General features: G+C 39.5%; 2 protein-coding genes and 2 long non-coding RNA genes across 4 annotated transcripts; 2 read left to right on the top strand and 2 right to left on the bottom strand.

The window, feature by feature from the left end:
- Window positions 1-23019: 23019 nt before the first annotated feature.
- On the top strand, window positions 23020-25388 carry LOC309500921 (uncharacterized protein; the record flags this gene model as incomplete). The annotated part of the gene is made up of 3 exons (XM_082172740.1): window positions 23020-23182; window positions 23263-23432; window positions 24426-25388. The coding sequence occupies 3 exons, from the start codon at window positions 23020-23022 to the stop codon at window positions 25044-25046; spliced, it is 954 nt and encodes a 317-aa protein (XP_082028866.1). The 3' UTR covers window positions 25047-25388.
- A 1388-nt stretch (window positions 25389-26776) lies between these two features.
- LOC309500922 lies at window positions 26777-27682 on the bottom strand. The gene is made up of 2 exons (XR_014206733.1): window positions 26971-27682; window positions 26777-26892 (listed from the first exon to the last, which is right to left on the bottom strand). It is a non-coding gene; the product is annotated as an uncharacterized lncRNA (long non-coding RNA).
- Window positions 27683-31297: 3615 nt separating this feature from the next.
- On the top strand, window positions 31298-62924 carry LOC309502094. The gene is made up of 3 exons (XR_014207148.1): window positions 31298-31795; window positions 60144-62491; window positions 62522-62924. It is a non-coding gene; the product is annotated as an uncharacterized lncRNA (long non-coding RNA).
- On the bottom strand, window positions 55669-56768 carry LOC309502029 (prostate stem cell antigen-like). Its single transcript, XM_082174353.1, has 4 exons — window positions 56666-56768; window positions 56462-56581; window positions 56223-56333; window positions 55669-55884 (listed from the first exon to the last, which is right to left on the bottom strand). The coding sequence occupies exons 1-4, from the start codon at window positions 56712-56714 to the stop codon at window positions 55817-55819; spliced, it is 348 nt and encodes a 115-aa protein (XP_082030479.1). The 5' UTR covers window positions 56715-56768; the 3' UTR covers window positions 55669-55816.
- Window positions 62925-72089: the final 9165 nt, after the last annotated feature.

Raw genomic sequence — 72089 nt, 5'->3', positions numbered from 1 at the left:
GCACAACAATACAGAAAGATGTGTGAAACAGCGCTATAAAAAAATCGGTATAGAAAAATTACATTTTGATAAATGGAAACTAAAATTTAAAGCAACAAACTAAATTCCCTGATATTCCATGACTTGGACAAAAATATATATAAAATTCCCTGACTTTCAATGTCTGGAATAGACCTTTTAAAATTCCATGACATTCCAGAAATTCCATGACCCGTGGGAACCCTGAACAACTCAAGATCAATCTGTCAGTTAAATGTCAACAGTCATGTCAGCATATGAAGTATATGATACTGTATATGGGTGATTCTCTGAATTGGGTGCCCTTCATGTCCCCCAAACATACTTCAAAGATTTTCAATTGAAGGAAATCACAAAATGCATTTTAACGCTGTCAATTAATAGAACCAGGTGCCTTAGCATTATAATGCAACACAATTGCTTTTTTTAATTTTTTATTTGAAGATAATGAGTTGCCTAAGTAGTAGACAACAAGCATGTTTGCATGTCCTATATACTATATGTATAAATAAATGTCAACAGTCATGTCAGCATATGAAGTATATGATACTGTATATCCTACTCAAGGGGTCTCATGTGCATCAAATTAATGATTATTTTAGCTGATTTAAAAATGTTTTTAAAAAATTGTTAACCATTTGTAGATAATCTGTTGATTGTCAACTAAAGATTAGATCTGTTGCTTGTCAACAAATAAATTGTTTATGATCAGTAGACTATTAATAGACATTATCCACTAAGTGTTAGTAGATATATTTTAGGACTATCTAATTAAAGTGAAAAAGAGTTTATATCAGTAGAAAGTCTATAACCTATCAACAGATTGAAAACATACTTTTTTGTACGTTTGGATAGATGCTGAAACGTATGATGCAGACATGTCTGCAACGTAGAATTATTACGAATTCACAGCTACAAAACGTTTACGAATCATAAAGATATCTGTATCATTTCCCTTATACTGTTTTATAAATAAATGTAAGTTCCCTTAACCCTACTCCCAAACCTAAATATAAATTACTAATTTTATACAGAATAAAACACTTTATGGACAGAGATGTGTAGGGAAATGCCAGTTTTATTAATAACATTAAAATATATTTTGAGTCACTGACATTAATCCTACTCCTGCCCCTAAACCTACCCATAACCATTTCTTAAAACTATGCAGGCTAAAATTATGAAGAAAACAACAGATGTGTAATCATAATAATTTATTGCGAAAATGTAAATCGGTACCAAAAGTCGCTCAAATGACGATGTGTTGCAGTCCTCTCTGGCATTATATAATAGTTTTGTATAAGGGACAGAGCAAAATTTAAGTTATTAATCCATGAAAATGTTAACCCAGCTTCCCTCTGCGTGAAGACGGCGCGCGCGCGCTTCTGCATTTCAATGTTGTTTCAACTGAAACACGGCATGCTGCAATCTGTGACGAAGCAGGCGAGAGCCAATGAGCGTTTGATATCACTGCTGTAAAACATGTCGTAACGCTTCTTGAGGGCGCAATTTTTGAATTTAAATTTATCACGAGCGCGGGATTTGACATTTACGGTCGCTGCTGAGAATGGAGATGGAGATCGCTGGATGTGGATGAAGGGCTGAATTTGGATCTGTTTCTTGCTTGCGTATGGATTATAAAGATTTGGATTACATCTAACGTTACGTTAGCTAATAAAAAATATGTATTTTGTTAATTTATATTGTGTTTTGGTGTATTATGGTTCTATAGGAGAAAACGCCTTTTGTGTCTCACCGTAACGTTAAATAAACTAAATGTTACAAAATGGTTAAACGATTAAAGAAGGTATTGTTAAGGTTTAAACTACAGGGTGGGCCATTTATATGGATACACCGCAACAACATGGGAATGGCTGGTGACACCAAAGTCCCGTTTGTGGCACACCAGTACATGTGAGGGGGCAAACTCCTCAAGATGGGTGGTGACCATGACATATACTAATGTGCCACAAACAGGACCTTCAATATCACCAACCACTCCCATGCCACCACGGTGTATCCATATAAATGGCCCACCCTGTATAGTCTTGTCTGTTAATCCTCCGAAGCGAGTTTGCAGCAGGAACAGAGATTATTTCTTAAATGAGTAACTGTTATAACGTTAAACTGCATTTAATAAATGCGATTTTCTGTAAACTTACTGTCACGAAAGGCTAAATGTATTAATTAATAACAATGTTATTTGTTGTTTATAACTTTTGATTTCGGCCTCAGGCATTTGAAATGATGTAGACTATTGAGAGTTTTCTCATTTGGAATGCTCAATTTTTTTTTTTTTCTCATAATCAGATGGTTCAGATGTGATCGTGATATCCTAGTAAATAATGGGTTGTATTATTTTTTATTTAATAAAAGTGATTTTTTTTCTCTCTGATGTGCTGGCCATAGTGTTTGTTCTACTTCAGTCAGGTCAGGTATGCAATCTGTTGATAGGTTATAGACTTTCTACTGATATCAACTGTCTTTCACTTTAATTAGATAGTCCTAAAAGATATCTACTAACACTTAGTGGATAATGTCTATTAATAGTCAACTGATCATAAACAATATATTAATTTGTTGATAGGTTATAGACTTTCAACTGATATAAAGTCTTTTTCACTTTAATTAGATAGTCCTAAAATGTATCTACTAACGCTTAGTTGAGAATGTCTATTAATAGTCTACTGATCATAAACAATTTCTTTGTTGACAAGCAACTACATGTAATCTTTAGTTGACTATCAACAGATTATCTACAAATGGTTAAAACATTTTTAAATCAGCTAAAATAATTATTAATTTGATGCATATGAGACCCCTTGAGTAGGATATACAGTATCATATACTTCATATGCTGACATGACTGTTGACATTTAAACAAGCGGCAACCTCCCCGTATCTCTCTTGAAACCAACACGGAAGTGAGTTAAACTGTAATTCATTGACTGGCCGCTTGGGCTGGCTGCAGTAGTGAGTCAAATCTGTATCTCCCCCATGTTAAAATTACCAACTTTACAGCAGAAAAAAAACATGTTTACAGCCTGGATCTCTATGTGGCTTTGGTCTATACAGCTAATTTTGCCCTTCATAACAACTGTGAGGGGGGTGATTTTTTTTATAACTCATCCGTTTAGTTGATTAATATTTAAAGTTCTGCATAATTAAGGGTGTGGCCACTTGAGTGACAGGTGGATTCCCGCTGATGTCATTGCTAGCTGTTTGTCTGCTGTTGTTACTAGCCGTCACTTCACCTCAGCATATGTTAGCTGCTGAACTTGCCATCTCTGCAGTGTTTTGTGCTTTTTTCCGGGATTATTTCATACAATTTAATACACCCATTACTTCGCCCACGGCTTAGGATTCCGTCGTTGTCGTCGAGTATCGTTCGAGAGAACAACCAGCGCTGTATTTCAGTTGTTTTCCTCTGTGAACATGCACTAATGGATGTCTGACAATTTCGTTGCTTTTTGGAGTTTTCAGATTTAAAAACGTCAATAAAGGCTCGTTCGTTCTGCTCTCACGGAACAGATAGATTATAATATGCTTATGTACCGTCAGATGAAATCCTGCAGGTGTCGGCGCTTTCTCCGTCCATGCAATAAATGCACATCCATGAATGAGCGCGGATTTTCTAGCGCATTTACTTGAACTTCATAGGTAATATATCAATGGTTTAACCCATTTGAGAGGCGGCCAAAATCAGAATTTAAAATGGACTGAATAAGCTCTCTACGAACTTGAGCGATGCCGCGCTGACGGACCATAGACTATAAAAAGAGAGTGACTGACATGTAACGTTAAGCACATAAATCACTGTCACACACACACTCTCAGAGTAATATTAAGTTACTGCATAATACATTTTCAACAAGCAGAATAGTACAGAATCATAGCAAGGCTCCTCAGCTCCACTCACGCCCCGCCTCTTTGCCTATTTTCTGTTATCCGGGAGTGACGCAAGGCCAAGATGGCGACGGCCGGCTCCGCCTACTTTAGGCTTCAAAAATGCTCTTCAGAAACCTACGGGTGACGTCACGGACACTACGTCCATATTTTTTTACAGTCTATGCATTTAACTGACAGATTGATCTTGAGTTGTTGGTACTCAATCTACAGAAAGTTAGTTGACAATTGAAAGTTAGTCGCCAGTTGGTTAATAACCTGTTGCAAAATAACATTGACAGTCAACAGGCACTTTTTTGTAAAATCTGTACATTAACACTTGAATTGTACCTTATAATCTATAGGCAGTCAGTTGAATGTATGTTACTTGTCAGTTGAAACAGTGTTGTTGAATGTCAACTGATGCACTGTTGACAAGCTACTGAATGGCTACTAATAACTAGTATAGTCTCAACAAACGGACTATCAAAATAAAGTGTTACCGTTTTTTTTTTTGTGTGTGTAATCAGTGGTTTTCTTTGCTATCCTGGGTTGTTTGATTTTTGTCAGTTTTAGAAAACTTTTTTCGTAAAATAAATCATTTAAGTTAAAGGCAGCCACCACCACTGTTATTCACTGAATGCCACCACCTACAAATAACTATCACTGCACAGCGCTACATTATTCCAACACTACTAGACACTGCGTCTTTAGACATAATGTTCAACAAAGGACTAATTTTAAAGAGAGTCCAGGAATGTAAGGACTTGCATTTAAAGGCCATTGAAGAGGAGGTAGATTGTGTCTTCCCCATTTTTGGGGGTGAATATGGCCGGTCACAGACAAACATATACTTCTCTGTGTTTACAAACCTTAAAGCCAACTGGTGTCAGCTTGGGTGAACTATTGTAACATTTGACACAATGTCTGGAAAATAGCACTGCCAATGTAGGAGCAGAAAACACAGACTGAGTTGTGTCCACAGACACGTATGCATGTGGTGGGTATACCAGGAGTGGCCATCATAAAAAAAAAATAAAAAAAAAAAGGCAAGTCCTGTAGAAATAGAAGATCTTGAGGAGAAAGAACAAGACAGGGATGATGACATAAAACCATCAAATGAGACAGCATCAGAAAAAAAAAAAAAAAAAAAAAAAAAAAAAAAAAAGTACTTTTTGAGGTGCAAGAGAATTCCTGAAAATCTTCCACAAGGCCTAATTTTAACAGAGATGGCATTACCTGAAAGCTTTGTGCCTAAAGAGACACAATGCCCTTACTGCCCTGGACCATGCTAGCCTAACCTCAGTGAAGCAATACTGAAGACAAAGCTTGCTACCAGTAGTAAGTGCTGCAGTGTAGATAAAGGAATGCCCTGTTTGTGGAACCCCAGTCAGATTCCAAGAATATAAGTCTGATAAAAGCAGCAGTTTAATAAAAGAAAAAGAAAAACAGAATGTGTGCCACAGAAACTCGCAACTGTAAATGAAACCGAGAAACCAAGGCTAAAATACACAACGATAAGCTAACTAGGAACACTTCTGAAAACATTCAAGGAGTGAGGAGATCAAGCAATGATCACAGAAGCTACAAAGGACTACAAACCAGCACAGGAAACGGCACACTAAAAGTCCCACAGAAGACAAAAGCACGAATATTACATCCATCATTATGGACTGCCAGTTACTGTAAAATAATACATTTATATTTTACACGTGACTTTGCCAAACTACATAATTCACATAAAATGTGTATTGTATGAAATTAGCAATGTCTCTGCATTTGTCCACTTTTTTCCCATAGGAGGGGTTCTGCGTCTTGGGTGCACCCATGGCGTGGTGTACTATCATTCACCCCTGTGGTAGCAGGAATCTGCTCGAGACCATGGAGATGCTCTCCTTTGTTTCAAGTCTCCACCCTCAGTCTTCATCTCTGATATAGCAGACACGTCAATAATAGGACTCATCAAAAATGTTCCCAGCCACATGATGGCAGGTTATGTGCTCCAACAGCAGAAAATATTTTTGCTGCATTGGAAAAAAAACCTGAAAGTGCAGAAGGAATGGGTGAATACCCTTTAAAGCTCTGTGGGGCCAAATGAACATGAATACAAAACAACTGACAGATTCGCCCTCACCCTCTGACTGGAACTTGTGAATGGTACTCCCTTTATGACCGTTTTCATAAGAAAAAAAAAAAGGCCTGAGGAGAGACTGCGGAGCATAGACCTGTTGTCAGATCTTGCCTCTATTGTTAATTCAGCTTCAGCAGAGCAAATTAGCAAAGAGATGTCAACCAGCAGGTACTTCCTCTGCCAACTGAAGGACATTCACTACATGTTCGCTTTGCTGCTCTATTTCCATCTGCACAACGAGCGGATCAACAATACCTTCTTGGAGGACATTAAAAAAAAAAGTCCAACGCAGATGTGCACCTAGGGCGACATGGACACCTATTAAATACAATTGAATAGCCAGTTACTTACATTCTGAGTTTCTGCAGCAATTTGAGCAAGACGACAGATCACAGCCTTTAAATGATCACACAGACTTAAATATACAGAAAATGAGATATGTAGTGCGAAGGTAAATGTAGTGCTTATATTATGTGAACTGTGTGCAGTGTCATGAACTGAGATCCTAATAAAGATTTGTAAAGCAAACATAAGAACATTGCAAGCACAAAGTTACATTATCATTTAACCAAGGCATGTTCTTGTTTGGGCTTTCGTCTAAAAGAGAGGAGGGGCAAACACTTCTCAAGTCCACAATATATAGTGTTGCATATGCTGAAAATCTGTGAATTATTCCTCTCTCTCTCTCCTCCAGGAAATGTAAAGTAAACCCATTCATTACATGTTAATGAAGCAGAAAATATTACAGGTGTAGTTTTGGTTACTGTTAACTATTCCTTGGAAGTTTAACACATTCAAAAGTCAGTCGGTACCTTATTTTGTTCACTTATAGGAAACAATGACACAGTAAAACTCTCCAGACCTTCCTCAATTTTGTCTGGTTCAGCTTGTGGGTCAGACTTTACAGATTTTCTTCTTTACATATCTGCAATGATATGACATAGTATTGAGATAAAATGAAAAGTCTATTTTAAAAACATCTGTAGTTCTACATGAACTTTTATTTCATGAACTACATTACCTTTGTCTGGTTCCTCATTAGGCTTGCTACGATAGTCCGTGTTACACGGTGTTCAGTCGCAACACCGGTTTCATCACTTGCCCACCGCGGCACCAAAAAAAAAAAAAAGAAAGTTTAAAGCGTTAAATATTTTTAACAATTACACAGTATTTTTTTTTTTTTTTTTTCAGTTTTGACTAACTTCGTTGTATGATCACGCTCTTATTAATGTGAATGCTTTTAAACCATTCAAGCACGACAAGACTAAAGAGACCGCGCTGTATAGTCCTGCCTATTACACACACACACAGACACAGACCCACAGAAAAGACGCGCGTCAGTATCGAGTTCTCTTTCGGGCTTGAACAAAACATAAAACGAGTGTACAGCATATGTAGGCCTACGCTCAACGGCTGTCCGAATTCGCTCACTCGTTTTCATTCACTCCTTGGTTTAGTCCAAGTCCTACATTTGACAGACACGGCTGTCCCATCTGTGTACACAGTTGGGACGTCAATGAATCGTCTTAGTCCCTCTCTCGGTTCGCAGGAAGCAGAATAAATATAGGCTGATTCCGTCTGTAAGCTGCAGCTGATTGTCCTCGTTCTCGTCATTGTCATCGGTCTCCTCAATAAAAGATCCTACATGGGAGGATGCCTGCGGTGAGTCCGGTGGAGAGTAATCCTCCACAACTGAGTGCAAACTGGCATTCAAATCTGCCTCAATTTTGTAAGCAACGCCCAGAGCCAGCTCTGGCAACGCCTAACTTCCAACCAGGCGCGGAGTTTGCGGGGGGGCAGGGGGAGCATTGCCCCCCCTGGTGAAACGGGTAATTGCATAAAAAAATAAAAAAACATTTGCATAAAAAAAAGATATATTATAAATATTTTAAATAACACAAAACAACTAAATGATGGTAGGTAATACATCTGATTTCATATAGGCCTACTGCTTTAGTAAAAAAAATAAAAAAATTCGGGGCTCTGGGTCATGTGACTTCACATCGAAAGCGACATTACGGCTAAGCTCTCACCCCTATGCTCTCACCTGAGACCATTATCGACGCATATGCAGGACGCAAAAAAACGAAAATTACTGTTGCACTAGTCTGGACAATGTCTAGGTCTGTAAGTTTTATTTCTCTGCCAAATAACTGCTTATGCTGGAGAAACTCAACACACTGTTTTCAATATGCTGTTCAATATGTTTGTGTTCATTTTTCCCTCTCAAAATGTTTTAAATGTTTCATGAAGTACAACAAAATGCGAAATATAACTTGTTTTTTAATCACTCTCATTGCTACAATGTGTTTTGAAAAAAGGAAAGAAAAACCTTAAAAATCTTTTCGTTTTGGTTGAAGATAATATTTTAACAGTGCAAAAGTGGTCCACATTTCATTGATCTATTGTGTCCGAACGAAGATGCGATGCGAAGTCAAGTGGCGAAGTTCTACCTGTTTACAAATATGATTGTATTGTTGTACAGTTTTTTCTTGGGTTAAAAATAAATATGTGTTTATTTAGCATGTTTGTTTTGTCCATACAGTATGTGCTAGTGCTGAGTTCCCCAATTGATAGGCCATGCAGGTCCCTATGGAAGCTTGTTTCCACCACAAAATAAAACATTTTAAAAGATAATTGCGACTTTTTATCTCACAATTGCGACGACATCTCGCAATTCGGACTTTATTTCTCAGAGATATAAAGTCAGAATTGCGTGAAATAAAGTCGCAATTGCGTGTTATAAAGTCAGAATTCTGACTTTTTTTCTCGCAATTGCGACTTTATATCGCGCAATTCTGACTTTATAACACGCAATTGTGACTTTATTTCACACAATTCTGACTTTATATCTCTGAGAAATAAAGTCCGAATTGCGAGATGTCGTCGCAATTGTGAGATAAAAAGTCGATAATTTTTATTTATTTTTTTTACCTCAGAATAGTTTATATCTCACAAATCTGACTTTATAACACGCAATTGCGACTTTATATCACGCAATTCTGACTTTATATCTCCCAATTGCGACTTTATATCACGCAATTCTGACTTTATATCTCCCATTTTGCAACTTTATTGGGGTCGCAATTATTATTATTTATTTATTATTCAGTGGCGGAAACAAGCTTCTTATAGGTCCCAGCTGCTACAAGGAAATTTTCTTTTTTTTTTTTTTTTTTGCCCCCCCTGGTTCGAATGTCAAACTCCGCCTATGCTTCCAACGATCCAATCAATTCCCGATGGATGAAATCAATCCCAGCCCTACATTTTTTTTTATCAATTCAGAAGCCGTTTCAGTCGGATATACGTCACGATAGGGGAAAAAAGGACGGCAAGCATAGATCAAATGATCTGAATCACACAAAAAAAATATGTCTCTCAAAAAAAAATCTTGATCATGGATGATCGCCAGCCTCTTAAAAAAACAACAACAAAAAAACACAAACGAATCACTCCTTCAAAACCGATCTTTCAGCTCACAGACACATTCCAGTGCACTAACAAGTGCACTTAAATGATTCGCAGAAAAAAAATCATTGTCTCTCACTCCGACACAATTTGTGGATGACTCATAAAAACAGTAGGACGCTCAAAAATTCTTAAGAGTCAGAATAACGCCAAAAAACAACAACAGTGTTCTGAATGAAACTCACTGTTTGCGTGGCCCTTCTCCTCGTGTCGGCCAGCCAGCCAGCCAGCCAGTCTCCAACACCGTTCTCTATGGAGCTTATAATATGACAAAACGATTTGAATATGAATTGTGTAAATTTGAATTATTTGCAAGTCTAATCTAACAAAATTGAATTTTAGGTGGTAGTTTAAATATTTCTGAATTAATTTTTTTAAACGAATATTGAACATTTGAAATTTAACAAATTGAAATGTTTTTATGGCTGAATTTTATAGACATGTATTTTCCAACAGCTATTTTTTTTGTTCTGAATTCTTATACTGCAAATATTCAGTTTAAAAAAAATACAGATTCAAGTTTTCAAGATGAAGAAATTCGGAACTTCAAATTCAGTTTTCTAAAATTCAACCTCAAAAATTCAGATCTTACAGAAAGTAGGTCACAGGTCATCCACAGGGAAGAGTAAAGGATCTCAGATAAGTCGAACAGAGCATTTTGGCTGCACTGCAGTAGTTTTCTGCTGCAAACGCGGTGGTGGTTCAAGAGAATCCGTGTATCTTTCGTTTAGTCGTTTTTTTTATTTAATGTTAAGAGTAGAAAAATGAGAAAACAGCTTGAGTATTAGATTTCTTCTAATATTCTAGTAATAATAGTACGCTGCAGCAGTTGCACGGAGCTTACAAAACGCGTGTATTGCAACTATAGGCCACATTTAATTTTCTCATCAAACAACTAGACTAACGAATGGCTCGGTACAACAGAAGAGCCTAGAAAGGGCTTTCTCTCTGTGTAGACCAGCAGTTGGTCTGAATTTGCTATAACCTATAGCCTATTTTCCGGACTGTATAGGCTGTCACGTTTTATCATGAAACACGCTGTGATTTATTCCAAAGTGACTCCGGCATACATAATGCATTTAACGTTAAATAATCTAAATGTTGACTTTCAAAAGTAGGCGCGCCAAGAAGGCTATTCTCTGTATTTTGGTTCATTTTTGGTGAGCGCCAGAAAGATCTTGAAGGAGACCGAGACGCTAAAAGCAGCGCATCATGTTGTTTTATTTATTTTTCAATTACATGACATTTTGTAGTCATTTTGAATGTACACAAATAAAAATATACATTTTACTGTTTCGAATGATGTCATATTATCTGTATGACTATAAATAACAGAGTATTAAGTTATTTCCCAGCAGTGGAACAAATCCAAGTGATGGCGCAGGCGCCTCGCGCTCTCACACAACATAGTATCAGTTCTGGCGTTGCTTCATATCGCAGACTGTTCATTATCAAAATGAAACACAGTCAACCAAACATATAAAAAGGTATTCTGCCTAATTTAATTGGTCTGTTGTACAAAATAAAGGGCAAGCTGTGCCGCACACAGTCCTACTCCAAACATTTCCCTTGCTGTGAAGACGCTGATTAGCCTATACGTGTATTTTGGGACTCGAACTGAAGTATGACGCCTTCTTTATATTATGTTACATTGCAAATATGAAAACTTTTGACTGAATGAGAGATGCGCGACCGTTTCGATTTAAATAAATTTGTTTAGGCCTGGCGTTTAAAATAGGCTAAATGTTGTTTGTAATAAAGGGCACAATATAGGCTATTTTTATAGGCTATATTATTTTATTATACATACTTATTTTTCATTCTTGTTGTTTTCTGCATTCATTTAAGGATTTGTCATACAGTAAGGGAAAGTAAAATAGGCTACACATAGCCTACATGTTAATAGTGTTTATCATGTAAATGTTGTATTTTATTTACAGGTCTTTTACACTATTGCTGAATAGGCTAATAAATGTTTTTTTTATGACGATTTGACGCGCGCGTGTTTCTCTCTCAACATGATCCGGTGTGACTTGCACTCAGGTGCATGCGACTTATTTTCTGGCAAATATAGTCAGTTAAAAAATGTTGCTGTATTATTACAAAATGCATAGAGTGGAGACCATTTGGGCAAAAAAACAAACAAACATATTGTGTTCATAACCCCCACCCACATTTGGGCTTAATCACTGTTATTATTAGGAAATGTATTTAGGTGTAGACAAAATCAGCTATGTTTATTTATAAATATGAACGTACCTCGCATCTCCCGGACACTAGCCGTTAGTCTACTTCCTTGGCATATTTTTTTTAGCTGGCCAATTCTCAAAATCTGTGTGGAAAAGCTGCGGAGCGCGGAGAGAACGCACAATGGCTTTGCTTTGGAAGTTTTTTTATTTTTATTTTTTTATTATTATTTATTTTGGAAGTTTAGTTGCCAGAGAAAATAACACACAGTTTTGTTTAACATCAATTGATACTCAATATTAATTAAATAAATAAATATAATGTCAGAGAATGCACAAAGCGCATCCTTTTGAGATGTAAATTATAATACATTTTAATAAAACACACAAGGCCTATTTCATAAACCTCAGAAGATTATGTATTTTAATATATCATATTATATTACAAATAAAAAGGCGTCATACTTCAGTCGAGTCCCAAAATACACGTATAGGCTAATCAGCGTCTTCACAGCAAGGGAAATGTTTGGAATAACAAGTAGGACTGCATGTGTGCGGCACAGCTTGCCCTTTATATTGTACAACAGACCAATTAAATTAGGTAGAATCATTTTTGATATGTTTGGTTGACTGTGTTTCATTTTGATAATGAACAGTCTGCGATATGAAGCAACGCCAGAACTGATACTATGTTGTGTGAGAGCGCGATGCGCGAGCGCCATCACTTGGATTTGTTCCACTGCTGGGAAATAACTTAATACTCTGTTATTTATAGTCATTCAGATAATATGACATCATTCGAAACAGTAAAATGTATATTTTTATATGTGTACATTCAAAATGACTACAAAATGTCATGTCATTGAAAAATAAATAAAACAACATGATGCGCTGCTTTAGCGCGTCTCGGTCTCTTTAGATCTTTCTGGCGCTCACCAAAAATGAACCAAAATACAGAGAATAGCCTTCTTGGCGCGCCTACTTTTGAAAGTCAACATTTAGATTATTCAACGTTAAATGCATTATATATGCCGGAGTCACTTTGGAATAAATCACAGCGTGTTTCATGATAAAACGTGACTTAGCCTACACAGTTCGGAAAATAGGCTATAGGTTATAGCAAATTCAGACCAACTGCTGGTCTACTCAGAGAGAAAGCCCTGTCTAAGCTCTTCTGTTGTACCGAGCCATTCGTTAGTCTAGTTGATTGATGAGAAAATTAAATGTAGCCTATAGTTGTAATACACGCGTTTTGTAAGCTCCGTGCAACTGCTGCAGCGGACTATTATTACTAGAATATTAGAAGAAATCTAATACTCAAGCTGTTTTCTCATTTTTCTACTCTTAATATTAAATAAAAAAAACGACTGAACGAAAGATACACGGATTCTCTTGAACCACCACCGCATTTGCGGCAGAAAACTACTGCAGTGCAGCCAAAATGCTCTGTTCGACTTATCTGAGATCCTTTACTCTTCCCTGTGGATGACCTGTGACCCACTTTCTGTAAGATCTGAATTTTTTTATTTGAATTTTTGAGATTGAATTTTAGAAAACTGAATTTGAAGTTCCGAATTTCTTCATCTTGAAAACTTGAATCTGTATTTTTTTAAACTGAATATTTGCAGTATAAGAATTCAGAACAAAAAAACTAGCTGTTTGAAAATACATGTCTATAAAATTCAGCCATAGAAACATTTCATATGTTCAATATTCATTTAAAAAAAATCTAATTCAGAACTATTTAAACTACCGCCTAAAATTCAATTTTGTTAGATTACACTTGCAAATAGGCCTAATTCAAATTTACACAATTCAAATTCAAATCATTTAGTCATATTAAGCTCCATAGTTCTCTGTCCAATGACGCAATCAACCGAATTTCTGCTTTAACCGCGTCTCTCACACAACAATGTTAATGCACACTAAACTCACGAAACTTAATCTGACCGTGCACCACAGTCTTAAATTACAGCTTCAGGGAAAAAACGTCGACTTCTCATACCACGGTCATGGCGTGTCTGTCTCGTAGAGATGGGGAGTCGACTCCAAAAGAGTCGATTCCTCGACTCTCACTAGCCCTAGTGTCGGAATCGACTCCAGGTCAGGAATCGACTCCCAGTGTCGAGTGTTTTTTTCAAGTTCAACACAGCAACAGTTCATTATAACGAAAAGATTATAATGAATGTAAAGATACGGAAATTAAAACAAAAAGATAAAGAAATGAGAGGAAAAAATAAGTAATGCCAGGAAAACAAAGAACAATAATGTATAGATAGTTTTTTTCTGTTGGGTCTGTTTTGCGGCTCAATCAATCATGATGTGGTTAAATACAGTCAATTGGTTGTGATTGGCACAAAACACTGCAGTAGGTTTTACGAACCAATCATGTACCAGTCCTCAGGGTGAGAGTGGGACATGCCCATAATTGGTAAGTGGTGGTTGATTGAGTGATACTGTTGAGTGATGACTGTTTTTGAATCCAGTAACGTTAACTTATAATGGCAACCCCGACCTCAACCGTGTGGAAATATTTCAACCAGACCGAAGACAAAACTAAAGTTCGTTGTGATATTTGTAAACGTTGTTTAAAATTCAACAGTTCAACGTCGTGCATGTGGAAACACTTGAAAGCGTTTCATCGAACAGAACTCGCAAGTCTTCAACGGCCAAGCACCAGTCAAGATGAGCTTTGATATCTATAATTTCCAGGTAATGTATGTAATCATTGTAATGGGAATTTTTGATTTTCTCTTATACACAGGGTTAATTCTTAGGTGTGCTGCTGTGTCCTGCTGATTCTACAATATAATGATTGATGTGAACTGCTGTGGGACGAGTAGAGAGGGGGAGACATGGTTTTGGAAGGGACCCTTGACCCCTAAGGTCAGAGGGGATCCAATTTGGGACTAGGAGAGCTAAACCTAAAGCTCAGCCCTAAATGAGAGCATTGAGCTAGGTTCTTATCCATTTATGGGTGAAGAGACCTTGAGAGAATAACAGTATAAGTAGAGTGATCTACCCCTCCCTCCTTGTCGCACTTGCTTCACAGACTGTACCTGACTCTGTGGGGCAATTGGGCCTCTTGCAAGATAATAAATTACTTTTTAATGATCATTTGTTTTCAGACTGTCTTTTATGCAGAGATGATTGTTTAATGAAAAATTGCCACAACATCATGTAGGTTATCCCTAAATAAGACATTAAAAGACAAGTGCTGTGTAAATAAGAGTATAGTGTTTAGTGTTGTACTTCTGAAAACTGAAGGGAGTAAATTAAGTGTATAACAAAAACTATGTAATGCTTTGTGTGCTTGTCAATTCTTATATATGCATCCTTGTTTCCTTTCCTCTTACCTCCATCCCCTTAGGATGCGAGGATGGAACATTAACATTAGTGAAATGGCATGTACTCACTCTATATGAAGTTCATTTTCTATTATTAAATGACAAGTGCATTAAAAACTATTATTAAACAACAGTTATTATTGGTAATAATATAACTAATATTTTTCAATGTTAAACAAAAAAAGTTAAAAAATAAAGTTAAACATGCTTAAGTTAAAGTTCATAGCTTCACTACATTAAATTATATAAAATAATATACAAAATAAATAGATAAATACACTGTCTAAAACAAGTCTGCTTTTACAAGTTTAATGATAATACTAACATATTGCACACTTAAATATGATTTGAAGAAGCTGCGATGTGAAAAGGAGGGGGATTTATAAGGTTTAGTTGATTAAACATTTTAGTATAGGAAACATTTGTATCCTCGCTCTTGACTCCTCAGGAAGCCTCCTCGTTCCTCGCCCTCCTCCCGGTGGAATTAAAGAATTTAGATGTCCTACATGAGAGCGGAGCTCGATCGGTTTCAGGGTCGTAGGACATACGAGCGAGAAACGAGGAAGCATATTGAGACGCACCTTCTGAATCCTGACCCTATTTTAATTTAAAGTAAATGGAGTCGAGGAGTCGATTCCACCGACTCCAAAATTAGGAGTCGGGAGTCGGAGTCGACTCCAAAAAAACCGGAACCGAACACCCCTACTGTCTCGTAACACTGCTCACTCTTCTTCTTTCCAGACGTCTTTGCATCTCCCGCGAACACGCCGGAGAAAGAAAAACCCGTAAAAATAAAAGTCCCTATAGAGAAAAGACTTGCACTTGCAGTCTACTTGCACGTTCAGACACCAGCGCTAGTGGTGGGCAGATCGAGGCTTCGTGAAGCTATGAAACAGTTGAACCAAATGGTCCATATTGTTTCGAGGCTTCGAAACAATCCGACACCCGTCTCAACGGTGACACCTAGTGGTCACTTGCAGGTGTTGATCTGAAACAACCATGACAAGCCATTAAAAAAATTTGTTTTGTTTTTATTATTGTATTTTTCTAATATGTGAAGCTTTTAACCTATAGGCTCCTCACTGTGCATAATGTTATTTTGGTCCTGCAAAATGAATATTACTAAAAGAAATCAAGCCACAATGTCTCACTTTTTTAGAGATCTTTATAAAAAAATATTAATTTCACTGCTGTGGAAGGACTTAGCCTACTTCTTTTTTTACAGATAATTTCTCCAACCAATCCTCTCACAAGGGACACTTGTTGCTGGCATGCAAAGATATTTTTTAGCTAGGACATACAAATGAGGAAAGATTACTGCTCTCTCTTTCCAGTAAGTTAGGGGATCATGAGTTCTGGGCAAATTTCAAATTCTCCTCAAATGGCGCATCATGGATGATGTATTGTTGCAGTAGGCTAGCTGCCGATCACAATACACACATCTCACTTTATTTGGGGTTTCTAAACGGAAATGCTCCCACACCACAGATGTACGGCATCTCTTCTGGGGAGCCTCCATTTTATCTATCTATCCAAATCTATCTATCTATGCATCTATCTATGTATCTAGATATGTATCTAGATATGTATCTAGATATAATCTATGTATCTAGATATGTATCTAGATATATATCTATAATCTATATGTATCTAGATATATATCTATAATCTATCTATGTATCTAGATATAATCTATCTATGTATCTATATATCTATAATCTATCTATGTATTTATATATGTATCTACTACTACTACTATGGCCGTTCATGTCGAGTGCGACGAACTGCTTCCCGTTTTGAGTGTCTCTCTTCCAGAAATGACTTGTAGGACTCCTGAGAGTCCCTGCGGCCGTTGTTAATTGCTGCACGCCAGTTGGGTCTGTCATTTGCAAGTGCCTCCCAATTGTCCAGGTTGATGGAGAAGGCCTGAAGATCCCTCTTAATGACGTCTTTGAAACGTAGATGGGGGCGACCCTGTTTGCGGGGGGCATTTGCCAGCTCGCCATACAGCAAGATTTTTGGGAGGCGGGTGTCATTCATTCGATAAATATGTCCAGTCCAACGGAGGTGGCGTTCACGAAGGATGGTGTACAGGTCACTGGAACCAGTTCTCTCAAGTATGACAGAGTTTGGCACATGGTCCTTCCAGCATACACCCAGTATGGAGCGGAGGCAGCGAAAATGGAAGGCGTTGAGGCGATGTTCATGCCTCCTGTAAGTTGTCCATGTCTCACTTGCATATAGTAAGGTGCTAAGTACACATGCATGGTATACACGGACTTTGAGGAGCAATGAGAGGTTCTTGTTGTGCCAGACACGCTTGCTCAATTTTCCAAACACCGATGATGCCCTCCCAATGCGCATGTCAAGCTCTGCGTCAAGGTTATTGTTGTTTGATACTGTGGAACCCAGGTAGGTGAATTTGTCTACCACAGATAGAGGTGTGTTGTTAATGTATACTGTAGGGTTCAGGGTTGCAGGTTGGGCAAGGATAACTGTCTTTTCAAGACTGATCTGCAAACCAAACTCTAGACATGCAGCGGCAAAAGATGAGCAGAGTAGTTGTAGATCTGCCTCTGAGTGGGCAACAAAGGCAGCATCATCAGCATAAAGCAGCTCACGTACCACAACATGGCGTACTTTAGTCTTCGCCCGCAGTCTGGCCAGATTGAACAGTTTTCCTGAGCTGCGGGTGTGTAGAAGGATACTCGAGTCATCAGGGAAGGCACGGCGTAGTAGGGCAGAGAAGAAAATTCCGAAAAGGGTAGGAGCAAGGACACATCCCTGCTTTACTCCACGTCTTATCTGGAACTCTTCAGAGCGAGTGCCTTCAAACTGTACGGTTGCCTTCATGCCCTCATGAAACTCAGTGATCACCTTCAATAACTTTGGAGGGCAGCCAAGTCTTTGTAGGATGAGGAAAAGCCCAGATCGACTAACGTAGTCAAAAGCCTTGGTCAAGTCTACAAACACCAAGAACAAACACCAAGAACAGAGGTTTATGCTGTTCAATACACTTTTCCTGCAATTGACGAACACAGAACACCATGTCTGCTATGGAGCGGCCAGCACGAAACCCACACTGGCTTTCAGGGAGGATACGGTCAGCAAGGATTTGTAGACGTGGTAGAATAGTGCGAGCAAATATCTTGCCAGCAAGACTGAGCAGAGATATTCCTCTGAAGTTGTTACAGTCTGCACGGTCCCCCTTGTTCTTATAGATGGTGATGATGTTGGCATCTCTAAGGACATCTGGGAGATATCCACTCTTCCAGCACATCACAACCAGATGATGTAGGACAGAGGCAAGAACATCACCGCCTGCCTTATAAGCCTCAGGGGGGAGGCCGTCAGCTCCGGGAGACTTGTTATTTTTCAGTGCTTTAATTGCAGATTTGACTTCCTCAATAGTAATATCTGCATCCAGATCAGACATAGGGGGGAGCTCAGGAACAGCAGCAGTTATTGCCAGTGTGTTGGCTGTGACAGGCTGAGCATAAAGAAGACTATAGTGCTCTGCCCATCTCGCCAATTGAGATTCCAAATCAGTCAGAAGTTCACCTGATAGGGAACAGAGTGGAGAGGATTTTTTAGGGACTGGGCCCAAGGCTTCTTTCAGACCTTCAAAGACTCCTCGAATGTTTCCAATGGATGCACTTGACTCAATACGGTCACACGGTGTGCTCCAGTAAGCCTGCATGGCTGTGCGAGTGACCCGCTGGACATTGCGGCATGCCTGCTTCAAAGCTGCCTTATTTGAGCGAGTGTTATGCTGCAGGTAGGATAGTCTGGCTGAACGCTTAGAGTCAATTGCAGGTAGGAGCAGGCTGACATGGGTTTTGAACCAGTCAGGCTGGGATCTGGATCGCTTTCCAAAGATGGAAAATGCAGCCTTTGTGGTAGCAGAGTGGAAGTGCTGCCAGGCATCCGTGATGTCTGCATGAGGAGGTGAGGAGTCAAAGCTGGAAGCAAGTAGTTCCTGGAACGCATGCTGCGATGCAGGAACATAGGTTGCAGAAACATCCAGACGAGGAGTAGGCTTTGGCCTGGCGTAATGAAACTTGTTTAGGACCATCCTTAGTTTGCAACGTAGAAGGGCATGATCAGTGTCACAATCTGCTGAGTGTAGTGATCGGCAGTGTGTTACTTCCTTCAAATGTTCACGCTTCACCAGTACATGGTCAAGTTGGTGCCAGCGCTTAGAACGTGGATGACGCCAGGTGACCTTGGAGGAGCTTGAGCCCTGAAAGAATGAGGAGGGGACACAGAGTTTGTGGGTGCTACAAAATTCCAGTAAGCGCTGACCGTTGTCATTCATGTTGCCATATCCATGGCTTCCCAGAATGTCAGGCCATGCACTAGAGTTAGCACCCACTCGGGCATTAAAGTCACCAAGGATCATCAAACGTTCGGTTGAGGAGATCTTCTGAACAATGGCGCTAAGTTGATTGTAGAATGATTCCTTTACATCTTGATCAGAAGTCAGTGTAGGGGCGTAAGTGGCTATGATTGTAACTGGGCCACAGTTTGTGTGCAGGCGCAGTGAGGAGAGGCGTGAGGAGATGGGCACAGGTTTTTCCACTGAGGAAAGTAGCTTGTTTTGGATTGCAAAGCCAACACCGTGCATTGGTCTGTCACCGTCTGGGTATCCATTCCAGAATAAAGTATAGTTTCTTTCCCGGACAGAGCCAACACCGGTCAGCCAGGTTTCACTCAGGGCAGCGATGGAGATGTTAAGTCGGAGTAGTTCTGCATCAATCAGGGCTGATTTACGAGGTGAGACGCAGTCCATGTCAGAACTAACACCAAGAGAATGCACATTCCAGCATGCGATGGAGGTGTATGCGACAGTTGCAGGATGACGACCAGGTCGCGCCTGCCGTACACGCGAACCTTGCCGAGCAACGACAGCACTCTTAAGGACAGAGTGCTCCCGAGTTGCCAGTCGTGGAGGCTGAATGTTTGACGTCATAATGGAGAGATGAGATGCTCATAGTAGAGAGCGCCCGGGCAAAATTTAAGTGAAAGCATGCATGCCCAGGTCAAACTTCCACCTCTGGACTCAGTGCTACAGATTCCAACGGAACACAGGTGTGTGACGGTTGGTGTAGTTATGAGTTGCCCCGCAGTGACCAACTAACTAGGTCTATTGCCCCGTGACCATTGGCGAGGTGCTCTTCTGCTCACCGGGCGACTGAGACAGACCGACTCAGGTGCTGTGAAAGCAGACGCGCTCTGATACTCAGCATACCAGCCCCTGCTGCCGGGCTAGCAGGGTGGACTGGGTTTCGTCTGGTCTCTCGCCTTTGACCTGTCTGGCTTGCTTAAAGCTACCAGGGGTACAAGTCCCCCGCCAGCTTAGCTCTCAGGGTCATTGGGACTCACAAGCTGTTCCACCACGACAAGGTACCAGTCCATGGAACAGGACATGGATCTATAATCTATCTATATATGTATCTATCTATTAATCTAGCTTACTATATATATTTATATCTATGTATCTATTAATGTGTCACTCAGGGTTCCCACACTTCGGTTAACTTCAAATTCAAGGACCTTTCAAGGACTTTCCAGGTCCAATACCCTCAAATTCAAGGACTTAATTTGGGGACACATTTCAAGTGAGAGCAAGGTTACATCGTGTTACCTTGTAAGATACATCATTACAGTTTTGCGTGTGAACATGGCAACGTACAACACAAAGTACCTCACGCAACGCAACGCAACGCATAAATGTGCGTAACTAACGTAAATCGTGTGCATAGGCCACGAAGTGTGGGCGAAATATTATAAGGGAATTATATGTAATAATATGGATTCCATATTCCATAATATTTTCTTGCACAAAATAAATTCAAGCACTTTCAAGGACCTGTATCTATGTACGTTTATTTTCAAAAACTTTCCAGGGCCTTGAAATCTTTTTTTCAGATTCACAAACTTTCAAGGATTTCAAGGACCCGTGGGAACCCTGGACTGTATACTCTGTCTGTCTCTAGCCTATCAGTCAATGTCAGTAACGTGCGGTGAAATCTTGTCATGGGTAGGCTGTGACCTATCAATGTGGCATATATGTTCATATATTCATTCAGTTAATTTAGCAACCCAGTTCATATCAGGCATCATCAGATCGCTGCCTGCATACAGCAAAGTCAGTCATATGTGAGGCTAATGCACAATGAAATATAATAATCAAATTAATGGACACATCTATCTTATGACTTATACAACAAACAAATGTTTTGTGCGGGACACAGTAAGAGAAGGAGGCGGCGCGGCAGCCTAGTCACTCCTTCAAAATGCGCAAACGCGCACAGACAGCCACGGCACACACACACTATTGGTCTGGTGACGGCGCACCAGGATTTGAATAGGCTACAGTCAGAAAACATTGCTTCAGCAGTACAGCTTTAAAGTACAAAAACAGCTTATTCGCTCCTACAAACTGCGCTAGGCGCACACACCGACACGCAATGAGCGTCTGGCGACGGCACACCAGGATTAAAAAAAGAGAACTACAAAACAGCATTTTAACCCTTAGACATAAAGTACAAATATGGCAGAGGTGACGTGACGGCGCACCAGGGTATGGAAGAGAACATTTTTGTGTCAGCGCACAGCAGGCCTATAGCCCACCATCAGACAACACACACAAGCCAATATAAAGGTTTTAAAAATAATAAATAAATGAATAGTTTACGTTTTAAAGGGGGTGCTTACTTTTATTTGTAGACGAAGTCCATGCGTCTATCCCTCTGGACAAAGATGTCAATTACTTTGTTGTAAAAGTCCTCTTTGTTGGGTGTATTTCTCAATTTCATGAGTCTCTCCTTTTCAATGGAAATAAGAGCCAATGAGGAAAGTCTGTTCTGCTCCATTCTGTTACGGCTATAGGTTTTTATGCGCTTTAACCAGCTTCAAAAGTTTTGTGGCCTCAGGAACAGTCTCCTGCAGATCGTGCTCGGTCAAAAAAGTAAGCAGCTGCACAGGAGTTTTTCCTTGGACGGTTTGTGAACAGTATAGGCCCACCAAATCAGACTTTAATCTAATCAGATCAAAGAATTTTGCATATGTGGACAGGCTCTCTAATTTTTGATCAACAAATTTACCCCACATCTCCGTGAATTTTTTGCAGTCAACTAAGCCAAGGAAATTCAGCTCCTCCAGATGGTCAAATCTGCTTTTCATTTGTACAGTGATGTTGTCATGAACACTATAGAATAATCTTCTCCTCTCATCTCTGACAGACGTCTGGTGGCGCGTCTCCTTATTGATCAGTTTTAGATCGTTACTTTTCTCTTCAAAGCGATCATAAAAACTGTCAAACTGCTCTCGCTGATCGTTCAAAGCACGCAAAGTGTCTCTGATGCGCACAGAGCATATGCTAATATCCATTGCCTTGTTTTGAAGCAGACGAAAAAGCGCATCAGTCAAATTGAATATGCCACAGTATAACATAAGGAGAAAACAGGTGGATGCTTTTGAGAGCCAGAGATTAAATCCTGAGGCCATAGCGAGGGTCTCTCCATCCCAATCATCTGAGTTATCCCTCATCTTCTGGAACATTTGGCAAAAATCTGGTAGGTGTTGGAGGATAGTTTGTACCAACCTAGAATTTGAATTCCACCTGACAGATGATGCTTTAAGCCTAGTTCACACGGCAGGATAATTAGGCCGATTTTAGCCCCGATTCACCCCTTCCGACAATCTTAAGGATGCTCCGATTATCGTAAAATAATCTGATCAAATATTCCTGCCGTGTGTGGTGTGTTAAGACTGCTCTCGTCTGCTCGGAAGGACGTCGGGACCGCTCCGATCTCAAATCGGGGATAGCCAACATGTTGGATTTTTTTGGCCCGATTTCTTCTCGTGTGTGGTGTCCCCTGAGCACGCAGCCTGTGCACTGTGGAGTGTAGCCAATCAGAAAGCGAGGTGACGAGGCGGCGAGGAAGCGCCGGGAAACAAAATCAAAACAGCCGGTGGCATGGCGCACCAGAAAGTTCGGTGGACGTCGGAGATGGAGGACCAACTCGTCGACATGTGGCAACACCGTGAGTGTTTGTACAACGTTTCGTGTAAAGAATATCATAACCGAAATGACAAGGAGAGGAAATGGGCAGAAATTGCTGCTGCACTTGAGATACCAGGTAATGTTTATCTACACTACCCATCGCTAGCATGACCATAACATTCATTCATATAAATTCCTTGTGTTTGTTCATGTCAGTGGAAGAAGTGAAGACGCGGGCCACAACTTTAAGAACCCAGTTCAGCAAGCTTCTGAAAACTAAACCAAGTGGGACTTTTGAAAAGCCACTAACAAGCAAACAACGCTGGCTTATGAAGACACTGATGTTTCTGAGGAAGCATGTCACCCAACGTGCCACTGAAAGCAGCGTATGTACCTAATTGTTGACTGTTCATCAATATTTAAGTTTTATGTCTGAAAATTAGGGGTGTAACGATACATGTAGGCTATTCGTATTGAACCGTTCGGTGTACAGTATGCATTTTCAAACCGAACGGTTCGTTGGACCATTTTTCCTGCCGACCAAAATTTCGTTATTTCAAATGTAGGCGGGTCGCGTGTGGCAAGCGCGCTCATACAGAGACGCCGGCGCGACCACAACATTGCCCAACATCAAATGTCAAACGTAATGCAAGCGGAACGAAACTGCTCGTTATTGTGTGGTTGAAGGACCGTTTATCAGTTTGGACCAGTGCAGCGCGAGCCGATCATGATCATGCGACACTGTTACTACACAGCGCTAATAAGAGATCCAGTAAAGAAATCATTTGAATTCGCCACAGAAGTAATAACATCACTTGCGAGATCTAGTGAGAAACATTCACATTTCTCCGTTATTAACGGATCAAACAGCGCGTGGAAACCAGGAAGAAACATTGTGCAATGAATGAACTATCCAGTGGCCACAGATCTGCAACATTCACCATGGATTTGCTGTAGTAACACAAACTGCAACCAAGTTTGGTAGGAATAGTAGGATATAATGCCTTCAAGTAACATTACGTCGGTTTTATTTTGACATGAATACAATTGCTACCCTCAAATGTAAATCTGAAATAAAATAAACCTTTGTTTATAACTAGGCCTACTACAATATTAAATTTCATTTTTTCCAAGGAGCTGTTTTGTTTTATATGCTGAGTCAATTATAGCTCTAGAATTGCTCAAAGTTTTGCTCATACTTTATGATGTTGGTTTTAATAATAAAAAATTATAATAAAAAAATTAAATCAAGGCAATTTCTCTGGCATTTTTGCTGTATCAAAAACGTATCGAACCGTACCGTGACACAAGTGTATCGAACTGAACTGTGAATTTTGTGAAACGTTACACACCTAATCCATTCATATATTTTTATATAGCTGCCTCAATCAATTAAAGATGGCCTGGCTGCAGAGAGGGACCCCTTGAATGATCCAGATGATGACGATGTCTCTCTGATGTCTGACGAAACATCTGCTGAGGAACCATCTATTCTCCAGAATGATGACGACCTTTCCCCTCCTGTACCTTGTACACCTACTGCAAAGAGACTAAAGAAAAGCCAATCTGCTGATGCCATTGAAATGGAAAAATTGAAAATTTTACAGCAGATGTCAACTGCTTTTAAGGCTGGTAGAAGCAAACCTACAGCTGATAGTGACAGCAACTTTGGGGCACAAGTAGCTGAGGAGTTGAGGTCAATTAAAAACACTGTGGTAAAGACAAGACTAAAGAGAAAAATAATGAATGATTTATATGAGGCTCAGGAGAATGATGCACAGGCATCTAACTCATACCAGCTGCCACCTAGTATTTACCCTGTACCACCTTCTGTACATATGCCCAACACACAACCAACCTTTCTACACACATATAAAACTCCACAAGAACCACCTCACCACATGCCTCTACCCATAGGTACACAACTGCTGCCGAATCAGTACCAGCTTCAAAATAATGAGACGCATAGCTACAGGAGAATGCTAGAAGACGATGAGTGAATAATACAGATTTAAGGGTAGATTGTCAGTCACGGTTCTCAAGGTTTACTACAATTACCTCTGTTTTTTTGTGGTTAATCAGAAAAACAATGCATTGGTGTGTTTTCAAATGCATCTTCAGTTATAAGTGTGTACCTCCTTTATTGATGTATTTGCTTTATTTATATTTCGGCCTTTTTGTTATATCAAGGCCTTAAGTTGTATTTTACCACAGTTGTGGGAGTCATACACACCGCTATTGTTTCAAATGCTTAACCATTTCACCGTAAGTGACATGAACAAATGTTTTATTGGATTGCTTAGATCCTGAAGTGAATAATAAACAGTTATTTATTTTTCCAAGCAGACTGTTTGTTTTTTGTTTTCAATTTTGACCTCTACCCAATTGTTGTGAATTAACTTAAAGATTGAATTCTGTAATTTCAAAGTAATACTACAAGTAGAAAAAGTAACAAAATTATTTAATTAAAATATGATGATGCTAAACCATTTGGTTATGCAGGCAGTTTAATTTGTTGCTCAGGGAATTTCAGGTGGCACTATATTAATATTGAATACAAACAAAGTTATGAATATACAATTTTGTAAACCTAGAAATATTGCAAAGTTAAATGGTTGTATCAGCGATTTCAGGCCCAAACAATAAATGATCACATTCATCTCATCTTTCCTAACGATCCGCTAGCTGCCCGCCCCATAAGCATGCAGTCAAAAAAAAACGCGTCTCTGTAGGCAGCCTAGGCTCTGAGATCTGCACACAAAAACAGTTGCTTTCACCAACCACTCAAAACCAAAACAAATAGTGTTCCAACCAATCACTGACAGGGGTGGGTGTTGTGAGGTTTTCGTGTGCAGCTGTGCACAAGCACAAAACCTCACAACACCCACCCCTGTCAGTGATTGGTTGGAACACTATTTGTTTTGGTTTTGAGTGGCTGGTGAAAGCAACTGTTTTTGTGTGCAGATCTCAGAGCCTAAGCTGCCTACAGAGACGCAGTTTTTTAACAGCATGCTTATGGGGCGGGCAGCTAGCGGATCGTTAGGAAAGATTAGATGAATGTGATAATTTATGTTTGGGCCTGAAATCGCTGATACAACCATTAAGGCAGTTCAGTGTCAATTTCTTATTCATGTTCCATTTCCAGACACTTACAATTTGTAACTTATACTGAAGAAACAAGTAAAAAATGCTGTATTTACAGAACTATACATTTGTCAATGCAAAAAAAGGGAAAAAGAATAACTGAATATGACATGTCTGAGCCTAAATGTAGTTGTCCTGCCAGGAAACCTTGCCTGCAGATGAAACAAAGTAGCTCTTCAGCTTTTCTTGGAAGTCAATGAGACCAGAAACTGTCTGGTTACTGATATTCTTCTAAATATCTTCCTTTCTGTTCAGCAGAAGAAAGAAATTCATACAGGATTGAAACAACATGAGGGTGAGTATATGATGACAGAATTTTCATTTTAAAGTGGAGTATCCCTTTAAATAATTCAACTTTCAGTGAGGACCACTGTAATATTTGAAGTGATATCAAATATTTGTTAAATACTTTAGACTATTTAAAATATATATATATTTTCAAATGTTTTATAACTGTTTTTATCTAAATACTTGTTTGATAAAAAAAAGACCACATGCATTATGTGTTTAATTTCATTTGTGTGTGTGTATTTAAAAAAACAACAACAAACATTTCATTAGTAATGTAATGTACTTTAGACATTACCTTGAGATAATCCTTAGCAAGTGCTTGGTACAGGGCTTCACATGTTTCAGTGACAATCTGGGAGATGGTTGACTTTCCAACTCTAAACTGGAAGTTTAAGGATGTAAAGGACTCTCCTACAAGATAAAGAAACAACATTAGTGGCATTCAGCCGATTTAAACCCAATAAACGAAACAGGCTGTTGCAAACAAACCTGTTGCCAAAAATCTTAGTGTTAACACCAGTCTCTCCTTCGCAGAAATGGACAGCCTCATGTTTGTATCCTGCTTTGTGATCAACGGAGCTACTTTATTGAGGACAAACTCAAGCTCCTCCACATTCATACGAAGTAGCTCCTTGACCCCTTCTCTGTCAGAAATCTGTAAAATATAGCAATACAAATAAAGTCGATGGACATAACTACATCCACAACTGCAGTCCACCAGAGTACATGGAAACGAATATATGAACGTTTATTTCAACGGTAATTAATCTGTGTAGTACGTGACGACATTTCTATGAGAAAAAACAACAACTCACCTCCATATCATGATGTAGCAAGTATAGTCCATGCTCGCGTTGTCTCCACTTTTTTGACCATCGCCTTTTCTTGTTTTTTTAATGTTTTTTTCCGGTCAAAAACAAAGCACAAACTATGGCCACTGCATTCTCTTCGTCTGCCATGATTGTTTACTCTGAAGTCACGTTTGATCTCGAGGTATTTTGCGTGATTTCCCGTCTGATCTGGGAATGCTCGGGAGTCAAATCGGTTTGTGTGTGATGTGTTGATTTTTCCGTGTGGCTGCGCACCACACACTGTACGACCAAAACTGTTAGACCCGTGATTTTTTATCGCCGTGTGTGGGGTCTCTCAGGTTTGGAAAATCGGCCGACAATTTTAAAATCGTCCCGTGTGAACCAGCCTTTAGGGATGCGACATTTCACAATTTCATCCAGTAAATGTGTGCGCTTGGTAGACTTGCTGAAAAATGATGCTAGCCCTTCAACAGTCTTGAAAAAAACTTTACACTCCGGAATGAATTTAGCTGATTGTGAAAGCACGAGATTCAATTTATGCGCATAGCAATGCGTAAATAAAGCTTCAGGTACTCTCTCTTTGATTTTTGCCTGTACTCCGTTAAGCTCTGAGGCCATCACTGCAGCTCCATCATAGGTTTGTGCGATCAACTTTTCAGCACAGTTATACTTTTCTAATACATCTAATACATACTCTGATATTCCCTGTGCACTTCTGTCACTACTCACGTCATCAAAGCCCAAAAAAGCTTCTTTTACTTCACTTGCACTGTTGACATATCTCATTACTACTGATATTTGAGCCTTATTTGTAATGTCCGTGGTCTCATCCACTTCCACTGCAACAAAGGATGCTGCTTGAATGTCATTTTTTATATCGCCTCTGATAATCTCAGCAGTGGCTTCAATTAAGTCATTCTGAATCCGATTTGATGTGCCGGTAAACTCATTTGAGGAGCTTAAGTGTGCAGCTAACTTGTCATCTTTTTCTGCCAACACATGTAACAGTTCAACGTAATTTCCTTGATTGACAGAGGTACTGCTCTCATCGTTTCCCCGAAAAGCCAGCTCTTGTTTGGAAAGGTAGCATGTAACATCTATGAGGCTTTTTAATATCTCCCTGTTTTCCTTTACCTTTGAATTGTGCGTGCATATCTGGAGCCTGCGCTGCTCATCCAGGGCCATGTCAATACGACTTTTGCAATTTTTTTGCAATTTACAAAAAATATTCTCGTCGCTTTATAAACTTAAGATTGAGCCACTGGAGTCACTTGGACTATATTAACGATCTCTTTAATAACTTTTCTGGGCCAGCAAGTTTCAGTCCCTTAGAAGCCTATGGAGGAGTGAGATAGCTCTCAGATTTAATCAAAAATATCTTAATTTGTGTTGCGAAGATGAAAAAAGGTCTTGCGGGGTTGGAACAACATGAGGGTGAGTAATTACTGACAGCATTTTCATTTTTTGGGTGAACTAACCCTTTAAGAAGAAGTGACAACTTGTAGAATGCAACAGGACGTTTCTGAATGGTTAGTTGATGAATTTATGTAGCTTATGTGTAGTTATCTTCTAGTCATTGATTAGCATATTCTGTCTTGATAATCTATAAATCGTGTTCGGGTGGGGTTTACGTAAATTCTAGGGTTGGTGATGTCACTAACCCGGGAGGAATGTCGTGTAGTCCCAACCAGCCGTTTGTTGTAGTCCTTAAAAAGCAATTGCTTTAAAAGCAAATATCTCCCTTAGCTTTGAACTTTGAGCGTTGTAACTTTGCAGATGTTGTTTATGATCAAACAGCAATATTACACACTAACTAAAGTTAGAAAAGTGAAATCATAATCAACCACCACTTTAACTTTCATTGATTTATACCTTTACTTTGTTCTGATGCTGACTTACTGCTGATGAGTTGGTGCTGTACTGCTGTTGCTGGGGTGGTAGATGATGATGACACAGATCCAGATGCGGACACAGGTGATGCAGCTACTTTGGAGATGGTAGGTGATGATGGTAAATATGCAGCTACAATGACAGGTGATGCAGCAGCTGGACAGGTTTTTTGTGATGCAGTTGGTGCTGTTGATCTTTCGGACACAATCTTGTGTGGAATGCGTGCCATCTCCTCAGTATACAATCTCAAGTGGTCAATATTGATGATTTTGGCCAAATCAGATCAGCATTCTTGCCTTTAATGTTTTTAATTGTGTATGGACCTAAAAAATGTGGACCCATTTTCCGCCTTTTCTCTGCTGGCTCCGAACATTACACCTCCATACCTTGTTGCCCACAGAGAATTTCACTTTCTTTGCTTTCTGTTCTTTCCATTATTTTTTGGACATGAGCAGTGTGGGTAAGGGCAGTTTGAAGAACTTCATCAAGTTTCAGGACACCCTCAGCCATTTTTTTTTTATTCCAATGGCGGCTTCAACCGAGCTGTCAATCTGAAAAAAAAGGAACGTTTGCTTCTAGTTTAAAATACCTGATTATCTCAAATTCATACTGAATGCAATATATGCCCATAAAAACGGAACAAAACACAGAAGACAATGAACACCCACTTGATAATCTTCAGGGACCTCAGAAGGGTACCGTGCCTCACGACCAAACATCATATAAAATGGAGATAACTTTGTCAGCATCTGTTTTTTTGGTCCTTAGTCCAAACATAATAGCATCAAGGTCTTTGTCCCACTGCTTTGGTTTTTTGGAGACCAATTTGCTGAGAGCCCTTAACCATTAAATTTACATTAAATAGTTTTAGCAGAAGATATTGTCTCTATAAATATCTCTGAATACCATATTTGGTTTATAACTATTCTTACAAATGCCATTATAGTTGTAAAATAACCAAATGAATTTTTTTTTATTTTTTTTTATAGGCTGATGAAAAAAATGTATAATAATTTAAGGATCTTTGTATAAAAATCGATGTACAGTATAAATTTTGTACCTCTGTATGGTACGATTCATCCTTTCAACTAGACCGTTAATCTGGGCATGATAAGGTGAGCACAAACTCCTTTTGATACCAAGAATTTTGGACACATTTTGGTTGATCTGATAATAAAACAACAAAAAAATTTTTTTTTTATTATATAGTCAATTTAGGTAAATATTTTTCAGAACTACATTTGAGCACTTGAGCTTTCATTTACCCAACAAACTTGGTCTGTGAGTATGTGTTTTGGTGCCTCAAACTGATAAAACAAAGCTTAATAATACAGTTTGTGACCTCCTCTGCAGACTTACTTCTAAGTGGATAAGCCTGTGGCCATTTGGTCAAGTAACGCAAATATATTGATGGCCACTGTCTGTGAGAGCGAGTTTCCCAATCAGATCCATCCCCAAAAGTTGAAAAGGTTGTGTGACCTTGCAAGAAATGTGATAACGGATAATTAGATAAAAATATTCATTAAATTATGTAAATATTCTAACATGGTGTGGGTGTCTGGTAGCCTGGTAATACCAGACTCTGCTACTTCGCTTTGCTTCGTAGAGAGAGTCTGGAGTTCCGTAATAGAAAAAAGTTTTCTTTACCGCCTGGGGGCGCTAGTCTGAAGCTTAAAATCATTGGTTACCCGTAAGCCAATCACATAACGTTTGGTTATGGCGTGTGTTATGCGCATGCTCAGCCGCATCTAACTTCCACTGTAAACACATGTATGATGCGAAAACAAAACCATAGAGCGAAATACCGGAGTGAACATGGCTGTGAATGACTTTTGCAGATTATGTGAAGTAAATCTACACATCCACGTTACAATCAGCGTATACATCACGGCTCTCAGCCCGCCCTCTGTTCGTTGATTGGCCGGCTGTTTTCAGGCCGGAGGAAAACGGAAAGCTATGACTCGGTCTCAGACTGAGTACAGAAGCGAAATGAAATTGAGCGGAAGTACGAAGTCTGACGTAGTCAGGCTAGGTGTCTGGGAAAGAAAGAAAGAAAGAAAGAAAGAAAGAGTAGATAGATAGATTGATTACCTGTATAGGAGGGTGGTCCTTATTTTTAAAGGGGGGGTGAAATGCTATTTCATGCATACTGAGTTTTTTACACTGTTAAAGAGTTGGATTCCCATGCTAAACATGGACAAAGTTTCAAAAATTAAGTTGTACGTTTGATGGAGTATTTCTGTGCCAAAAATACTCCTTCCGGTTTGTCGCAAGTTTCAGAAAGTTTTTTTTCGAGTATGGGCGTGTGTGACGTCAGATGGGGCGGAATTTCCTTATACGGGTCCTAAGGGCACTTCTCCCGGAAGGGCGCGCGCGCACCCGTAGACCAGAGCAAGAGAGCGAAAGCAGTACGCCCATCAAATCGCTGAGCTCGGCTTTAGGGAAGTCATCAACGGAGTTGTGCAAGTTTTCTTGGTTGTTCCCTGCATTTCGACGATGATTGTTTTATAAACAAGGCCCAGTTCGACGCCGGATTTGCAGATCGTCCAATGCTTAAGGATGGAGCAGTCCCAACGATAAAGGTTCACGGTCGTGCGTTGGAACCGCAGGCGGTGAGTAAAACTGCTTCAAATGTCTGTGTGTTGTTAGCTATTGGCGCGTAAGCACAGCAAGTAAACAACATGATCACGTATAGTTAATGTATCTATGGAGCATGCGATGTATGGTGTGTGTGTGATTCGCGCTCGTGATTCTTTAGCTCCACCCACACGGCACGGATCCAGCCGCTCGGTTTTTTCCGGAAAGACTTGGTACAGCCTATCTTTCTTTTATAAATATAATAAAACTAACGACTTTTTGGAGATATGAAGGATGCAATACTACTCTATGATTGAAACTGAGTGTTTCACCCCCCCTTTAAAGTCTCCAATTGTCATGCTCTTAACCCTTCAAATTGTTCCTTTATATAAGAAAATACAGCATGCTAATTTTTATGGCAGTAACATAATAATTACAGGTAGCTCAATAGCTTTAAACTTTCTGAGATTTTGATGATTTTCGTAAAAACAGATCATTTGAATTGGTATTGTATTTGGCTAGTAAAATTCCAAATAAATCTCCATAAAAGCATCTGATGCACTATATATTCCTAAATATATATTTTAGATACATATCTCAGTTTACTTATTGTAGAAACTAAATCCAAATTGATCCATGACCCGGTTTAGCAGATTTACCTTTCCTGGTGGAATCAATACATATTTCTATTGATGATCACCTTGGTTATTGTTTAGGTTTAGAGCAAATTTTTTGGTTTAAAAAATCACATTACGTTCCTTGAAATTGACCTGGAACTTTGGCCGAATCAAGCAGTTTATCAGGAGGCACAGGCAACCATACATGCAATGAAAGTAGTCAATGATCACGCCGAGAGAGGAGTGGCTCTGATTCAAGAATACAATGGCTATCTCACACACTCTGAAGAACAATTGCAGTTTCTCCTTCATGTGGTGGAAGATCACCGACGGATCTATCCAGACTGCAAAAAGTCAACACTGGCTGCTGAGCATCAAAAATGAGGGATTGTTGAAAACTTAGTGCTTTTTTTGAGATTGTTGTCATTGTTGTCATGTCAGTGTTGCTCTAATTTCAATAAAATGTAGTTCATTTGCAGCAACTTTTAATATTACTTGCATATCACAATAACGCCGCACAGCTTAACATAGGCAATCTTCCACATGATTGAGCTACCTCTAAATATATTTTTTTGTCAACATTTTTGCATATTTCTAATTTTGAAGTTAAAAGGAACAGTTTAAGAGGTTAAGACACTAACATTTTGCAAAAAAAATTGGACTTGATAAGGACCACCCTACTGTATAGGTGTAATTTTGACCTCTTCTTTAATGGATTCTTTGGCGGCCTGACATGCCACACATTCAGCCACCTATTTAAAAATAAGTTATCAGTTAACATCAAGATAGAAGAAAGATTTTATAAAATGTATGGACTTTTGTTTAAAACTTTCAACGTTCAACTTTCAGCTTCATTACCCATTTGTCAAGATCCACGGACATCCCTGGCCAGTAAAATCTTTTGGATATGGTAGGGTGACCATATTCCAGGACATGTCCGGCCGGGATTTCGAGATCGCCCAAAATATCCGGGATACGGCTTTTGCTTTCTCGTCGCCATTCTTTTTGTTTACATGCACACCTTTTGATTCAGTAGGACTGAATTAATTCCGATTGGTGAATCTAAATGTAGTGTTTACATGAACGCTAAACAAGTGATCGGTTGATGTGCGTTCTAGCATTGCTAAGAAAATTCCTGTGTTTTCGTCTCGATCGGGATCCGTGTGAAGCAGAATGCATGACCTGCAAAGCTGGCACGTACGTGTCAGTGTCAAATAATGTAAAAATGTAAACATAATGAATGGTGACTGTAGAAAGCAAAAGCCGAATCCCGGGCATTTTGGGTGATCTCGAAATCCTGGCCAGATATGTCCTGGTTAAACAGGACGTATGGTCACCCTAGGATATGGCATCTTTGTTTAGTTTTTTCTGTCCAATGCTGCTAGCATGAAACTTTATAAACATGTATTTGCATCCTCTGCACCATAGACAACCTTCAATCACGGTACCTTTGTATATTCTGTAGTACAGCTGACCATCTGAACGATTCAATAACAATACAATAACTATTAATTAAAGGATCAAACATGAATATGACATGACATTCTACAGTACAAATAGAGAAAACGAGAAAACAAACTCTCTTCATCGGGTCCCTTGTCAAACAATGTAAAACAAACTTGTCAGTAATGAAGTTTAACATGATATTAATGAATAAATTCAAGATAACAGGCCCGGTAAAATTTTTATAGCCTAAAGGAAATATCCTAATATATATCCACAATTTATGTTGCAAACGGGTTTTAAAAAATAATATTGATTAAATCACATAGTTGTAGTCACCTTTAAAGGGATACTTCACCTCTGGAAAAATGAATGTGTATTTAAAATGGGTCATTTATGTAGTAGAAATGTGAAATTATTTTTGAATTTGGAGCCTTCTAGACTGAGAAAAGCCGAGGCCACTCCCAAGCCACGCCTACCGGTAAGAGAGCGCAGTTAAACAACTAGACTAGGCTACTAGTTGACCCGTAACTTAAAAGACGGCGTTTTATAGTGAGTCTCCGTGACGAGTCTGCCCCGGGATTTCGAGATCGGCCAAAATGTCCGGGATTCGGCTTTTGTGTTCTACACTCGTCATTCATTATGTTTACTGTGGCGAGCGGGACGAGGCTGAAGGCCGCGGGAGAACGGAGCGAGGCCGGTGGCGTGATTACTGATGAGTAGGGTTGCCAACTGTCCCGAATTAGCCGGGACGTCTCGTATTTTGGGTCTAATTTATTTGTCCCGTACGGGACCTCCCTTGTCCGGATTAAATAGACTGCTATGCTGATCTAACCACTGACTGATACAACCGCAACACGACACTTGAGAATGATTACCACACCGCATCATCCAATAACAGCCAACACTCACGCGCATCAGACCATACGAAAAACAAACTCTGAGTCTAAATTGAGAATGAATTATTCTTTTGGGACAAATTACTGTTTGATTTGCGAACAGAATCCGCTGCTGTCTGGTCGCTCCCGGTTCGATCCGGAGATTCCGGACTCGCGCTAACGGCAAATCCCTTTCACTGTCCGGCCGGGTTTTGATTTCGGCAAACCAGTTTTGGTGAATTCAAACAACATGATTATTGTTCATGAGTCCAACATCCAGCCATGCAAGAAAACATGAAATCTTCCTGAGGGAAAAGTATGCTATTACTTTCTTTAATTTATTTAAAATGTAATGTAGGCTATAATGTTTCAAAAGCTTTCTATTTCAGATAAATGCTATTATTTTGAACTATGGTTTGTGTGTAATGTGACTTTTTTGTGTGACCTTAACATTTGTTTTAGAATTAAATTGTACATAAATAGGTTAAGCAAAACAAATGTGTTTATATCTGAGAAAATTTTAAACACATACGAACCTGAAATGACATATACTGTGTAATACAGTACAAATATTTTGAATTTCCCTTATTTTCCTGTAAAGAACCATGATTGTCCCGCATTTTTCTTTTCTGAAGTTGGCAACCCTACTGATGAGCGACACCTGTGAGAGGGTTTAATGGTCAGTGGTTTGCTAGTAAATGGCCAAAGGAGCTGCTATCCGTGCCTGATAATAACATGTCCACCACTCTGTTGGAATTATATCCCATTGTGAAAGCTTGTATTCTGTGGGGCAAACAATGGTCGAGCTACTCACATTCCAGGCTTAAAGAATCAAATTGCTGATTCTCTTTCTCGATTTGAATTTCAGAAATTCCACCTCCTGTGTCCAGGTTCAGCGTCAGCCAGCTTGGTCTGCCCTCCTTTCAGCCAGACCGTAATAGATTAGACATGACCCTTCAATCTTATTTACATTCAGCAGCCAAGTACATGCGCAGTGGTCTAGCAACATCGACATTAAAAATGTAAAATGTCTCATTTTAGTTCTTTCTGTGCCACCTTCTCTGTAGATGTACTTCCTGTCAATGTTTCATATGTTAGTGCTTTTATAGTCCATTGTTTTGAGTCCCGTAAAATGCAGCCTTCATCCATCAAAAGTATAATCGACGGCATCCAATTCCACATGCGCTGCTTGGATCCATCCAGCATCAGCTTGCTCGAAAATTCATCAATTCGTCTCCTGCTTAATGGACTTCAAAAAGAGAAACCTAAAGGCAATGATCATCGTCTCCCTCTCATACTTCCACTTTTGAAAAAAATTATATCACGTCTGAGAGAGGGATGCTTTGGGATTTATTCTGATATGATGTTAGAATCTGTTTTGGTTGCAGCTTTCTATGGCTTTCTCAGAGGTGGCGAGTTTTCACCACGCACAGATTCCTTTAATCCGTCACATGACCTCACAATATTTGGGCCCGTATTCATAAAGATTCTAAGAATCCTCTCAGAAAACTCTTAATTTAGCTTAAAAACTTTTACATAGGAGTCTTAGCTTAAGAGCAATTCGGGACTGATCTGAGAGCAACTCTGAGTAAGGAAAAGACAAAAACTTTCATCTGGGGGCGGGGCTTTAACGTTTCAAAGCCGCGATGTACAGAAAATCACACAAAGATATAGAAGAAAATGTATAAAAACTTTTTTGATCAATAAAATTAAGAAATAACATAAATAACTCCAGAAAGGCCACACTGCAGATTTGCATTTCACATGCAAATCAAATTAAATCGGCTAAATTACCTGTGCGAGCAGGCCAGCCTACAGCACAACATCGATGCACCGAAAAAATAAACAATTAATTTACTAAATTAAATTAGAACAGAATATACCTTTCTAATAAATAAAAATACAAAACGAAATAAATCAGAATCAAGTCACAGGATGAGGAGCAAATGTGTGCAAAATGCCTAAAGTGCAGGGGAACATATATTCAAAACACAAGCCACAAATAGTTAGATTAGATAACCCTGACAGATTAATAAATAAAATAAAAATAAAGAAATTATTAAAATAACGATAGTAGCCAGAATTTTCAACTTTGTCTTTTTAACTGCAGAAACAACAATTATGCTAAACTGGAGAGGCAGTCTTTTTAGCTAAAAATGTTCACAGCATCCAAAAATAAAATTAGAACCGGCTGAAAAGTTTTGAAATCACTTGTACCTGATCGAGAGAACAAATCCTGAACGTCTTTCACTCTGTCTGTCCGTTGGAGTCTTTTCAAATTGTGCGCGTGGATAAAATACATTCTAAAGGCCAATTTATACTTCTGCGTCGGGTGCGCGTAGAAGGTACGGCGTAGCATACGCATTGACGTGTACCATACGTCGTACCCTTCGCCGTACCCTGACGCGCACCTCCTCAAAAATGTAACTACGCGTCGCGGCGACGCGGACCGCAAGATCTGTGATTGGTCGGCTGGATAGCATCGCGTTTCCTCCTACGCATTTCCGGAATGATCTTCTGCACTCTGCACCGCCCGCCCGCCATTTTTAAATTCCGAAGATCAGTGAAGAGCCATGGAAATAGAACAAGTGACCGAGAGATTGCTTGAAGAAGTGCGGAAATACAGCCATCTGTATGACTCCTTCAGTCGCCATTGCTCGTAGAAACCTAAACTCAAAATAGCCGCGAGGAATGTAAACACAGTGGAACTGGAACATTAAAACCCACCCGCGCCAACTAGCGTTTCGGCGGTGTAACTGCAGAGCAACACAGACATTCGCAGAAGTATAAATGCTCACGACGGCGTCGCCTACATGCGTAGCCTACGACGCACACTACGGCGTACACTCGACGCAGAAGTATAAATTGGCCTTAACGTGAAACCCAGTCTATGCGTGAAACATGTTAACGTTGGCCGGCAGAAGTGCGATCATGGTTTTCCTGATGCTAAATCCAGCCTTGGAGAATATCCTTTCTGATGGTGTACATCCACACTTTACATTTTCTTATCCCAGACATTGTTAAAGATTTAAATCCTTGGTGGACTTCCGGGATGACGAGGAAGCGAGCAAAAGCGTAATATCTTAGCTCCCTGACGGTCTTACGCTCCCTGACGGAAAAATACCTCAAAACCTGAAAATTATAGTCCAATATAGTATGTCAGGGGGTAAACAAAGAAGAACAAGGGCGAATCAGCAAACAACTACTCAACCGGCAGATCTTTTATCCTCAGAAACCATCGCAGCTAGCGAGCTAGCTAAAGATAACAAAAGCATGGAAGCTATTCAAGCTATATTGCAGAGCTAAAAAAAGTTCAAGATGACGCTAAAAATGAGCTGACTGACAAGATTGGGGCATTAAATACTGAAGTGAGTGGTTTCCGAGAAGAAATGGGGAAACGTATGGACGACATTGCTGAAGAATTAAAAGGAGTGACTCAAAGAGTGGAGGAGACAGAGCAGAGAGTGGCCGACATTGAGGAGATCAATGCCGATGTTTACGATACCCTGGAACACGCTCTGTACATGCAAAAGGAGCTCCAAACACGAGTAACAGAGCTGGAAGCACGTTCACGCAGGAACAATATTCGCATACATGGTATAACCGAAGAATCCGAAGGCACCAATATTCAACTTTTCATGGAGAACTTTTTAAAATCAGAGCTTTCTCTCGCTAATACGACACTCAACATACAGCGCTGCCACCGCTCACTAGGCTCCAAACCACCACCGAGTGCTAATCCCAGATCTATTGTCATGTGCTTTCTGGAGCACACAACGAAGGAGAAAGTGCTGCGCGCGGCATGGGAGAAAAAGACTATTCAATTCCATGGAAAACGTGTGTATTTTGACCACGACTACCCCAGTGACATTCTCTCCAAGCGCAAATCTTACAACCCAATCAGAAAAATGCTGAAAGAGAAAGGCTGTCGTTTCCAAACTATGTACCCGGCCAGACTTCGTGTGTTCTTTGATGAAGGCCCAATCATCTACAAAAGTCTAGAGGAAGCTACGGACGACTTGAAGAAGAGAGGGCTAATACAAGATGATGTGGTGGAGGACACCGCACCCGCCGCACCCACTCACAGGTCGAGGAAAACCCCTTGGGAAACAGCGCGTGGAACCGGTCGGAACAGAGAGGAGCGCACAAAACATATTCAGGAAAAGCTGAAAAGATTCAAGCGCCCCGATAATAAGGACTAACTAAAACACCCCAGCTTATCATCTCTACGTGCTGGAATAGGAAAGTAAACAGAGGATTATGACTCCGCCCTTAAAAAAGAGTGACATTGTTATTGACCGTCGCATGAGGAACGCTTTCTCTTTGCGCTGCTACGATAGAGGAGAGGAAGAGTGGCAGCACTGAGAGGGATGCCCTGGTTCTCCAGGCTCTCCCTCCCCCCCCAAACATGAAGGTGGACTTAAACTTCACTTTTGGAAGTCACCCCTTTCTTTCTTTTTTGTTCAGGTGTGTTTTACGTTCTTTTTTGCAGACCTTTGTTTGTTCAACAGAGCATCTAGAGAGATATATGTACATTATTCTATACCCCCATAAAGATGACGGTAAAACAGCATTATAAGGTAATTACCCTTAATGTAAATGGTTTACATAACCCAATTAAAAGAAGCAAGGCTATTGCTAAAATGAAACGTGGGAAATATGACATAATATTCTGGCAAGAAACGCATTTTTCAGACGCAGAGCACGAAAAGATACGCAAAATGGGATTTAAAAACTTGTATTACTCTTCATACTCAAAAGGCAATTCTAGAGGAGTTGCTATTCTTCTTCCAAGCAGGCTAAATTTCCAATTTTCATCTCAAGTTAGCGACAAGGAGGGACGTTATATATTGGTTAAAGGATATATAGATCATAAAGAAGTGACTCTCTTAAATGTATATAGACCACCAGGTAAAGACAATTGTCTAATTAAGAGAATTTTTGACCTTATTGCAACAGAAATATCGGGAGTGTTTATTTGTGGAGGTGACTGGAATATTTGTCTTAACACCTCCATAGATTCTTCGAGCAAAATTAAAAAACCTCAAGCAGAGGAAATCATTGTTAAGAAAATGCTTAAGGAAGTTGGGATGATGGATGTATGGAGAAGTCTGTATCCAACAAACAGGAGTTATACTTTTTTTTCTCATTCTCATCGTGTGTATTCACGATTAGACAATTTTTTTTATGCTAAACGCTGACAGACATAGAATTGTAGAATGTGAAATAGGAGTGAAGGACATATCCGATCATGCAGATGTATGTTTAACATTACATTTGGATAATGACCGTAAAGAAACATTATGGAGACTGAACACCAGTTTTTTAAAAGATGGTGAATTTCATAATTTTGTTGGAAAAGACATTAGAGATTATAAAGACTATAACAATGACACTTGCACCTCTCCAAGTATATTATGGGACGCCTCAAAAGCCGTTCTTAGGGGAAAATTGATTATGTGGTCTTCTATGAAGAAAAAGAGAAAGGCGTATCAATGATTTGACCGCAGAACTAAAGTCCCTTGAAAAAGAACATATGCAAAATAATAATAATGACTTATTAGAAAATATAGCAGAAATAAAGCAAACTTTAAACAGGGCCTATGAGGATCAAATAGAAAAGAAAACCAAATTTATGAAGCAAAATTACTATGAAAATGGTCCCAAAGCTAAGAAACTTCTTGCTTGGAGGTTACGTAAACAGCAGGCTAATAGATTTATATACAAGGTGAAAAACCCTCAGGATGACAACATACACTATAATTTGAAAGACATACAAAATTCTTTTGCAGCTTTCTATACGCAACTATATACCCAACCACACCCAATGGATCAAGAAGCTACAAACCGTTTTCTGTCCTCGCTTGACCTACCATCAATAGGAACAGAACAGAACGAAAGGTTAAATCAATTAATAACAGAGGAGGAAATTAGTAGAACAATTTCTAAATTGAAAGTAAACAAAATGGCAGGTGAGGATGGTTACCCCGCAGAGTGGTACAAACATTTCCGACAATTAATTATTCCCCAACTTAAAAATTGTTTTAACCACGTCTTAACAGGAGGAGAAATACCACCATCCTGGAAACGGGCGGTGATTTCAGTTATCCACAAACCAGGCAAAGACAAAATTGAATGTGGTTCGTATAGGCCAATATCGGTTTCAAACATTGATTACCGTATATTTGCAACAATATTAGCCAAGAGGCTTGAATCAATTGTCCCTGAACTAACAGACACAGATCAATCTGGATTTGTCCGAAACCGACAAACTCATGATAATGTAAGGCGGGCCCTCCATCTTTTTGATAAAATGAAAAATAAAGAATCAATAGCCGTTAGTCTCGATGCTGAAAAAGCATTTGATTCTGTTGGTTGGGAATGTTTATACCTAGTTTTAAACAGATTTGGATTTAATAGTAATATTATTGGATGTATAAGATCCTTGTATGACTCGCCATCTGCCAGAATTAAAATAAATGGGGACCTTTCCGACACTGTGAATTTAGAAAGAGGCTGTCGACAGGGCTGCCCCCTTAGTGCGACGTTTTTTGCTCTCTTTATTGAACCTCTTGCTCAAGCAATCAGAGAACATAAAAACATCTCAGGTATTATCATAGGAGACTCGGAACATAAAGCATGCTTGTATGCTGATGATATCCTCTTAACATTATCTAACCCTAAAGTGAGTTTACCCAACCTCTTGTCCTTACTTAAAGAATTTGGTACCTATTCAGGATACAAATTAAATCTGCAGAAAACTCAGATTATCTCATTTAATTATCACCCATCCATAGATATAAAAAAAATTGTCAAAATTCAACTGGAAAAATATCCAAATTCCAAAAGATCTTTCTAGATTGTTTGAGGAAAATTATGCAATATTGACCTCAAATATTAAAGTTGATATACAGCGGTGGTCTCTGCTGCCAATGAATATGTATAATAGGATTGATATTATCAAAATGAATGTGTTACCAAGGTTTCTCTATTTGTTCCTGGCACTGCCAATTCGGATACCACCCAAACAATTTTATGATTGGAATAGAATGATGTCGCATTTTATTTGGGCAAAACAAAAAACAAGAATAAAGTTCCAAACATTGCAGTTGCAAAAGGAGAAAGGCGGATTGGCTTTGCCATGTTTGGAAGATTACTACAAAGCAGCACAGCTGCGATTACTGATAGGCTGGAGTGACCCAACATGCGAGGCTAAATGGAAGGAAATAGATCAGTCATATTTTGACACCCCCCTACACAGTCCATGCTCTGTGATAAACCTCTTCTCAATAAACATTTAAATTCACAATTGCTACCTGCCTGGATAACAGTACCAATAGAAATTTTGTTTAAAATACTAAAAAACAGCAATACTGAGAGGAGTGCCAGATTTTTAACTCTTTCCCCGCCAAACACGGAATTTTCAGGGTTTTATGAAAAAGCGCTTCCCCGCCAAACACGGAATTTTCCGGGTATCCGTGTTTTAGGTGGTATACGGTAAGGAAGACCCGCGCGCATGCTCTGAAAGAGTACGGAACTTTTTGATCAAAGAAACCGACTGCGATCGGCTCAAACATGAATGGAGTAGCGAGAATGTAACGTTAGGTCAAAATATCTGAAATGAAGAGGTTTACGGCTGATCAAGTACTGGAGGTGTTGATGGACTCGGAGTCCAATCACTCCTTATTTGATCATTCTGAATCTGATCGGGACGAAGTAGTTAGTGAGAGAGATGTTCATGTCACAGAAATATCTGTGTGAGTGTGCATGTAGGCTATTTGTGTGGCTGTGTGCATAAATATGAGCGTGTAATGCCCAAATTGTTTCTCTCTTTGTGCACATTTACCACACTGTAATATGTATTTACAGGTGGAACTATAGAATATTGTGCAAAAATGTATGATTATGGCTTACATCTTATGTAAACCCCAAATTCTAAATTAGAATATTGTGAAAAGGTTTTCATAAGCTGTAAGCCATAATCATCAAAGTTATAACAAATAAAGGCTTGAAATATCTTACTTTGCATGTAATGAGTCTACATAATATATTAGTTTCACCTTTTAAGTTGAATTACTGAAATAAATAAACTTTTGCACGATATTCACATTTTTCGAGTTTCACCTGTGTGTATATATATATATATATATATATATATATATATATATATATATATATATATAATGTGTGTGTGTGTGTGTGTGTGTGTGTGTGTGTGTGTGTGTGTGTGTGTGTGTGTGTGTGTGTATCTATGTCTTTTTTATTGAAAGTAATTCCAATTATTCATATAATTATTTACAGGTAGAACACAGCGAGGGGGAAATGTTTCCACATCCTGGGAAATGTTACTCAGTGTACCACTCAAAAGCAAATTACAGTGCCTAAATTTGATATATTTTAGATTTATTTATAATTGTAATTTATTTTGGAAGGTTTTATATATGATGGAAAAGACATCTGAATGTATTCTGCTTGAAAATGCACTTGTTTGATAAAAATGCCTTTTTCTCAGCTTTTTGTCCAGAATGTTGTGTTTTTGACAAAACCTATCTATGTTCAAGTGGCAATAAAAAAAGATAAAATAATTATTATTTTTTTGTTTAAAAGCAGACACTCAGATCTTTATTTTGATATGTAGCATGTTCATATATTCATAGAACCAAATATTCTGTGGGCCATTAAAATTTAGCGAAAATCGTCAAAAACCCTAGCGGTGGCTGGCAACTTTTCAAAAAAATGCTGGCGGGGAAAGAGTTAAGATGGCCAGCCTATGATTCTGAGTTTTTACCTTCAAAGACAGATTGTGGTTTTGTGCATTGGTCTCAAAAGGGCATAACGGGATATTGGGCTCTTTCAGATAAGAAGGTTCTTAAAAGTTACTCACAACTTTCAGAGACATATAATTTACAAAAACATGATTTGTTCCGATATCTTCAGCTGAGGCACTATTACTGTACGTTCACACCGCCGCCGACTTGAGCTGCAAAGAAGCTCTGGCCGCCCTGTCAAGGACGCTTGTCAAAAACGTACGGGGAAGCTTGTTGACGCTTTGGCCGCTCTGAAGTCTGTGTCACACCATGAAATGTAAACAGAAAAAAAAAACAAGCAATACAATGACACTAGGAACCTTTTATAATGACAGCATTTTTATAACCGTTTTGGTCACATTTGGTCGGGAAAAAAATATTTGATTAATATGCGCCAGGGAGAGAGAGCAAGACATATTGTTTGAAGACGTTGAAGGTGAGTGCGCACGCGCGGCCGGGGCTCTCTCTCTTTTGTAACTGGTCCCTATATGAAAATAACGTCATATCATAAATGATAGGAAACCCAGCAACAGTGATTATCAGTTTCTCCTCCATTTTCTCGGAACTAATGTTTTGGTAGGAACGAAAGTTTACATCGTATGTTTCTCCGGAATCAGCCAGCGCGAAGGACGTCTATATTCCGATTGGTTGCTGGCGTTTGCCGCTGCTTGCCGCTGAACCGCGTCATAGCTCATTACCATAAAGTTGAGCTTCTTTCAACTTTCAGATTGACGCTCAAAACCATAGACATGTATAGAAAGGCTAGATGGCTCAAGGCGGAGTCAGCTGTGTCGTCACTTGGCGGCCATCTTAGGTCAGGAGACTGCGCTGCTGCTCCCTGCTGCTGTGGACGGAAGGTGAGTGACATACGCCAACTAAAATGCTCGTAACTTGCTGAATTCTTGACGGATTTACAAACGGTTTGGTTTATTCCAAACCTCATTAACGTGGCTATGATTTGTGCTGATGCCGTTTGTGGCTATAATTTTTCACAAGTATGCAGTTAAATAGCCGCATCCCTGACGTTTATGACACACCAAGCCGTTTGAAAATCGGTTGAAAATTGAGCAAAATATAGTTATTTCAGCACTACATGCACAATAGACTTTAATGTTATAACTGGACGAGCGGTCCTGTCCTAAGATGGCCGCCGTGTGACGTCGTCGGGTCCCATTGGCTCTCAGCGCCGGTAAGCTATCTAGCCTTTCTATACATGTCTATGCTCAAAACGCCCAAAACGCGACGCCGATGGATTTGACGCTCCTTGCAGCTGAGAGAAGCTAGCTTCCATTGAAAATGAATGACTTCCGGTAACTTTGGAAGCTCAAGTCGGCGGCGGTGTGAACGCACAGTAAGAAACAAATATCAAAGGTATATACATGTTTACAAGCTACAAGAAACCTCTCAACCACATATGAAAAACATGGGAAAAAGAAGCAGATATATTAATTTCTGAAGATGATTGGTTGAACATATGTAAGATGAATACCTCATCTTCTGGTACTTGGAGGGAGTTTACATGGAAAAACATTGTACGTTTCTTCATTTCACCATATGTTAAGAGTAAACAATGTAAAGATCCAGACAAAGCTGTGTGTTGGAGAAACTGCGGTGACATCAAAGCAAACCATTTTCACGTTTTTTGGAGCTGTACCAAAATTACACCCTACTGGTGTACAATGGTGGTAAAAGAAATAAAAAGCATAACTGGACTGGACTTGCTATGCGATTTCACAATAGTCTATTTAGGTAATCTACCTCAAGAGCTAACAAAATCAGAGAAGTATCTTCTGTCAATACTATTAGCTGGTGCAAAGAAAGCCATAACACGCAAATGGCTGTGTGAAGATGTTCCCTCCAAAACAGACTGGTTCCAGATCATCACAGACATTCGCGAAATGGAAAGACTCACATTCTCAATAAGGTTGGCCTCGGACAAATGTAAACATTATTGGAAAAAATGGGACAGTTATATGAAACAGAACTCTGCCTTAAGGTATTGACAAGTATTACTCCATTTTATTATGCTGAAATATTAAGTATAATAGTCTAATGGTATTGTGTGTGTGCAAACTAGATGCTCTGTGTTTCTGTTTTTGTTTTGTGGTCTGCTGTTTTGTTATTTTTGTAAAATAACATTTGTGAAAAATAAAAACAATAAAAAGATTTAAATCCTTGCTCTGTCGGTCACGGATTGAAAGTGAAACTTAAATCTGTCACGGGGTGTTTGGATTTATTCACGCACGTTAAAAAATATTTATTAAAAGCTTCTTTCTTTGCACATTTTTATATAGGCCTACAGCATTATCATAATAGGCTGAATATTAACGTATTGACATAAAAGCTAGTTCTATGTGAAATCAGACATTGAGCGCCCTCATATAGCCAAAGTGGCATGATCCTCGTTTCATAACCTCTGCGAAGATTCGACCGTGAGATCGGTAGTCGAATCAGGCTCCTCCTATCGAAGCATCGAATCTTCGACTATTCGGGGTCACCCCTAATGTGTATATAAATCCTTTTTTTTTTTTTTACCATGCTGTTAATTTCCTATAAGGTATTTGATTGGCTTAGAATGATAAAAATTGTTCCACTCTTTCCAATTACACTGATTGTTGGCATGTCTATTTAAGTGGTGGTTTGAATGTTGGTTTTAATGTATCAAACATGGAATTTTACCAGTTGCCAAATATCGTAATGTAGTGATTACTTTCATTTCTGGCGCTATGGCATTTCTGCGCTGTGTCGGAGATGTTAGCGCGTCTCTCATAAGATCAGTCACAAACATGATCCCTGCACGATCTAATCTATAGCGTCTTATTAACTCACTGTTATTCATTGTCTGCAACACATTTCTTCTCCCTCTTCGTCTTTCTGCCATTTTCTCCTCTGCTAAAGAAACTCTTAAGCCTCTTAAAAGTCCTCGTCCGTGCTCCTAACAATTTTGACCTTAAGACCTCTTTTAAGGGTTAAGATGCTTTCTGAATTACTTTTTTCTTTAATAGGATTTGTTCTTTAATTTTAAGAGTAAACGCCCACATTTCTAAGAATTTTCTTAGAATTTTGTCACTAGGAGCTACTCTTTGCATTAAGATTCTTTATGAATACGGGCCCAGATGTTTAAATTTTTTCTCACCACTTCACCATATTTCTAAAGCACTCAAAAACTGATAGGAACAGGGAAGGATCTTTTGTTTATGTTTCTGAAACTAACTCTGCTTTTGTCATCTATGTTGGCTTATCTGAGGAGTCGTCCACAAGCTCGTCTGGAGGACCCATTATTTAAAACGGAGGAGGGAAAGCCTATTTCCAGAACCTGGTTTGCATCCCGTTTCCGCCTGCTTTGTCAATACTGCGGGCTTCCCCCTGAGTGTTATTCGGCTCATTCATTGCGCATGGGGGCTGCTACAACTGCAGCTTCCTCTACTCCCGTTTCTACCCTAAAAGCTATGGGAAGATGGTCTTCGGCAGCTTATGAACGGTACCTTTTCTGGGTGTACTGTATTTTCTTTTAATACATAATACAGAATAGAAAAATACTCCTTCTTATGATTAGGCAAATCAGTGGAACGATAGAAAAAGAAGAGGAGGACCAAGAGGAGGAGGAAGCCATGCAAGAGAAACAAAACAGGACAAAACATGCTACTTTCTATCAGGACTTTAGTATTTGAAATGAAAAGTCGATTTAAAAAAAAATAAAGAATAAGAAGTGTAATATGTTGTAAATCTGTTTTGAAATCTGTTGTTTTTCAAATAAAGGTTTTCCAAGTGATGTCAGATTGTGTGTGTAGGCCTACATGTGTTTTTATTGTACTTACCCTGTAACTACATGAAACAAGAGGGTAAGAAGCACCACTTTAATTTACAGCCCGCAATGTCATACTTACCCTGTAACTACATGAAACAAGAGGGTAAGAAGCATCACTTTAATTTACAGCCCGCAATGTCACACTTACCCCGTAACTACATGAAACAAGGGGGTAAGAAGCATCACTTTAATTTACAGCCCGCAATGTCACACTTACCCCGTAACTACATGAAACAAGGGGGTAAGAAGCATCACTTTAATTTACAGCCCGCAATGTCATACTTACCCTGTAACTGCATGAAACAAGGGGGTAAGAAGCACCACTTTAATTTACAACCCGCAATGTCATACTTACCCTGTAACTACATGGAACAAGAGGGTAAGAAGCACCACTTTAATTTACAACCCGCAATGTCATACTTACCCTGTAACTACATGGAATACTTACAGTCTAAATAATTTGCCTAAATAATTTGTTATTTTCCTGGTTGTCACCCCTTTATTCCCAAAACTTTACATATTATTCCCATATACTTACACTTATGTACTTTATAGGTACACTGTAATTACCAAAAGTTACACTGTAATTTTGTTTTAATTACGCAGTATTTTCCTGGTTGTTACACCTTTATTCCCAAGACTTTACGTATTGTTCCCCTATACTTACACGTAAGTACTTTATAGGTACACTGTAATTACCGAAAGTTACACTGTACTTTCAATTTAATTACGTAGTACTTTCCGGGCTGTAATCTAAAGCGTTACCAAATATTTTAATAGACTGCAGCTATTCATTGTTAAAACCTCTAGTAAATGAACATGTTATTTTGTTTAGTTGTCTATTCAGAATCAGAATTTCTATTTTAAATAAAAAAGTTGTGATTCTTAATTCCAGAATCGTGCAGCTCTTCATTTAAATGTTCTGTTATCTTATGTCTTAAAACCTGTGTTTTTGTGGCTCTGCATGACCATGATTAGATGAAATCACACAGACAAGCTCTGCCCTCTTGAAGATACATGTGGAGAGCGCCATCAGACACAACAACGATTGCTACGTTTTTGACTGTCTTGTCCCTTTCACCCTGTGGTTCACTCATCCAGATGTGGCCTGTTTGTGCTCTACTGACAAAGGACCTCTATTTTAATCAGAAATTGAATTTCATTTTACAGTAAAACAATGCGCTTGCATGTAGGCTACATAAATAAGGATCGTTTTTTGTTTTGTTGTTTGTACAGTACATGGACAGTGTACACTGGAATGCATTTCAAAATAAAACTATATTTTTGTACACACTGTCATGACTGTCAGTATTTTCATCGAATATTTTAACTACAGACTTGCGTGCGCACTGTATTTTTAAGTGTGTGTGGTTGAGGAGATGAGGCGAGGCGAGGACTCAAGTGCAGGAAACAAGGGCTTCTTTCATAGTCCTGCACACTAAAAGTGGTTTTAGTGTGCAAACAAAAACACAAACAAAAACAAAAACTAGGCAGGGTACATTCAACAATGATCCAGCACACACTCTAAACAAAAATGGTGCTAAATAGCACTAAAAGTGGTTCATTGGCTTGTCATCATAGGGGAACCACTTTAAGTGCCATATAGCACCTACCTTTGTCAAATGATGCTATGTAGAACCATAAGAGGTGCCATATAGCACATTAACCACCCCAAAGAACCGCTAAAGAACCGCTGAAGAACCAAACTGGGCTTAACAGGTTCTTTAAATGGTAGTGGTGCTATATAGCACCTTAACCACCGCAAAGAACCCCTGAAGAACCATTTTTTTTTAGTGTGCAGGACTGCAAACACAGGGAGAATAAATAGGGAGAGCAAACAAAGCAGGTAACGAGGGAGGACAGGTGAGACAAATTGATCAATAATCAGATAACAAGATAGGTGGGGTAAGACAACAGCTGTGTTGGACATCGGCTGCGGCTGGATGTAACCGATCGGCGAGAGTAGCCGCGTGCAGGCGGGGAGGAGCTGCAAACGGAGACGTGAAGTCGGACACTTTCTGGTTCCCGTAGTGACCGCTCACGTGGTGTTTGCGTACTTTACCACAGCTGAAGTGAAATAAATGAAATATTTGCCAAATAATACACAGATGTTTCAGAGACATTTTCATTCAATAGGCCTACTTTATGTACTGCTTCATACAGTGTCTGTTTTGAACAAGAATAAAGTTCAACATAAGCTACTATCAATGAAGTGGAGTCTACTGTCTATACGTTTTTTAATCAGTTTTAATTTGATAAACATGATACAATATAACATCGCAACGACATGAAAAGAGTGTTTACTGTTATAAAAAACTGATTTGTGAGCTTTAGATGAACTAAAGGTGTTCGAATAAACACGAAACACACGTGATCGTTGTCATGCGGTGAATCCGGCCAATCGTGGAACAGCTGTGTCGTCATCAGCCCTTCTGCAGCCCAGTGCAGCCGCTCTTGAGAAGCTGCGCTGGCTGAGTTCTCCGGCTACTCTCGAATCGCTCTCACGGTACTTTGATATGGCGAGTGGATAATGCCTTTTCTAAGACTACCCTGAAGAAGGCGAAGGAGCAGTCTACCCTTCCGTCGCCGTCAGTCCGTGGCTGAGTCCCAATTCGCCTACTTATACTACGACCTAAAAGTATGTACTGTTTTTGTGATGAAAAAGTACATACTTTTGAGTGTGTAGCAAAAGAGTATGCACGTTCTGGGACATACTTCGATGACGTCATGCAACGTAAACGAGAACGTGGTTGCCTAGTTACGCACACCGCCAGGCCCGGGGTGGGTAATCGGGAGAATTCCCGGTGGGCCGCTTCACTTTTGGGCGGTCGAGGAATTATTTTTTTTTTTTTGACATTTGTCACGTTAGTTACATTAGGCTACACACGTTCCGCATTCTGACACCGCAGCGCGCAGCCTCTGCATGGATTGTACCATGTGAGGGAGTTCTTCCCTCCCCTCCTATAGAGTTGGTTGGGTCCAGCCCGTCTTTTCCAAAACGTTTTCTCAGGTAGGTTACCGTGGCACCGCCGGCGCCTACCGATAGCTGGGCCGGGCATAGCTGGGCATAAGCGAACTAAGCGGCTGCTTGGGGCCCCCTCGCCACCAGGGGGCCCCCAATCGAGTTTTTTTTTTTTTTTTTTTACATATTAATTAACTTAAACAAGTGACATAAATGAGTGAAAGGATTAATAATTCAAGACAAGAAAATTCTGATTTCATGATCAATATACCTGCTTACAACTGCTGCTGTGTCTGCCAGTGTTTGAGTCATGCGCATAACCTCGCGTTCATAGACAACTCGTGCGCAAAGTCACGGTAATGTTAAGCCATGTCACAAAAATTTGATTTGATCAATGATTTATCCTTTAAATGTAATGATATTCAGAACAGAACAAGAATAAAAAAAATAACTATGAACAAGCCAAAACGAAATAATTTAAAGCGAAAGTGAAAGTAAGCGGCGTTGGGCTCACGTATCTCTCTCATTAGAATCAAAATGTTTCAACATTCGCGATGGATTTGGATGGTAAACTATTCTTTATCATAGGCTTTGTACTTCACTCACGTTCCAATATCGACGGAAAAAATCATCCTCTTCACACGCGCAAAAATGTGCTTGGAAACATCACAGTGGAAGATTACAAAGCTGGAATATGTCGTGTGTGTGTGTGTGTGTGTGTGTGTTTGTTTATGTGTGTGTGTGTGTGTGTGTGTGTGTGTGTGTGTGTGTGTGTGTGTGTGTGAGTCGCGGGCGCGATCGAACAGTGCATGGAAACATAAAAACATACTCCGTCATGTTCATACAAGACATCATTCAAACTGCAAAGTGTTGCAAAACGTTGGAGGATATTTTGCAAATAATTTTTTTTAATATGTTTTGTGACAGTTTGTTTTCAGAAGTTTCCAAGAGTTAGTAAAAGAGTAAAGAAAAAGTTAAAACTTTTTTAAGAATCTATTTTTTATTAAGTATTTATTTTGTATTAATACATAACCTCATTGTATTAATTTATAATGTAACATTATAGCGTGACATTGTGTCAATAATCGTCAAGCACAGGTGACTCTGCGTGGTGGGAGGGGGCCCTCAAAACAAATTCTGCTTAGGGCCCCCAAAAGGCTCGGGCCGGCACTGAATGAGAGAGATACGTGAGTCCAACGCCGCTTACTTTCACTTTCGCTTTAAATTATTTCGTTTTGGCTTGTTCATAGTTATTTTTTTTATTCTTGTTCTGTTCTGAATATCATTACATTTAAAGGATAAATCATTGATCAAATCAAATTTTTGTGACATGGCTTAACATTACCGTGACTTTGCGCACGAGTTGTCTATGAACGCGAGGTTATGCGCATGACTCAAACACTGGCAGACACAGCAGCAGTTGTAAGCAGGTATATTGATCATGAAATCAGAATTTTCTTGTCTTCAATTATTAATCCTTTTATTCATTTATGTCACTTGTTTAAGTTAATTAATATGTAAAAAAAAAAAAAAAAAAAAACCTTGATAGGGGGCCCCCTGGTGGCGAGGGGGCCCCAAGCAGCCGCTTAGTTCGCTTATGCCTCGGGCCGGCCCTGAATAGGCCTACACCCAGGGTTGAATATAAACGTGCGATTAGTCATAATTGCTTAAATAAATGACTACTAGTCTAGAAAAAACCTTTAGTCTATGGCAACTATAGCCTACATTTAATATTTGACATTATTTAATTAGTAATTAGTTTCCAGCTCTTTACATTAAATTAGTTGAGTTAGCATAATTAGTTAATGAACAAATAAAATAATAAAATAAAGTTTAAATTAAGATACTACCGGTAACCATATATTTCTATATAGTATTTGCTTATTCCACCACACAAAGGACTGTTTATAAGGTGACAATCCGTTATACATGTGAAGATTGTATATGGCTGTATCTTGAAGATTTTTCTATTGTATCTTCTGTTATAAAGATGAAGATTGACATTTCGTTAATTAAACAAAATAACACAATGTTGTAAAAAATAAACAACTTAGGCTCTGTTCTGTTAGATGTGTTTTGACTACTTTTTGTTTAATTATATTTCTAGGTAATGAAGATATAGCCTATTAACAAAAATAAATCTTAGGATATAATATATTATATAAAAAAACCTTAGGCCTATAGGCCTATGCCCCGGTTATATATATATAATATATTTAAAAAAGGGCCTCATTGATTCATTTTGCCTGATTGGGGGCTGCTACTATTGCTTAAGCTTTTTGAACGTATGTGTGATAAAGGCGCGATAGGCTGTCAATTTTATGTGGATAAAGGCATATTTTGTACATGACTACACATGTCCTTATAAAGGCAAAAAAAAAAAAAAAAAAAAGATGTCGTTTTAACGACATCTCGTTATTACGAGAACAATATGTCGTTTTAATATGCGTCATCGTAGTACTGCTCTTGATGTAAAGTGTAACAATTATCGTCAGCCCTCTTGCGCCCTCTGTTGGCATTTGTACATAATATACATATGTTCATTGTTTATATATTTCTTCATGTATTTTAATAGTGTTGTTAAATAAAATAAAATAATTAATTACTTTTAATTGCCTACTTTATTTGAACCAATTATGTTGCCTCGTTTGTAATATGTATTTAAGTCATACTAAAGGCTATTGTTCACTTCAGATCTATCTTTATGACCAAAAATAAAATAGTCGACACTGACAGCCTTTTGAACATTTGAACATGAACCTACATTGTTTTGCATTTTGTGACTAAAAGACTATTTCCCTGTCTTATATTTTTTCATTGTTGATTTATTGAAAATAATATTAAAATACTTTCTTGTCACCTTCTCCTGTAAACAATATCGTGAATAGTTTCATATTGTGTATTCGCCCATTATGGTCAACTGTGTAAATTAAAATTATTACCACCTTCAAAAGTAAAAACTCAGAATGACACAATTACAATTACAATTAATGAATTTATCTGTTCAACTTTAAAGTTGTTGTTAATAATTGTGCAAAAAGTTGTGACTTTGATGGTGTATAATTTGCATAGTCCTCATATCCAGTAGAAAGTGAGTGAATTATAAAAATAAAAATAAAATACTGTTCATAAACCATTCAGGGATGACATTAATGACATTCACAACTTTGTATACAATACAAAATTTGTATCAATGATATTTTCAATGTCATCAGAATACAAGAAAAGAATGATTGATTAGAAAGATAACAAAGGAAAGATAGGGGGAAAAATAGATATTATTTTATTGTGATGCGACGTCACAGGTTGGTGTCACGCGTCTGTGGTGCGACGTTGGAGTCACGCGTTGGTGTCACGCGTTGGTGTCACGCGTCTGTGGTGCGGCGTACCCCTTCTGTCACGTAAAAGTACACGACTGTCGACTTCGGAAAGTTATCCGTGGCACTATCCACTCGTCATACTTTGATGGCATACGTCACAGTCACGTGGCGTCGGCGCTGTATCAAGTCGGACAAAATTTCTAACCGGCATGCACTGCTTCAAGTCAGCCACCGATCGGTCTGCGCAGAGCTGCATGAAGTCGAACAAGCCTACTGACAGGAGAACACATGGCACAAGGAAACACATGACAAGCCATTTGCTCACAGCAAACAGAACTAGAACACAAGCACATGGCCAGTAAAACAAATCACAAGCAATGTGCTCACACAAAACGAGGCATGAACACGCAGCTAATGAGAACTCATAAGCCATGCGTTCCTGAAGACAAAACATGACAACATGAAAGCACACATAGTGTAAACTACAAGTTGCATGCTAGTGCTACACAGCACAAGACAGAACGTGACATGAAAGCATGCAGCCGATGTAAACACGAACCACATGCTACACAGAACACAACAACACATTCAGACAGATATATATATGAAGTGCATTGCATGCTCATGAAAGGCATGAAATGTCTTCCAGGTGTTTACAAAAATTTTATTGGATAAACATATGCATTTCAATCAGCGAGGCAGAGGTAGCTGGCTAGCTTGTTTGGCTAATGTAATGTTAACCTAATCCTTACCTTCAACATAGGTGATTTAGTTGCTGTGCCCTTTCAGATCATGAGTTTCGACATCCTTCAGGTCTAGGTTGGTGGTTTACCGTAACTCCTGGGTGTCTTCTCACCAGAGCCTTGCTTTCGATTTCAATATAGCAGATGCGTAAAATCAGTGTATTCTCTAGCCGCTGAGTGCGCATCAGTTGTAGCCTACATTCGTTATTGCGGTGCACTATGGGATTGAATGAGTGCACTTGATAATGTCCACTAAGGTTTCAGACACCACTAAAAATGGCTGTCCCCTGTCCCGTAGGGTTGCCAACTGTCCCGTATTAGCCGGGACATCCCGTATTTTGGGCCTAATTTATTTGTCCCGTTTTTTGACTAGCCTACTACGCTGATCTAACCTCTGACTGATACAACAGCAACAGCAGCAGTGCTGATCACGACACTTGAGAATGATCACCGACACCTGTCATCATCCAATCACAGATTTGCGAACATAATCCTCTGCCGTCTGGTCGCTTCCGCTTCAAGCCGGACTCGTCTTGCGCTAACGGTAATTCCCTTTCACTGTCCACGTTTTGATTTCGGCAAATACATTTTGGAGAATGTGAACAACGTGATTATTGTTCATGAGTCCAACATCCTGCCACGCAAGAAAACATGTAATCTACCTAGGGAATAATGCTCAAAAAACATTTCTGAATATTATTAATGTTTAAAACAGTTTTTTTTTTTCAGGATTTTTTGATGAATATAAAGTTCATAAGAGATTTATTTGAAATAGAAAGCTTTTGTTACATTATAAATGTCTTTACTGTCACTTTTGATTAATGTAATGCATGTATGACATTACAATTCTTTTTAGAATTAAATTGTACATAAATAGGTTAAGTAAAACAAATGTGTTTATGTCTGATAAGCTTTTAAACACATACTTAACTGCAGACACTGAAATGACGTACACTGTGTGATACAGTACAAATATTTTGAGTGTCCCTCATTTTCCTATAAAGAACCACGATTGTCCTGTATTTTACTTTTCTGAAGTTGGCAACCCTACTGTCCCCTCAAATACTGCCCTATTTAAGGGTATAGGGGACGATTCTGAACACAGGGCTTGTGTTATACAGTCTTTGTCTTCGTGCTCTCCTTATATACCACCACCCATGACGCTTACTAATTGAACCAAAAGTTAAACAAATTTCCGGTCACTCACTGAGATAGAAGTAAATATTTTATTACAGACGTTCATCACACTTTTAAAAAAGGCTAAGTTTTTGTTTAATTCTTCATTACATTCTATAATAACTTTTCCTTTATGCAAATAAAAGTCATGTGGTAGTTTTAATGCAGTAAAATTTTAATGTTAAAAAAGTACATATTTTCAGTTCCTTAACAGCCGAGCAACAAACAAGCTTTATTCAGATTGTGTATCATATTGAGTTTGTTTGATGGTCTTTGCTGTAGAATCTGAAGTTCAGCTGGACTCACTGAAACAGGAAGTAGAAGAGCAGAGGAGACACGAGCAAGAGGAAGCTTCCCTTATACACTCCATCTAATCAAGACAAGAAAGGAAATTAGTATTATTAACACTCCACTACTAAATCTTACAATAATATTGATAATAATAGTTATGAAAACTGCATGTTCATTGTTGATCAATTTCTCACAGTTTTTTAAAAAAAACAATAAAACTCTTAAAGTACTAGACTAATTCATAAGCTTCTCCTTTTCATGCTGCTATAACTTTACACTATTTTGACTACTTTTGATATTGTGCTGCTTATTAACAATCACTTGTTCATATTGAATTATTGTTTGTATAATTTCCTGATTTTAAGTTACTGTGGATGAAATCAAACTGCTAGCGCATGATCAAACAAAGGCCAATACCTGCAGCATTGCAAAGATCAGTGTCACAGCAGCTCATAGTCGCTGGCCCTACAGTCACTGGTACACATTCAGCTGCGCACCCTTTAGTTGTGACGGACACCGTAGTGAAACCTGTAAAAAAGACATAAATGTCCATATAATAAGATAATAAAACAATTCCAAGATTAGCAGTTAACAAGTATGCTTTCTCTCCAGCGGTATCACTTATACAGCAGATTTCCACATTATACTGGACTTACCGATGGATTGTTCCACCCTTGTGGTTGAACATTTAGAAACTCCAGCTGCACATATCTCCTCTTTTGCTGCACAGGAACCCGTCAAATCAGGTGTGCAGGAGTAACACTTGAGAGAATGACCTTACAGACAGAGAGAGTCATTGAGTTAGCGCTCTACAGTATGATTAGCAAATAATGCATTTCAATACTTGCTGTTTTTTGTACCTCCAGTGAGAAAAATGAAAAGAAGAACGATGGAGCCCTGCAGATTCATCCTGTGTCAGGAACTGAGTGACTATACAGAAAGAATGCTTCAGTTTCTTTTATGTCTGTTCAGAAAGGGGTGGGTTTAGGACCCTTTGTTGACGTCCCCATGGCACTATGACAGTTACTAAGAAAAGGGAATTGGACACTTAAACAAGTTGAGGCTCGTTCAATTTCTGTGGAAAAGCGCTTTGTCTCCCTCTAATTACTACTCCAGAAGCATTTAGATAATTATGAAAACATTTCCTGTTCCTAATAATCCATGCTGCTCTTTGTTAACATATCAACAAATTCAATATCATAACATCATATGTTATAACAAATTTCTAACATTGAGGATATCGTTTGAGATAAATCAATTATACTGCAACAAGAAATAATTTTCTTTGATTAATAATTTTGGCAAACCCATTCTTCAGATCCTACATCAAAAATACCTGGGTTAAAAACAACCCATTTGGCAACCCAGCATTAGCTGGGTAAATATCGGACATAACAAATGCTGGCTTAAACATTTTAATCCAGCAGGGTTGGGTTGCACGATTTAACATAAATTCTGCTCACACTGAGTAACACTGGGCTAATTTTAGCTCATTATGGGTTATTTCCATATCAAGCAAATGTTATTTATATATTTTATTTAGGCTATATAAATGAATTAATTATATATATATATATATATATATATATATATATATATATATATATATATATATATATATATATATATATATATATATATATAGGTAATTGAGGAAGTGAATGGACATTAAACAGTCTAAATCAAGTAATTGTATTTAACGGCAAGTATATTAACAGCATCATAAAACATTGAAGAGAAAGCAAAAGGAGCAAAGAACAGTCTATTAAACAGACGACACCATTCGTGTTTGCTTTGTTAGAAGATAACTGCTTTCTGTCTCCTCTCACTCTAAAATTTGTGGGGTTATTTTTTTACCCAGACCGCTGGGTTCGTCTAGGTTACGACTGTAACCTCTGTTCCCTGAGAACAGGGAATGAGACACTGCCTTGATTGACACTTTGGGGAACACCTAAGTCGTGACAGGTGTCTGAAATCACTATCAAATCACGGCAATCCTATTGAATGGCGACAGCCCATGACATCATCTCCGTGTGACCCGGAAGTATAAAAGGGTCAAGCATTACATTCACCTTATCGTCTGAAGGGACTGTTTGGTCGGCAGGCATGGCGAAAAGACGTAGTGTCTCGTTCCCTGTTCACAGGGAACAGAGGTTACAGTTGTAACCTAGACGTTGCCTTTCAAAAAGGAACTCGCACTGCTTCGATTGACGCTTTGGGGAATGATATACCAACACCACCATGCTAAGGGGAGTGCCTGCCAGTTTGCAGTGACAACTGTCAGAACCAGCAAAATTAAAATGAAATGCCAGAACCACTCACACTCTGGTCAGACTGGGCTGTCAGTGACAGCATTCCCTACAGTCATAGCCCAAGCTATGTTCCACAGGAAAACCTCCATAAACACTGTTTAATGAAAGGCCTACCTGGGCCTGCTCAAGGGCCTAGGACCACAGCTTCAAATTTAGAAGGGGTCCCTTCTAGTAAATGTGGCTAGGGAACTTGAAAAGGCCCCAGCCAATCACTATTCAGGGGAACATACTGACCCGATATGCCACTAGGAAGTACCAATGTCTACCAATGTCACTTCCATTGGACACTGCAGTCTGGGCAACTTCCTGTCTGTCCCGAAGACAGAGCAACCTGAGCGACTGTGAAGCTGACAGGAACCACCCGGACCTCAGAGACGGGGTGTCCCGGAGAACATGTCTCAGCATAGTGCTTACAACCCTTGTTAGCGAGGGAAGTTTCTCTGCTCTATCCACGGATCAACCCAAAGTTTGTGTTTCAAAACACTGAGGAGGCCTGAAAAGGCCTAAGGGCTGATCTAACTGGGAGGCCTCACGAGAGGCCTACAGACGTCTGACCAGACTCAGGAGGCCGAGTACTCATAGTGACCCTCAGTGAGGGGAGCACATGGTCTGCCCGGTAGGCAAACAAAGCTGTAGGCTAGATAAAAGAGGTTCCAGGAGGGAACCAGTTGCAGAAAATGACCATTCGTCATGCTAGAGCACAAGCTCGCCTTCAGAAGCTGCCTGCTAAGGCCAGCTGAACTGATAGTAAGTGGCCACTAGCTTCCAGAACCCAGCGAAACCACTTACAGGGAGGCCTGGTGAGGCCTACTATCTGATAACCAGAATGTAGTGCTACTATCTGTATAACCTAGTGCCCTTAACTGGAAACTCGCCTTTAGGGAGGCCTAGTGAAGCCTACTACCTGGTATACATGTAGCCTATATGTAGCCACAACAAACCTGGTGTTCATTATATATATATATATATATATATATATGTGTGTGTGTGTGTGTGTGTGTGTGTGTGTGTGTGTGTGTGTGTGTGTGTGTGTGTGTGTGTGTGTGGTTGTGTGAAGAGTTCAGTTGCAAAAGCCTCTAAGTGCCATCTGAAACTTTCTTCTAGAATGATAGTTTTTATCAATCTCCTATATTTCAGTTCAGTAATTTCACTTAAATGGCAATGAAAATTACGTATTAATTGTCATTTAAGTGAAATTACTGAACTTAAATATACGAGCTTGATAAAAATGATCATTCTAGAAGAAAAATTCAAATGGCACTTAGAGGCTTTTGCATCTGAACTCTTCATATATATATATATATATATATATATATATATATATATATATATATATATATATATATATATATGTGTGTGTGTGTGTGTGTGTGTGTGTGTGTGTGTGTGTATTTTGTAGCCTGGCTAACGTCAGACCAAGTCTCATTTGAGACTTGGTCTGGGAACCACATGTTCATTTTCTCGTATTTGAGGCGTGGTTTACGAATGCCCAGAGCTGTTTATTGGGCGCTATGAATGTCTATCAAATGCGCCTGTACGTAGCTCATAGCCAATCGCTTCAATTATACCAGATGACGTATGTAGAGCGACAGAAATTCGACGAGGAAAAAGACGATGGGTCAAAGATTTATTTGTACACGATGGCGTTTAGCGAATATTACCGTTTGTGCAAGATAAACATGAGGGTAGAAGGTAACGTCGAGTCTGATGGCATGTTGGATCCATAGATATAAACAAACTGCTTCGGTGTCGTCATCGTCTTGCTGCTCCCTCCCCGTTCTGTGATTGGTTCCCTTTTTCAGGGGAAAATCTGGTCCATGGTGTCCAGGCTGCCTAGCAGCGTGAATAAAATCGCTTTCGAGCAAGGCAGAAACCATGTTTCTGGGGAAATGGGGAAACCAAGGCTATGTATTTTGTACATTTAGAATCGCAATTTGATCCAGAAAAATCCAGAATTGTGCAGCCCCATAGTTTCTCTTGATATCAGCATGTTCACAGCTGCTGTTTTTTGTTTGTTTTTCTACAGGGACCAGATGCCACTGATGAATCCTGCTGACTTCAACATTCACTTGAGTCTCTGTACATGAACATGGTAAAGTCAAAAATCAAACACCTTGGAAATGACAGGTATGTACTATGTTTCAGGAATGGCACAAAGGTGTGTGACTGTTCCAAGTCCCTGTCTTTAGATCAGTGTATTCAATAATGTGATTTTTTGTCATTTGTTGTGTATCTTTGGATTATGTTGTGTTGTAAATAAATCCAAACAATCAAAAAGCCATTCTTTTTTAAATCTCTCCTCATTCTTTGTGCAAGGTTCCTCATAATGATAGGGCCTGATAGCACCTGATAGGGCCATTATGGTAGGGTCTTTGTCTTTCTCAGATGTGAAACACATCAATATTCATGATGATTCGCGCCTCCTCACATAAAGCTTTCTTACACAAAATATGTCTTACAAATTTTAAATCAATATATTGTTTTATCTGAATGAGTAGGCAGGATGATTTTCACATAGTTTTGGAGCAAATATTCTAGGCTTCGTGATACAATTTTCAAAAGTCTTGAGAAGATTTTTTTTTTTTTTTTTTTTTTACAAACCATGCATAAATGTCGTTATCTCAAAACTACAAACTTTTTCATACATATTGTAGCAGAGTTTGAGCTAAATACAGTGTAATCAGACTTTAGCCATGAAAATGTCACAAGTAACAGAAATAAGCACAAATGTCAGCGCATGTCAGAACACATCCAGAGCCCAGAAAACACCTCAGACCCCAGAGGGTTAAGCAAGGGGAGTACAACATACTCAACTCTGCCTCAACAGAGGCCCCAGAGTGAGGAGCCTACCATCTGTATGCTGGGCGTCATTTCATGGCAATGCTCTGGCTTCACGGAGCATACTTCGAAGCGTACTTCGAAAACCAAAAAGAAGTGAAGGTTAGAACTTTTCGCTCGACCCGAGCCATAATGGTGTGAGGTGGGATAATACAGAACTGAAAGTCAAGTACTCAGACCTACCCTGTATCAACAGGGGAATACCACCACCTAAATCTGAGATTTAACAGGGTGCGGGCCCGCCAGCGGCTCTAGAGGTGACAGAATTTTATCTGCGCCAAGCCTAGGAGAGTGGGGATTGTTTGTAAGCCAACCACCTACAACCTGTTGCTCGAGCAGTAGCTCAGCGAGGTGAGTGTAGCCTATTCTGGCGGCCCATATGCTAGTCCATATGCTAGTTCTGCACGTCAGCGTCGGGCAGACAAAAGCCAGTCTCTTTGTGAGGCTAAAGACGGCCTAACCCTGCTTAAGAAAGACCCATTGTACCGGGGAGGCCATATTGAGGCCTAACCCAGGGTCTTTATAAATCATGCCTCTGCACCAAACTGCATTACTCTTCTCGCCCCAGAACACAGAAAGGGTGCGGACCTTGGTCTAACGACTCCCATGGGAAGAGGCTGTCATATAGGGATTCTAAAAGCCTACATTCACAAAGTGAAGGGCCAGAGGCAGAAATGTTTTAGCACAACGCTTCCACTATCCCTAGTATAGCCTAGGCCAGCTACAGAGGTGGCCCTGGTAAGTGCAAGCCTGTAAGCATAGATCTACCTGAGGGCTCGGAGGAGCCACAGCCTCACCAGAAAGTTTTCTCAACGAGGGGCTGCAAAACCACTTAGCCTAACTGAAAACCCAAACAGAGCTCAAGGGGGCGATGTACTCAGGACCAAAAAATATCAGACGGTCCTGTGGGCCGGATATAAGATCTATCTGAAGCTCCAGCGTCAGTCTTTACTCCAAAACAAAAAACATTGTTGTTGTTTTTTGAGAGAGAGACCAACTACTCTACCGTTAGGTGGCTAATAGCCCGACGGCTGTGTGTAAAAAAAACCCGGCAGCATAAACATTCCCATTCTTCTTTCTAGGATGTTGTTCTGTCACTTACTCCTCCATGGAGGGGGCGCACGAGAGGCGACACTGGCTCTCTGGCCCTGTCTATGGTCCTCGGATTGTGAGGGGCCAGGCCCTCCCGCTTGCCTGGGCGTGGATGCGGATCTCAGCGGTATGCAGGTCCTAAATGCCGCTGAGTGTGCACTCGCTTCTCTGAACTTTCCAACCCCCGCCTCCACGGAGGTGCCAAAAAGTTCAGAGGGCGAAACCGGCAAATTGAGGAGAAAGCTTTTCTGTTTCTCTCCGATGTCAGCCAGGTTCAACCACAGATGTCTCTCCGTGGCCACAATCGCCGCCATCTACCTCGCCGATTGCGGCAGCAGTTTGTTTAGTGGCCCGGAGAGCAAGATCAGAGGTGCGGCACAGCTCAGCAACCGCCTCAGGGGACATCCCGGCCCCCTGGTCGAGATCCCTCAGCAGATCGGCCTGGTACGCCTGCAACACCGCCATGGTGTGCAGTGAAACACCGGCCTGACCCGCTGACGTGTATGCTCTGCCATTCAAACGCAATGTTGCTTTCAAAGGTTTGGATTGCAGGGTTGGAGTTCTCAGTGTTGATGCCCACCCAGATGCAAGATACTTCACAAACATCTCGTTAATGGGCGGCATCGACACATACCCACGTTCTCCCATCCCCTCAACATCAGCGAAACTAGCCCGCTGATGTCCGTGGATACGGGCAGAATATGGGCTCTTCCATGCCCTCTCGATCTCAGTATGAAGATCGGGAAGGAATGGAAGGCTCACCTGAGCAGGTGGTTTATGGCCAGGGGGAAACCGATCGTCAAGCCTACCGCGAGCGATCTCTCCCCTGACACGCTGCTATGGGAACTGCAGCCTGACCGATCCATAACATCCACCAGTTCAGCATACACTGGGCAGAGTGGCTGAGAGGGTTTAGAATCTATCTGATCTATCTGATCTATCTGATCTATCTATCAGAACCCCCGCCGGAGGCGGGGGTTCTGATTCTGAGCAGAACCAGAAAATATGAACATATCACACCAGTCCTCAGGTCTTTACACTGGCTCCCAGTTAGATTTAGGATTGATTTCAAAGTATTATTACTGGTATATAAATCATTCAATGGCCTAGGACCTCAATACATTGCAGATATGCTCACTGAATATAAACCCAACAGATCACTCAGATCATTAGGATCATATCAGCTAGAAATACCAAGGGTTCACTCTAAGCATGGTGAGTCTGCTTTTAGCTATTATGCCAGCCGCAGCTGGAACCAGCTTCCAGAAGAGATCAGATGTGCTCCTACAGTGGTCACATTCAAATCCAGACTCAAAACACTTCTGTTTAGCTATGCATTTACTGAATGAGCACTGTGCCACTGTTCGTCCGACTGTACTGTATTGTATTTCATTTTATTTTTCTAAACTGTTTTAATTATTCTTGTTTCTTTTTATTATTTTAATTTCTTCTATGTAAAGCACTTTGAATTGCCATTGTGTATGAAATGTGCTATATAAATAAACTTGCCTTGCCTTGATTATCATCACTCTCATCAGCCATCTCCTGCTGATCCTGAAGAGCACTCGTAGCTGGGCTATTTTTACTCTGGGGTTATCAAGTGGTTTAGTCTAACTAATAGTGAAACTGCACCTGAGTGGTGACTGGAGGGTTTCGCAGGTTGTCCCTGCTCTACACATCACCCGAAATACATCCAAGGGACGCTAACAATGGCATAATTCAGGGAGAAGATCGTCTTTAACAGAGTCATTAAGCTGAGGTGATCACTTTGATACATTTGACCCACGCATATCATAGCATTTGAGGGATCCAGTGATAGCCAGAAGGCACAGGTCTGAAATGTCTCTTTTAGTGATTCCACTAGACCTAAGTCCCCTCCCCGACGGTCCGTACATAAGGCCTTTATACAAAATAATAACTGGTAGATGTTTCAGGGTGGTCGATTTTTCCCTCCAGTTCAGAATGGATGTAGTGTTTTCCGGAGAGCTATACCTTGTTGTTTTTATTCGCCACGATTCTGCCATCCTGTGGCCTTCCACAATCGATACCTCCATAATGTAGGTTGAATTTCCTTTTTCCATGACCAGATCCGGTTTAGTAAATGGATGCACAGTGGGGATGATTGGCTCAACCCAAATCCTCAGGGATTCTCTTTTTAGGTTTACCTACAGCCTCTTGACGACTCTTTTGTGACAAGCGCATCTTCCGTCGTGTGTTATCTCGCAAATCTGTAGAACATGATTCTATGATTCAGAACATGATGATTCTCTTGCTTTCGTCGAGAGGACTCAACCGCATAGCTGGATTCCACGCATGTGCAATCTCGGAAACACTCTTTCTGCATGCTTTAACCACAGATTGCTATTAGCGTTGACATCCTATATAGTCAGATCCCTCCCATCCATCGATTGTGACAACAAGTTGGCCCATGCTAGTTTAGCTTCTGACACCGATGTCACCACGTCAGCCCCCGCTTTGCATGGTCTATTTGCTGAGCTCAAGATCTTCTTAAACGATGGTTTTGCAGAGCTTTATCCAATGCATTGGTGCTATTCAGTAGCTTTGTCATTCTAGATCTTTGTAGGAGGGGGATCAATGTTGCTAAGCATGGTATATTTAAACTACCCAAATTAATTTGGGCGTGCAAGAAGGCCAGCGAGTGTCATTTGGAAGACGAAGCAAAGCTTGAACAGCTGCCCGTATCATCCTGTCTAGAGTCGTTAAGGTGTTGCAATGAGCTGCTCCTAGAACAAGAGAGTGGAGCAATTTCGGTACAAGGAAGATTCTCAAGAGCTCGAACCATTGGAAGGGTTTAACCCCCTGGGGTCGGCGGTAAATATATTTGCTCTGTTGACTTTGATATTACAAACACGTTTCATACATCAATCGATTCTTTTAAATGTGTATTATTTGTGTGTATACTCACAATTAAAACAAAGTGTTTTGCTTTTTGCCAAATAAAGAAAAATAAACACGAAGCGAGTTCTGCTTTCTCTCTGTCAGTGTAGTCCATTCTGAAACGCGTCCGAAAATGAACCATAACTGAGCGAATACTCAGTCAAACAGGCATACAGACACACAGGTATGAAGCTTGAATTCTCTTCTTTTAAATGAAGTAATTTATATAAAAAACAAATATTCTCAGTTCATGTAATCTGTAAGAAAAGAGCGAGATGTCAGTCATTCTCATCTCAGCTCATTACGTTTTAATCTGCCCCGCCCACGGAGAGCGCGCGCTATTCAAACGCAAATTACTGAGGCAATCCACGCAAGCCTGTGAACGCCCCCATATCAGCTCGAGAAAACACAAGTTTAATCAGATCATTGTACTTGTTTACACCGTCTCGCAGCGCTGTGAGGAATAATAATAATGGAAAATGTACCTCAGAAGTGCTGGTATTTCGAGGAGTAACGGATGGAATACTGTAGTAAGTTTTTTTTCATTCTCAAGTAAATCGCGTTTCTGTCTGTGTGTGAATGAATGAACGGCAGAGATGCGCTGTTTACCACAACTCGCAAAAAGACGGTTTAAATTTGAATTGCGTTTCTGTGTGTGAATGAATGATCTGCTTTTAGCAAACTATTTTGCTATACTGAGTAAAAATCGACTGAAATATGTTGAAATAAAATGTATTTGTATAAGCAACGTATTAAACTGCAAATTAACATTTATATTCCTTATAATAAAAACGAAAGACCTATGTTACAGACAACATTTCGTTGATTAGTTTTGGATAGATTACACATTTTTACTGTAAAATATCTGCCACCTCAAATAAGCTTTTGTTTGCCAATTTTTGCTAATATGTTAAATATAGTATGTTTTGTCAATGTAGGCTATATTCGAAGTAATGAATCCTTAACTTTGAAATATGTATGATAAAATGTATACTTTAGTTTTTATAAAGAAAGATTACACTTCAACTGTTGTTGTAATTGTAACCTTTTTAATAACAAAAATATATTTACAAGGTAGATGTAAACAAATTTTAAAAGGTAAATATTAGCCTTTTCTTTAAATAATTTTTATTGAGTTTTATTATTGACAAATTTGGGGAGAGGATACATATTCCAAAACTGAAAATACAGTATGAGAATTAACTGCACAATTACTAGACATGTTTTCCTGGATATTATACAATTTGCAAGCACAATTTGTGAAAAAAAATAAAAATAAAAATTGACATGCTTCCAACTGTGAACCAATTTGGTGCAATATATATATATATATATTGCTCTTGCATTCTTTCTTGTGGCTATAGGTGACACACCTGAATGAATGGCTCATTAAGTATGCGGGCCCCATTGTCTCCTCAGGTGTGAACCACTACATATGCATGATGCTGTTGAATCGTTGACGCCCCTTGTGCATATTGCCTTTACAAACAAAAAGTGTTTTACAAGATTTAAATCAATGTATTGTGTTATGTAAATGATTAGGTAGGATGATTTTCACATCATTTTGAAGAAAAAACTCTAGGCAACGACATCCATTAGTCAAAAGTCTTATTGACACATATTTAGTATGTGTTTTGTGGTCTTATTTCAGAAACTTTAGTTTTTAGTTTTTTCAATAACCATGCATAAACATTATTCTCTTAAAAATACAAACATGTACATGCATGTTGCTCACATATTATGGTAGCCCTGTTTGTGCTAAATAGAGTGTAATTATACCTTTGCCATTAATATGTTTATAAGCAGTGTTGGTCAAGTTACTTGGAAAAAGTAATTAGTTACTGATTACTGATTACTTCTCCAAGAAAGTAATCCAGTTACTTTACTGATTACTTATTTTCAAAAGTAATTAGTTACTTTACTAGTTACTTTCTAGTTACTTTTCAAAAACATGATGCACGAAATGAATAAGCTATGTAAAGCCATAGACCTTTCTGCTTAATTCTATTCTTTCTGCATATTCCATCATCTAAAATTTAATCAAATTAAACATTCTTTTTTAAAACTTGTTTTATTAGTTTCAGTATTTTAACTTTATGCACATTGCATCAATGACTCACTCATTAAGATGGTCGCCTGCCGCCTCCTACTGGCGGTTTATAAATATTATTTCTATGCACAAATAATATTTCTTATTTGTATATTCAAAAAATATTTTAAATAATCTCATTACATTATTTAATGCAGTTTATTTGATTGGTAACAGCCCTTTAGCATGTTATTATTCTATTGTAATTTATTGATCAAATTTAAGAATTTTAAATGAAAGATGAAGCAAACGATTAGGGAAAAATGCCCTTTATAAAGGTTAAAATATCATAAATATGCCGATTTATATATGTTAAAGCTGACTGAACTGATGAGAATACTGATTCGGAATAAATGATATTTACAACACACACACACAAAAAAAAAAAAAAAAAAATCCTGTTCTAACAAGTGTTTTTACTCAGACAAGTGAATGACCGACCGAAGGACAAATGCAAAGCCCTGGTATATTTTTCTAATTATTATTCATTTATTTACCCATAAACCTGTCTTTAGGAAGCCATAAGTTACAGTGGCAAGAATAACTTTGTGAAACCTTTGGGGGTGGTGGACAGGGTTTAAATTAAGACAGGAGTTTGCCTTAATCTAGTTGATCATGCATTTATTTTCTTTTATTCCACAGCTGATGTGTGCAGTTTTTTATTGCTTGCATTAAAATAATTTTCTCTTGTTTTGTTTTTTAATTGCAGTCTTTTTCTTCTGCCATTCATGCTTATCAGCTCCATGCAATCTTAAGCTTTTCTTGGTTCAGCTGCACACAGTCTGAAAAGGTTTTTTTGGCAGTTTGCTAAAATAAAAGACCCATTCTAAGAGCTGTTGTCTTTTCTACCTTGGGAAATAATGTTAAACGAACAACTTAAAAAGGCATGACAAATCATGACATAAAGACTGACATCACTCACAACGTACCAATGCATTATCCCTCATGAACAAATATAACGTGTTTGCACGTTCATACCAGTTTACCATTACGACATCATTCATGAATAAACATGACGTCTGAACACGGACAAACGGTGCGTGTTGACGCGTCAAAATTCACGCGTTTCGTTTAAAGACTTTTGAACGCGATCGCTTGCCATAGTGTTTACCACTGACTTCGCGGCGCTCATGTCATTTGTCACTCACGAGTCACGGCTCACTTCGCGAGACAGTCTCGCTGTGTAACGCAGTAACGCAGCCTGCTTACAGGAAAGTAACAGTAATCTAATTACTGCTTTTGCAATTGTAATCCCTTACTTTACTCGTTACTTGAAAAAAGTAATCAGATTACAGTAACGCGTTACTTCTAACGCGTTACTGCCCATCACTGTTTATAAGCAACTGAAAAAAGCACAAATGTCAGGGCATGTCAGAACATCTCAAGGACCCCAAAAAACCCTCAGACCCCAGAGGGTTAAAAGGGGCCGCTGTCAGTTCTTGCAGCATCCCTGCCATGTCTCCAGTTTGTTTAGGGACTACTCTCCCTTTCCAATTAAAGTTAAGCCCCAGATATTTGTGAGTGTCTTGCACCCCCAAGGGAATAACCCACTCATCCTTGATTCAATAGTGATGGGTCAAGACCACACATTTCTTTCTTCTGTCCTGGGAGATTGTGATTCCCTTCGACTTCCTCACATTTAGAGACATTCCCATAGCTTCTAAGGATGTACACAAACTGCCAGTTTCAGTTGGAGATCAGAGTTGTCTTCCGCCAGCAGCACTAGATCATCATCATAGTCATCGGCATAGGCGATCTCATCAATGGTTTCGCCCTGGATTTTAAGTCACAACTCTGGATGGGCCTTTTGCACTCCGTTGTTCATTGCTAGTATAAACAGCAAGGGGGACAAATGATCCCCCTGCTTCACTCCCCTTCCACAGTGCGTAGTTTTTGAACCAATAAGCAGGATGGACTCTATATGGCACAAATAGTTCAGTAGTTAGTTCAGAGGTTGCGGAGTGCCAGCTCCCCTAGCCGCCTCCAGAATAGCTCCATGGGAGATGGTGTCAAAAGCCTTAGATATGTCAAGAAATAGCATTGCCATAAGAGATGTATTGTCATGTAAGATAGAGTGGAGCAGGGTAGTAGCCTCCAAACATCCATCTCTCTCCAGAAAAGCATACTGTAGCTTAGGAAATTCAAAACTGTCCCTCATCCTTCTGGCCAATATCTTGTGCAATGCACGAGAAATTACTGATGTTATAGTGATAGGACTGAAGTCGCTGGGCCCTTGCGGTGTCACAACTTTGGGTATAAAAGTCACTCTGGCTGCTGATAGTGTTGTTGGCATTACTTCTAAAGCAAGAAATAGGTTATACAAACTAGCAATGGATTCCTGGTGCCAGGTGAGGAGGTTATTTGCAGAGACTTTATCTGGCCCCACAGCTGTATTTCTCATTACTCTTAGGGAATGAGACAATTAATTGGATTAATATTAAAGGACATTTAGAGACACATCCAGTCAAGGAAATACTAAAAGATTGCTGTGAATATGGAAATGATAACATCAAAAGTTTTGGTTGGACAGCAACTAAAGATGCATTATTGAAATTCCAGTTAGTCCCTCCATTGTAATTCCAAAATAGTCCTCCTTGGTTGCTTCCTACGCCTCAAGTCAATTTTTATCTACAATATAAGATTAACCCCCTGAGGTCGGCTATCACGCCGGCGCGATAGGCTCGCTTTTTTTCTTATCAGTGCAAGAGAGACTCAAAATACTCTGTTGACTTTGATCTTACAAACAAGTTTCATACATCAATCGATCCAGTTAAGTGTGCATTTTTTTTGTGTATACTCACAATAAAAACAAAGTGTTGTGCTTTTTGCCAAATAAAGAAAAATAAACATGATGCGAGTTCTGCCTACTCTCTGTCAGTGTAGTCCATTCTGAAACGCGTCCGAAAATTAACTGTAACTCAGCGAATACTCAGTCAAACAGTCACACAGACACACATGCATGAAGCTTGAATTCTCTTCTTTTAAATGAAGTAATTTTTATAAAAAACAAATATTCTCAGTTTATGTAATATGTATGAAAAGAGAGAGATGTCAACACACACGCGAGTTCACTTTCAGAACGCTTGTACTTTACGACGCTGTGAGGAATAATACTATCTTAATAATAATCCTGGAAAATTTACCTCAGAAGTGCTGGAAGTTTCATTTCAAGGAGCGACGGATCCAGCTGAGGAATAGGTCAGTACAATATTTGCTTTGTTCTTATCGCAAGTGTCTGTACACGCAAAAAAACAGTTTAAATATGAATCGCGTTTCTGTGTGTGAATGAATGAACGCACAGATGCGCGCTGTTGTGTAGCTACAGCTCGCACAAATACTGTTTAAATATGAATCGCGTTTTTGTGTGTGAATGAATGAACAGCTTTTACCAAACTCTATTGCTATACAGAGATGTACTTTCATTTACATTTACATTTAGTCATTTAGCAGACGCTTTTATCCAAAGCGACTTACAGATTAGGACTAAATTAAGCGAGTCATCATGAAGAGGCAAGAACAACGCAAGTAGTGCTCAAAAAACAAAGTTCAGGCATTATTCAGAGTAGCATAAACCCGACAAGTGAGGTTTTAGAGGGAAGGGGAAGGAATAAAAAAATAAAAACAAATTATAAATGGTAAATGGACTGCATTTATATAGCGCTTTCACAGACCCAATGGCCACCAAAGCGCTTTACAATATTGCCTCACATTCACCCATTCACTCACTCATTCATACACCGACGGCGGTGTCAGCCATGCAAGGCGATCCAGCTCGTCGGGAGCAGCTGGGGTTAGGTGTCTTGCTCAAGGACACCTCGACACTTGGTCAGGTGGAACCGGGGATTGAACCACCAACCTTCCGGTTTGTAGACAATCTACATGAACCACTGAGCCACTGCCGCCCCTAAGATTAAGTGCTCACGGAAGAGATGGGTTTTCAGCTGTCTTTTGAATGTTGTCAGGGATTCTGCATTCCGGATGAGGGTGGGGAGAGCGTTCCACCAGCATGGAACTGTGAATGAGAATGTTCTGGAAAGTGATTTTGTGGCTTTCTGTGATGGAACCACGAGACGTTGCTCTTTGACCGATCGTAGGCTTCTGGTAGGGATGTAGACCCGTAGGATTGAGTGAAAGTAGGAAGGAGCTGAGCCTGTGATAGATCTGTAAGCAAGCGTCAATGCCTTGAACTTGATGCGAGCAGCGAGAGGTAGCCAGTGCAGAGAGATGAACAGAGGAGTGACGTGGGCCCTCTTGGGCTCGTTGAAGACAAGACGAGCTGCAGCATTCTGAATCATTTGTAGAGGTTTGGTTGCACATGATGGAAGTCCGGCCAGAAGAGCATTGCAGTAGTCAAGCCTAGAAATGACCAGGGCCTGGACGAGAAGTTGTGTTGCATGCTCAGTTAGGAAAGGCCTGATCTTCCTGATGTTGTGCAGTGCAAACCTGCATGATCGAGCTGTCTTTGAAATGTGATTTGTGAAGGTCAGCTGGTCATCAAACGTTACTCCAAGATTTCTGACCGACCTTGATGGGGTGATTGATGATGATTCTAGCTGGATAGTGAAGTCGTGCTGTAGAGACGGATTGGCAGGGAGGACGAAAAGCTCAGTCTTTGCCAGGTTGAGCTGCAGGTGATGTTCCTTCATCCATGTCGAGATGTCCGCCAGACAGCTTGAGATCCGTGCAGCTACTGTGGGATCATCTGGTTGAAATGAGAGGAAGAGCTGTGTGTCATCAACATAGCAGTGGTATGAGAAACCATGTGCCTGTATGATGTGTCCCAGTGATGTGGTGTAGATGGAGAAGAGGAGGGGACCAAGAACTGAACCCTGGGGAACCCCTGTGGTCAGTTGATGTGCTCTGGATACCTCGCCTCTCCATGCGACCCTGAAGGACCTACCTGTGAGATAGCCCTCGAACCAGCGGAGGGAAGTTCCTGTGATGCCCAGTGATGAGAGGCTGGACATAAGGATTTGATGATTCACAGTGTCAAAGGCAGCAGACAGTGTCAAAGGCAGCAGACAGATCCAGGAGAATGAGGACGGAAGATTTGGA

This window comes from Leuciscus leuciscus (assembly GCF_965113295.1).
Source record: "Leuciscus leuciscus genome assembly, chromosome: 6".
Taxonomy (NCBI): Eukaryota; Metazoa; Chordata; class Actinopteri; order Cypriniformes; family Leuciscidae; genus Leuciscus; species Leuciscus leuciscus.
This window is presented reverse-complemented; position numbering and strand designations above follow the sequence as displayed.

What these genes read in the sequence shown, in the direction of transcription:
- LOC309502029 (XM_082174353.1), bottom strand. Translation starts at nt 56,714, where the DNA reads ATGAATCTGCAGGGCTCCATCGTTCTTCTTTTCATTTTTCTCACTGGA. An exon ending in TTTCATTTTTCTCACTGGAG is followed by an intron (nt 56,582 to 56,665) that starts GTACAAAAAACA and finishes TCTGTCTGTAAG; the next exon opens with GTCATTCTCTCAAGTGTTAC. An exon ending in AAGGGTGGAACAATCCATCG is followed by an intron (nt 56,334 to 56,461) that starts GTAAGTCCAGTA and finishes TCTTTTTTACAG; the next exon opens with GTTTCACTACGGTGTCCGTC.